The 70,558-nt window shown below is 51.9% G+C and overlaps 2 protein-coding genes across 7 annotated transcripts; both read left to right on the forward strand.

Annotated features, from left to right (window-relative positions):
- The first annotated feature begins 6,736 nt into the window (after positions 1-6,736).
- Positions 6,737-29,868, forward strand: LOC147095738 (zinc finger and BTB domain-containing protein 22-like). Its single transcript, XM_085974792.1, has 2 exons — positions 6,737-6,792; positions 10,832-29,868. Exon 2 carries the CDS (start codon positions 10,845-10,847, stop codon positions 12,222-12,224), a length of 1,380 nt encoding a protein of 459 aa, XP_085830918.1. The 5' UTR covers positions 6,737-6,792; positions 10,832-10,844; the 3' UTR covers positions 12,225-29,868.
- LOC147095739 (zinc finger and BTB domain-containing protein 43-like) lies at positions 6,749-54,804 on the forward strand. 6 transcript variants are annotated; one of them, XM_085974789.1, is made up of 3 exons: positions 6,749-6,792; positions 40,133-40,325; positions 52,064-54,804. In XM_085974789.1, exon 3 carries the CDS (start codon positions 52,097-52,099, stop codon positions 53,612-53,614), a length of 1,518 nt encoding a protein of 505 aa, XP_085830915.1. In that variant the 5' UTR covers positions 6,749-6,792; positions 40,133-40,325; positions 52,064-52,096; the 3' UTR covers positions 53,615-54,804. The 6 variants fall into 6 exon arrangements, with proteins under 6 accessions (XP_085830915.1, XP_085830916.1, XP_085830912.1 ...); XM_085974790.1 differs by lacking the exon at positions 6,749-6,792 and having other exon boundaries at positions 40,074-40,325; XM_085974786.1 differs by lacking the exons at positions 6,749-6,792; positions 40,133-40,325 and adding an exon at positions 45,654-45,864.
- Positions 54,805-70,558: the final 15,754 nt, after the last annotated feature.

The following is a 70,558-nucleotide window of genomic DNA, read 5'->3' on the forward strand; positions in this document are numbered from 1 at the left end:
TGGTGCCCGGTCAGTACGCAGGTGCTTCGGTGCCTGGTCAGTGTAGTGCCCTGTCGGTGTGGTGCCCTGTTGCTCCCCAGGCAGTGTGGTGCCCAGTCTGTGCCCTATCGGTGCCCAGTTGGTGTGGTGCCCGGTTGGTGCCCAGGCGGTGTGGTGCCCGGTCGGTGCGGTGCCCGGTCTGTACCGTACCCAGTCTGTGCCCAGGCAGTGCAGTGCCCGGTCTGTGGCCAGGTGGTGCGGTGCCCAGGTGGTGCGGTGCCCAGGTGATGCAGTGCCCGGTCTACGCAGTGCCCAGTCAGTGCGGTGCCCAGGCAGTGTGGTACCCAGGCAGTGCGGTGCCCGGTCAATGCGGTGCCCAGTCTGTACCCAGGCAGTATGGAGCCAGGTCTGTACCCAGGTGGTGTGGTGCCCAGTTTGTGCAGTGCCCAGGCAGTGTGGTGCCCAGTTCGTGCGGTGCCCAGGCAGTGTGGTGCCCAGGCGGTGTGGTGCCCGGTCGGTGTGGTGCCCAGTCTGTACCCAGGTGGTGCTGTGGCCAGTCGGTGTGGTGCCCAGTCAGTGCGGTGCTTGGTCTGTACCCAGGCGGTGCAGTGCCCGGTCAGTGCAGTGCCCTGTATGTGTGGTGCCCTGTCGGTGCGGTGCCCTGTCGATGTGGTGCCCTGTCAGTGCGGTGCCCTATCAGTGTGGTGCCCTGTCAGTGCAGTGCCCGGCCGGTGCGGTGCCCAGGCAGTGTGGTGCCCAGTCAGTGTGGTGCCCAGTCAGTGTGGTGCCCAGGCAGTTTCTGCCCAGTTGATGTGTTGCCCCGGCAGTGCGTTGTCTAGTCGGTGCCTTGTCAGTACCGTGCCTAGGCGGTGTGATGCCCTGTTGGTGCAGTGCCCTGTTGGTGCGGTGCCCCGGTGGTGTGGTGCCCAGGCTATGTGGTGCCCAAGCAGTGTGGTGTCCGTTCGGTGCGTTGCCTGGTCGGTGCCCAGGCAGTGAAGTGCCCAGGCTGTGTGATGCCCAGGCGGTGTGGTGCCCATTCGATGTTGTGCCCAGTCTGTACCCAGGTGGTGCTGTGGCCGGTCGGTGTGGTGCCCAGTTGGTGTGGTGCCCAGTCTGTACCCAGGCGGTGCGGTGCCTGGACTTTACCCAGGCGGTGCAGTGACTGGTCGGTGCGGTGCCCTGTCAGTTTGGTGCCCTGTTGGTACGGTGCTCTGTCAGTGTGGTGCCCTGTCGGTGCGGTGCCCTGTCGGTGTGGTGCCCGGTCAGTGTGGTGCCTGGTCAGTGTGGTGCCCAGGCAGTTTTGTGCCCAGTTGATGTGGTGCCCCGGCGGTGCATTGCCCGGTCGGTGCCTTGTCGGTATGGTGCCCAGGCAGCATGGTGCCCAGGCGGAATGATGCCCTGTCGATGCAGTGCCCTGTCGGTGCAGTGCCCAGGTGGTGTGGTGTCTGGTTGGTGTGGTGCCCAGGCAGTGCGTTGCCCAGTCGGTGCCCTGTCGGTGCAGTGCCCTGGTGGTGTGGTGCCCTGTCAGTGTGGTGCCCAGGCGGTGTGGTGCCCAAGCGGTGTGGTGCCCAGTGCGGTGCAAGATTGGTGCCCTGTCAGTGCGGTGCTCTGTCGGTGCCCAGGCGGTGCAGTGCCCGGTCGGTGTGGTGCCCGGTCAGTGCCCAAGTGGTACGGTGCCCGGTCAGTGCCCAGGCAGTGCAGTGCCCAGTCGGTGTGGTGCCCAGTCGGTGCCCTGTCAGTGTGGTGCCTGGTCGGTGTGGTGCCCAGGTGGTGTGGTGCCCAGTCGGTGTGGTGCTCAGTGGGTGTGGTGCCCAGGCGGTGTGGTGCCCAGGTGGTGTGGTGCCCAGTCAGTGTGATGCCCTGTTGGTGCGGTGCCAAGGCGGTGCCCAGGTGGTGCGGACCCTGGTCGGTGTGGTGCCCGGTCGGTGCCCTGTCGGTGTGGTGCCCGGTCAGTGTGGTGCGCAGGCGGAGTGGTGCCCGGTTGGTGCCCTGTCGGTATGGTGCCCGGTCGGTCCCAAGGCGGTGTGGTGCCCAGGCGGTGTGATGCCCGGTCAGTGTGGCGCCCTGTCGGTGTGGTGCCCAGTCGGTGTGGTGCCCAGGCGGTGTGGTGCCCTGTTGGTATAGTGCCCGGTCGGTCCCAAGGCGGTGTGGTGCCCAGGCAGTGCGGTCCTGTGTTGGTGCCGTGCCCGGTCGGTGCCCCGTTGGTGCGGTGCCCGGTCAGTGCCCTATCGGTGCAGTGCCCAGGTGGTGTGGTGCCCTGTCAGTGCATTGCCCAGGCAGTGTGGTGCCCTGTCGGTGTGGTGCCCAGGCAGTGTGGTGCCCAGGTGGTGCAGTGCCCAGTTGGTGCCCGGACAGAGTGGTGCCCGGTCAGTGTGGTGCCGTCGGTGTGGCGCCCTGTTGGTCCCCAGGAGGTGCGGTGCCTGGTCGGTTCCCAGGCGGTGTGTTGCCCTGTCCGTGCGGTGCTGTGTCTGGTTGGTGCCCTGTCAGTGCGATGCTCTGTCGGTGCCCAGGCAGTGCAGTGCCCGGTCAGTGCGGTGCCCAGTCGGTGCAGTGCCCGGTCAGTGTGGTGCCCGGTCGGTGCGGTGCCTGGTCAGTGCGGTGCCTGGTCAGTGCCCAGTCGGTGCGGTGCCCGGTCGGTGTGGTGCCCGGTCATTGACCAGGCAGTGCGGTGCCCAATGTGGTGTGGTGCCCAGTCGGTGCAGTGCCCAGTCGGTGCCCAGGCAGTGCAGTGCCCGGTCTTGCCCAGGTGGTGCGCTGCCCGGTCGATGCAGTGCGCAGTTGGTGCCCAGGCGGAGCTGAGCCCGGTCGGTGCCCAGCCGGTGCAGTGCCCAGTGCGGTGACCAGGCGGTGCAGTGCCCGGTGCAGTGTGGTGCCCTCTTGGTGCAGTGCCCAGTCGGTGCAGTGCCCAGGCGGTGCCTGGTCAGTGCAGTGCCCGGTGCGGTGCTAAGGCTGTGCGGTGACCGTTCGGTGCCCAGGCAGTGCGGTGCCCGGTGCGGTGCCCTGTTGGTGCAGTGCGCAGGTGGTGCAGTGCCTGGTCGGTGCCCAGGTGGTGCAGTGCTCTGTCGGTGCCCTGTCAGTGCCCACTGCGGTGCAGTGCCCTGTCGGTACGGTGCCCGGTTGGTGCCCAGGTGGTGTGGTGCCCTGTTGGTGCAGTGCCCGGTCGGTGCAGTGCCCGGTCGGTGTGGTGCCCTGTCAGTGCGGTGCCCAGTCCGTGCGGTTCCTGGTCGGTGCGATGCCCGGTCGGTGCTGGGGCGGTGTGGTGCCCAGTGCGGTGCCCAGTCGGTGTGGTGCCCTGTGAGTGCAGTGCCCGGTCAGTGCAGTGCCCGGTCCGTGCCCAGGTTGTGCGGTACCCGGTGCAGTGTCGTGCCCTGTTGGTGTGGTGCCCAGTTGGTGCGGTGCCCAGTCAGTGCCCAGGCAGTGTGGTGCACTGTTGGTGTGGTGCCTGGTCAGTGTGGTGCCCAGGCGGTGTGGTGCCCAGTCAGTGCATTGCCCTATTTGTGCGGTGTCCAGGCGGTGTGGTGACCCGTTGGTGCCCTATTGGTACGGTGCCCGGTTGGTCCCAAGGCAGTGTGGTGCCCAGGCATTGAGGTGCCCTGTTGATGCAGTGCCCGGTTGGTGCGGTGCCCGGCTGGTGCCCTGTCACTGCGATGCCCTGTCGGTGTGGTGCCCAGGTGGTGTGGTGCCCAGGTGGTGTGGTGCCCTGTCAGTGCGGTGCAGTGCCTGGTTGGTGCCCTGTCAGTGCAGTGCTCTGTCGGTGCCCTGTCAGTGCCCAGGCGGTGCAGTGCCCAGTCAGTGTGGTGCCCGGTCGGTGCCCTGGCAGTGCAGTGCCCGGTCAGTGTACAGGCAGTGCGGTGCCCGGTCGGTGTGGTGCCCTGTTGGTGCGGTGCCCAGTCGGTGCAGTGCCTGGTCAGTGCCCAGGCAGTGCGGTGCCCTGTCAGTGCAGTGTCCTGTCGGTGCCCAGGCCGTGCGGTGCCCGGTCAGTGCCCTGTTAGTGCAGTGCCCTGTCGGTGCCCAGGCAGTACGGTGCTCGGTCAGTGCCCAGGCGGTGCGGTGCCCGGTGTGGTGCGGTGCCCAGGCGGTGCAGTGCTCTGTCGGTGCCCAGGTGGTGCGGTGTGGTGCGCAGTCGGTGTGATGCCCTGTCGGTGCCCAGGCAGTGCGGTGCCCAGTCGGTGCGGTGCCTGGGTGGTGCAATGCCGTCCTGTTGGTGCAGTGCCCAGTCAGTGCCCAGGCAGTGCGGTGCCTGGTCAGTGCCCAGGCAGTGTGGTGCCCTGTTGGTGCGGTGCCCACTCGGTGCTGTGACCGTTCAGTGCGGTGCCCAGTCGGTGCTCAGGCGGTGCTGTGCCCAGTGCATGTGGTGCCCTGTTGGTGCGGTGCTTGGTGCAGTGCCCAGGTGATGCGATGCCTGGTGCGGTGTGGTGCCCTGTTGGTGCGGTGCCAGGTCAGTGCACAGGTGGTGCGGTGCCCGATGCGGTGTACAGGCGGTGTGGTGCCCAGTGCAGTGTGGTGCCATGTTGGTGTGGTGCCCGGTCAGTGTACAGGTGGTGCGGTGTCCGGTACGGTGTGGTGCCCAGGCAATGCGGCACCCTGTCGGTGCAGTGCCCTGTCGGTGCCCAGGCCATGCGGTGCGCGGTCAGTGCCCAGGCGGTGCAGTGCCCGGTGCGGTGCGGTGCCCTGTTGGTGCGGTGCCCAGGCAGTACAGTGCCGGGTCGGTGCCCAGGCAGTGCAGTGCTCTGTCGGTGCCCAGCCAGTGCAGTTCTCGGTCAGTGCCCAGGCGGTGCGGTGCCCGGTGCGGTATCCTTTTGGTGCGGTGCCCAGGCGGTGTGGTGCCCGGAGCGCTGTGGTGCCCTGTTGGTGCAGTGCCCAGTCAGTGTGGTGCCTGGTCAGTGCCCAGTCAATGTGGTGCCTGGTCAGTGCCCAAGCGGAGTGGTGCCTGGTCAATGCCCAGGCAGAGTGGTGCCCTGTCGGTGTGGTGCCCAGGCGGTGTGGTGCCTTGTTGGTCCCCAGGCAGGCTGGTGCCTGGTCGGTGCCCAGGCGGTGTGGTGCCCGGTCAGTGAGGTGCCCGGTCGGTGCTAGGTCTGTGCTCAGGTGGTGCGGTGCCCAGGCAGTTTGGTGCCCAGTCGGTGCAGTGCCCGGTTGGTGTGGTGCCCTGTTGGTGCCCAGGCGTTGCGGTGCCCGGTCGGTGTGGGGCCCGGTCAGTGCCCAGGTGGTGCAGTGCCCGGTGTGGTGCCCAGTCGGTGCGGTGCCCAGTCGGTGTGGTGCCCGGTCGGTGCCCAGGCGGTGGGGCGCCCGGTCGGTGCACAGGCGGTGCAGTGCCTGGGCTTGCCCAGGCGGTGCAGTGCCCGGTTGGTGCCCAGGCAGTGCGATGCCCGGGCGGTGTCCAGGCGGTGCGGTGCCGGTCGGTGCAGTGCCTGGTAAGTGCGGTGCCCGGTCGGTGCCCGGTCGGTGCGGTGTGGTGCCCAGTCGGTGTGGTGCCCGATGCGGTGCCGGTCGGTGCCCAGGCGGTGCGGTTCCCAGTTAGTGTGGTGCCCAGTCAGTGCGATGCCCGGTCGGTGCCCAGGCGGTGTGGTGCCCGGTCGATGCGGTGCCCGGTCAGTGCCCAGTCGGTGCGGTGCCCGGTCAGTGCAGTGCCCGGTCGATCCGGTGCCCAGTCGGTGCCCAGTCGGTGCGGTGCCCGGTCGGTGCTGTGCCCGGTCAGTGAGGTGCCCAGTCGGTGCGGTGCCCGGTCGGTGCGGTGCCCGGTCGGTGGCCAGGCAGTGTGGTGCCCGGTCAGTGCCCAGTCGGTGCGGTGCCCAGTCGGTGCGGTGCCCGGTCAGTGCGGTGCCCGGTCAGTGCCCAGGCAGTGCGGTGCCCGGTCGGTGTGGGGCCCGGTCGGTGCCCAGGTGGTGCGGTGCCCGGTGTGGTGCCCAGTCGGTGCGGTGCCCAGTCGGTGTGGTGCTCGGTCGGTGCCCAGGCGGTGGGGCGCCCGGTCGGTGCCCAGGCGGTGCGGTGCCTGGGCTTGCCCAGGCGGTGCAGTGCCCAGGCAGTGCGATGCCCGGGCGGTGTCCAGGCGGTGCGGTGCCGGTCGGTGCGTTGCCTGGTAAGTGCGGTGCCCGGTCGGTGCCCGGTCGGTGCGGTGTGGTGCCCAGTCGGTGTGGTGCCCGATGCGGTGCCGGTCGGTGCCCAGGCGGTGCGGTTCCCGGTTAGTGTGGTGCCCAGTCGGTGCGATGCCCGGTCGGTGCCCAGGCGGTGTGGTGCCTGGTCGGTGCGGTGCCTGGTTGGTGCCCAGGTGGTGTGGTGCCCGGTCGGTGCTGTGCCCGGTCGGTGCGGTGCCCGGTCGGTGCCCAGTTGGTGTGGTGCCCGGTCGGTGTGGTGCCCGGTCAATGCGGTGCCCAGTCGATGCGGTGCCCGGTCAGTGCCCAGTCGGTGCGGTGCCCGGTCGGTGCGGTGCCCGGTCGATCCGGTGCCCGGTCGGTGCCCAGTCGGTGCGGTGCCCGGTCGGTGAGGTGCCCGGTCGGTGCGGTGCCCGGTCGGTGCGGTGCCCGGTCAGTGCGGTTTCCGGTCGGTGGCCAGGCAGTGTGGTGCCCGGTCAGTGCCCAGTCGGTGCGGTGCCCAGTCGGTGCGGTGCCCGGTCAGTACAGTGCCCAGTTGGTGCCCAGGCAGTGCGGTGCCCGGTCAGTGCGGTGCCGGGCTCTGCCGGCGGGGGCGCTCCCTCCCTCCCCTGAGCCGAGCGGGACCGCGGCCGCTCTCTGGCGCCGCCCCGCTTCACCCGCCGCCCGCCCCGCCCCGCCTCACCGCCGACACACTGAGCCGGAGCCGCCCGCCCGCCAGCTCGCGGTGAGTACCCAGCGCCGGGGCCTCGGGCCGGGCAGAGCCGAGCCGAGAGTCCAGTCCAGTCCAGCCCCGGCCTCTGGCAGCCGCGGTGCCCGGGGCTGGGGCTCTGTGTCTGGGGCAAAGTCAGCAAACATCCAGCCGCTGGCACTCAACGGCCCAGCCAAGCCTCCGCGCCCGCTGTCACTGCAGCAACCGCGGCACAGCCAGCAACCCGGGCCGGGCCAGGCCCAGCTCACCGGGGAGGGGACAGATCCCTGAGAGAGAGAGTGTATAGGTGTCTATATTAGTGTGTGTATGTGTGTTTGTGTTTGTATATATGTGGGTATATGTGTGTGTTTGTATATATGTGGGTATATGTGTGTGTTTGTATATATGTGGGTATATGTGTGTGTTTGTATATATGTGGGTATATGTGAGTGTTTGTATATATGTGTGTATATATTTGTGTGTGTGTGTATATGTGTGCATTTGTATATACATGTGTGCATTTGTATATACATGTGTGCATTTGTATATACATGTGTGTATGTGTGCGTTTGTATACATGTGTGTATGTGTGCGTTTGTATACATGTGTGTGAGTGCGTTTGTATACATGTGTGTAAGTGCGTTTGTATACATGTGTGTGAGTGCGTTTGTATACGTGTGCGTGTTTGTATACGTGTGCGTTTGTATATATGTGTGTGCATTTGTATATATGTGTGTTTGTATACACGTGTGTGTGTTTGTATACACGTGTGTGTGTGTTTGTATACACGTGTGTGTGTGTTTGTATACACGTGTGTATGTGTGTGTTTGTATACACGTGTGTATGTGTGTGTTTGTATACACGTGTGTATGTGTGTGTTTGTATACACGCGTGTATGTGTGTGTTTGTATACACGTGTGTATGTGCGTTTGTATACATGTGTGTATGTGCGTTTGTATACATGTGTGTATGTGCGTTTGTATACACGTGTGTATGCGTGCGTTTGTATACACGTGTGTATGCGTGCGTTTGTATACACGTGTGTATGCGTGCGTTTGTATACACGTGTGTATGCGTGCGTTTGTATACACGTGTGTATGCGTGCGTTTGTATACACGTGTGTATGCGTGCGTTTGTATACACGTGTGTATGCGTGCGTTTGTATACACGTGTGTATGCGTGCGTTTGTATACACGTGTGTATGCGTGCGTTTGTATACACGTGTGTCTGTGCGTTTGTATACACGTGTGTCTGCGTTTGTATACACGTGTGTGCGTTTGTATACACGTGTGTGCGTTTGTATACACGTGTGTATGTGTGCGTGTGTATACACGTGTGTATGTGTGCGTATGTATACGTGTGTATGTGCGTGTGTATGTGTGCGTGTGTATATGCGTGTGTATATGTACGTGTATGTATACATGTATGTGTGTAGGTGTATATATGTGTGTGAGTATGCATGTGTCTATATATATGTATATATATGTGTGTGTATTGTGAGTATATATGTACGTGTATATACACGTACATGTGTCAGTATACATCTGTGCGTTTGTGGACATAGGTGTGTGCGTGTGTATATAGGTGTGTGCATGTGTATATATTTCTCTGTATATATACATATATCTAAGTGTTTGTATCTCTGTGTATCTCCGCATCTGTGTGTGCATATATCTCTATATATGTGTGCGTGTGTATTTGTGTATAAGTATGTGTGTGAATGCATTTGTATGTATGTGTATGTATAGATCTGTGTATGTATATATCTGTATGTATATGTCCATTTGTGTGTATATATTTGAGTGTGTCTGTATAAATCTGTTAACATGTGCATGAATGTTTATATCTGTACGTATGTATGTAGGTGTGTGTGTATTTATCCATGTGTGTGTATATCAGTGTGTGTCTATAAATCTCTGAATATCTGTGTGTGTGTATTTTGTGTGTGTTCTGGTCCTTGCTCTGGATGATGAAACCTGGCACACAGTTTCATGGACATACGTCAAACATTTTGTGACCGGCCTGCACTTAAATAGATCATAACCCAAGTGGCCGGGTCTCCAGGACATGAGGCACCGTGACCACAGCTGCCAAAAAGCAGACTCAAAATTCCGATTTAATTCATATTCTAATGGATACCATGGAGTGAGTTAAAGGCTGGAATCTGATCGAGGGGTTCAGATGGGTTATATATAGAATAATGGATACCTGGGAATGAGTTACAGGCTGGAATCTAATCGAAGGGTTCAGATGGTTTATATATAGAATAATGGATACCTGGGAGTGAGTTACAGGCTGGAATCTAATCGAGGGGTTCAGATGGTTTATATATAGAATAATAATGGATACCCGGGAGTGAGTTACAGGCTGGAATCTGATTGAGGGGTTCAGATGGTTTATATATAGATGGTGGCTTGTCGCAGACGTAGACTATCGGGTTAATTAGCTCTCTCCTATTCTTAGCAGTTCTGGTAATGTCCTGCTCTGCGGGCAAAGCTGACCATGGCAAGTTGGGTGGTGATGGGCAAACCCCCTTATTGGAGATCATTTGCAGAACTGAGTGGCTTCTTAGAGCAGGGCCGTTCTGCCCAGTGTTCTGGGCCAATATTCATCCCTCAACCAACATCACTAAGACAGATTATCTGGTCATTTTATCTCATTGCTGTTTTGTGGGACCTTGCTGTGCACAAAATCGCTGCCACGTTTCCTACATTACAACGCTTCAAAAAGTACTTCATTGGCTGTAAAGCGCTTTGGGACGTCCTGAGGTCGTGAAAGGCACTATAGAAATGCACGTTCTTTTATTTTTCTTACAACAGGATTAAGTCATATCCCAAATTGAAGCATCTGTTACAACATTGTCCTTTTGGATTTTGAGATCAGCCAAAGCTAGAAACTCTACTCATTTTGTACCGGTTGACAAAAGTCTCACCTTCTGGGACCGTCTCAACCCAGCTCCCAATGGAACAACCACCAACGACTGAACTGAGCGGAAATTATCGTCTCAGTATATAATACCTTACTTTTCTGTGTTCTGAATTACTGAACCAGTAACTTAACCACTACACTACTGTACTTGATGCGATAAGTGGCTTAAACCTAAACAGCAGACGAATGTTTGATGCGTTTGTGAGGCATTGCTCTCTGCTATTTAAACGGAGACATCAATCCATTTATTTTAAATGGGTTAACACTCCAAGCTAAATAGCAGCCGAGCATTTCAGACAAGCACATTAAGTATTTATCCACTAACATCACTAGAGTGATTCCAAGGCTATTATGGTCATTGCTAAATAATTAGAATCTGTTTTTTTTTAAATGAGGAACTGTAAATTTCTTGAAGGATTGAATTATGAGGACAGGTTGCATAGACTAGTCTTGCATTCCCTTGAGTATAGAAGATTAAGGGGTGATCTAATGGAGGTGTTTAACATGATTTGGTAGGATAGATAGAGAGAGAAACTATTTTCTCTGGCGGGGGGAGCCCAGAACAAGGGGGCAGAACCTTCAAATTAAAACTAGGCTGTTCGGGGGTGATGTCGGGAAGCACTTCTTCATGCAAAGGGTGGTGGAAATCTGGAATCCCCCCCCCCCCCCCAAGTAGCTGTTGAGGCTGGGGGTCAATTGGAGCTTTCGAGACTGAGGTGGGTAGATTTTTGTTGGGTAAGGAGATCGGCAGATATGGAGCACAGGCAGGAAACTGGAGTTGAGGTACATATCAGCCACGATCTAATAGAATGGCTTGAGGGTCTGAATGGCCTCCTCCTGTTCCTGTGGCGGGAAGGAGGGTAATTTTAACTTAACCCTCAGATCGGAAAACTGACGGGAGGAGGAGGGGTGGGGGTGGGTGCGACGCTAGTTTTACCCACCATCCGATTTTACTCTTCATTGACGTGAATATTGGGCGAGGTGTAAAACCGGCGTTCCACCTGATTCCCTGGGTTAAAATTGCACGTCACCCCCCCCCACCCCCAACCGCCTTGTACTGTATGTTTCTTCTGATACCTTTCATTATCTTTCTGTCCTGTGTTCTTTTCCCCCCTCCCCGCCTCCCCCACCACCCTTTGTCAACCAGGAGCGAAGGAGCCATGGACGCAGGGAGCAACATGGTATACGTGGACTTCCCCAATTTCAGCAGCAGCCTCCTGGAGAACTTGAACCAGCAGCGGATGGAGGGCAAGTTCTGTGACATCTCCATCCACGTGCAGGGCAGAGTGTTCAAGGCCCACCGGGCCGTGCTGGCGGCCTCCTCGCCCTACTTCCACGACCAGGTGCTCTTCCGCAACACCAGCCGGCTGGTCCTGCCCGGCGTGATGGACTCCCGGGCCTTCGAGAGCATCCTGGCCTCCTGCTACGCCGGCCGGCTGGCCGTGCTGCCGGCCGACATCGTCAGCTACCTGACGGTAGGCAGCTTCCTGCAGATGTGGCACGTGGTGGACAAGTGCACCGAGCTGCTGCGGGAGAGCCAGCCGCCCCCCCCAGCCCCCGCCCCCAGCGGCCAGCGGGCCTGCCGCACCACCGACAACCAGTCGCCCAGCAGCAGCAACTACTTCAGCCCCCGGGAGGCCAGCGAGGCCAGGCCGGAGGGCGAGGAGGCGGCGGCGGTCAAACCGGACGTCAACGAGGAGGAAGAGGAGGAGGAGGAGGCGGAAGAGGAGGAGGAGGAGGAGGAGGAGGCCTCCAAGGGCAAGGAAGTGGAGCACAAGGTCACCAGCAACCAGGGGGAGCCCGCCGGCGGGGAGCTGGTTGAAGGGGGCTTCCCGGACAGCCTGTGCCACCGGCCGCTCTACGTCCAGCCCAGCATCGTGCCGCACAAGCGCTGGGTCTACGTCAAGAAGGAAAAGCCGGAGGAGGACCTGGTGCTGACGTGCGAGGAGGACGAGCACCACTTTGTCAAGACGGCCGGCTGCCGCCTCCTCCGGGTCGAGCCGCAGACCCTCAGCATCACCGACGTCTGCACCCTGGCCGGGCCCGAGCTGCTGGGCCCCGAGGACCAGGGCTTTGACGACCAGATCGACTACTGCGGCTCCTCCGAGGACTTCGCCTACGAGCCCGCCGACGGCAGCCCCGGCGGTTACTCCCGCCCAGCCCTGGCCGGCCAGCTGGCGGGCTACCGGCCCCCCGGCGACGCGCGCCACGGGGCGGTGCAGGCCGCGGCGGGGGCCGGGGGAGCCGGTGGCGGCAAGATGTTCGCCTGCCACTGCGGCAAGACCTTCACCCACAAGAGCCAGCGGGACCGGCACATCAACATGCACCTCAACCTCCGGCCCTTTGGCTGCACCATCTGCAACAAGAAGTTCAAGATGAAGCACCACCTGGTCGAGCACATGAAGATCCACACCGGCCTCAAGCCCTTCGAGTGCCACGTCTGCGGCAAGAAGTTCATGTGGCGCGACAGCTTCCTGCGGCACAAAGCCGCCTGCGAAAAACTGCAGCGGGCAACCGCGGGCAACCCTGGCAACATCTGAAAAAAACCGGGGGGGTGTGGCGAGCGAGCAGGCCAGCCCAGGCGGACTTGATCCCCCGTTAACTGTGGGGGGTTTTTCTTTCTGAGGGTGGCACTGTGCACTATCCTGTATAAGCTAACCTCATGTACGTGTTTGTCCGTCGCGCGTCAGAGAGAGAGAGAGTTGGGATTGGCCGAGCCAGCCGCGGGATCCATCGATCGATCAGCAGCCTGTTCGGTGTGGCGGTCCAACCGATACCAGCACCGATGACCGGGCAAGGCATCGGGCGAGCCGGCGACTGAGAGCGGGCCAGCGTTGGGGCTGCCGCACCTGTTTTGTCAGCTCCCGTTCAACCGTCGCTCGTTCACTTGTCAACAGGCAAGTGTCATTTGCCTGCTAATTTTGGGTGCCATTTACTCGCCACCCCCTCCCCCCCCCGCCAAACCAGACCCCCTGTAGATCCAGTGACCATGGCAGCCTGTGACAATTGACATGCACCCTAGCAAATCTTTTGCATTCAGAGTGAGGGACGGCAATGCTGGAAAGCAGAACATTTTGCTTTTTATTTGTTTTTCATTAACCCACCCCCCACTTTTAGCATCAAGCATTCTCCAGGTCAGCTACAGCAATTAGAAAGCAGTGTACAGCTTCCTCAACACTGCGCCCCCCTCCTCCCTGCTTGCAACCACTGCCACACTTTCCCATTGTCATCACCGTCCGTCCCGGGACGCCTCTCAGTCAGGATTAGCTTCCTGCTGTGGGCCCAATGACGTTAGCGGGGTTGGAAAAGCACTGACTCAGGGCGCATGGTGGACTGTTCCTAATTTATGCCCAGCACCTTAGAACCCGAAACTGAGTGCGAAAGTGCTAAAGCGGGGGGCGGGGGGGCGTGGCGGGAGGGAGATTGGGCGGGTTTGATGAGGCAGTCCTGGGCCTCCGAAATCAGCCAGATGCAAATCTCAAAATGGCACGATTCAGTTCCGTGCGGAGAAGCGGACAAGCACGCTGGAGGAAAAGTCGGCTGTCGTGTACTGCTTGAATTGTGTTGAAATAGGCACACGTGAAGTTGAGCAAGACTGAGGATAGTGGTGAAGTAGGGTGCTGATATTTATGGATACATCGGCAGAGTGTAAGTCGGAGAAGGACGGACTTGTTGAAAGTGCATAGTGCGCTGGCCAGATCCTACCTCGAGCGCCCACACTGAGTTCTGGCCACAAGACATGAGGGATGGTACTGTAGCCTTGGAGGCTACGCAGAGAAGAGCGGGCTATGGCTGATTGGTCAGCTAGTGTCAGAGTTCAAGGGTTATGTGGAAAGGCAGGAGAAACTTGGACCCTTCAAGCTTTGGAGAAGCCAGCTGAGAGGGTGACCTTAAGAGATACCCAAGTAGTAAGTGTGTGGATGGGTTAATCCCGGGCAGTGCTTCAGGTCACTCCACCATTGGCGGCCGTGCCTTTAGCTGCCGAGGTTATAAGCTCTGGAGTTCCCTCCCTAAACCTCTCCATCTCTCTCCTTTAAGACGCTCCTTAAAACCTACCTCTTTAACCAAGCTCTTGGACCACCTTATGTGGCTCGGCGTCAGATTACGCTCCTGCGAAGCAGGCCGTGGAACGTACGTTAAAAGGCACTGAATAAATGCAAGTTGTTGTTGTAATAATTGGCCAATGAGGCACAGGTTCATACAGGGGGGAGCCACCTCTGGAAGTTCACAAAGTGTTAGATGTCTGGCATTATCTTCTGGGTAGGATGATAGAAGCAAAAACAAACCTTGAGGTCAACTGAGAGATAGAGAGTTGGATGTTGCAATGAGGGGGACCTGTGTAGGCTTTTCTGGATGGGTAAGGTAAGAGGGGCCAAGTAGCCTTCCTGATCTCTCTCTCTCTCAGGAGAATGCTCAGCCCTATTTCACACGGACTCTTCCGGCCAGCAGACAGACAAGATAAAATGTCGAGTGGGGTGGGGGAATTTTCGGAGGTTGTGCAACCAGCGGGCTGTCTCGCCGGCCAGCCATGTTGGCCGAGAAATAGCGGCCAGCACACCAGCAATTTCCCAAAAGGCCAGACTCATAAGAACATAAGAAATAGGAGCAGGAGTAGGCCAATCGGCCCCTCGAGCCTGCTCTGCCATTTAATAAGATCATGGCTGATCTGATCCTAACCGCCAATCTACTATCACAGAACCATCTCCTGAATCTAACAGAATTAGACACACGAAATAGGAGCAGGATCAGGCTACACGGCCCCTGGGCCCGCTCCGCTACCCACAGGGCCATGTCCGATCTGAACCTAGACTCATGTCCAAATTCCTGCCCGCTCCCCGTAACCCTTAATTCCCTTTCCTTCTAGGAAACTGTCTATTTCTGTTTTAAATTTATGTAATGATGTAGCTTCTACGGCTTTTTGGGGCAGCATATTCCATGGACCTACCACCCTCTGAGTGAAGTAGTTCCTCCTCATCTCAGTTTTGAAAGAGCAGCCCCTTATTCTAAGACTATGCCCCCTAGTTCTAGTTTCACCCATCATCGGGAACATCCTCCCCGCATCCACCCCATCCAACCCCTTCACAATCTTATATGTTTCAATAAGATCACCTCTCATTCTTCTGAACTCCAATGAGTAGAGTCCCAATCTACTCAACCTCTCCTCATATGTCCATCCCCTCATCCCCGGGATTAACCGAGTGAACCTTCTTTGTACTGACTCGAGAGCAAGTATGTCTTCTTAAGTATGGACACCAAAACTGTACGCAGTATTCCAGGTGCGGTCTCACCAATACCCTGTACAACTGAAGCAATACCTCCCTATTTTTATATTCTATCCCCCTAGCAATGAAAGCCAACATTCCATTGGCCTTCCTAATCACTTGCTGCACCTGCATACTAACCTTTTGAGTTTCGTGCACCAGGACCCCCAGATCCCTTTGTACTTCAGTACCCTCCAGTTTCTTGCCATTAAGATAATAGCTTGCTCTACGATTTTTCCTGCCAAAGTGCATAACCTCACACTTTCCAGTATTGTATTCCATCTGCCAAATCTCTGCCCACTTAGCCTGTCTATGTCCCCTTGCAGGTTTTTTATGTCCTCCTCACTCACTACTTTCCCTCCCATCTTAGTATCATCTGCAAACTTTGATATGTTACACTCGGTCCCCTCCTCCAAATCGTTAATATAGATTGTAAAGAGTTGGGGACCCAGCACTGACCACTGCGGAACACCACTAGTTACTGATTGCCATTCTGAGAATGAACCATTTATCCCAACTCTCTGCCTTCTGTTAGATAGCCAATCCTCTATCCATGCCAGAATATTACCCCCAATCCCGTGATTTTTTATCTTAAGCAATAATCTTTTGTGTGGCACCTTGTCAAATGCCTTTTGGAAGTCTAAATACACTATGTCCACTGGTTCCCCTTTATCCACCCTATATGTTACTTCCTCAAAGAACTCCAGCAAATTTGTCAAACATGACTTCCCCTTCATAAAACCATGCTGACTTTGTCCTATTAAATGATGATTATCCAAATGTCCTGTTACTGTCTCCTTAATAATGGACTCCAAAATTTTAACTACCACAGATGTTAGGCTAACCGGTCTATAGTTTCCAGCCTTCTGTCTACTGCCCTTTTTAAATAAGGGTGTTACATTAGCAGTTTTCCAGTCTGCCGGGACCTTTGGTGAGTCCAGGGAGTTTTGGAAAATTATTACCAATGCATCCACAATCCCTACCGTCACTTCCCTCAAGACCCTAGGATGTAAGCCATCAGGTCCAGGTGATTTATCCGCCTTGAGTCCCATTATTTTACCGAGTACCACTTCCTTAGTGATTTTGATCGTGTTTAGCTCCTCCCCCCCCCCCCCCTATAACCCCCTGTTTGTCCAGTGTTAGGATATTCTTAGTGTCTTCTACTGTAAAGACTGATACAAAATATTCATTCAGTGTTTTTGCCATCTCCATATTTCCCACCATTAATTTCCCGGTCTCATCCTCTAAGGGACCAACATTTACATTAGCCACCCTTTTTCTTTTTATATAACTATAAAAACTCTTACTATCTGTTTTTATATTTTTTGCTAATTTACTTTCATAATCTATCTTCCCTTTCTTAATCAATCTTTTTGTTATTTTTTGCTGTCTTTTAAAGTTTTCCCAATCCTCTATCCTCCCACTAGATTTGGCTACCTTATATGCCCTTGTTTTTAGTCGAATACTATCCTTAATTTCTTTACTTAGCCACGGATGGCTGTCTTTTCTTTTACACCCTTCTCAGTGGAATATATATTTTTTGGAAGTTGTAAAATAACTCCTTAAATGTACACCACTGATCATGTATCGTCTTACCCTTTAATCTATTTTCCCAATCCACTCTACTCAATTCTGCTATCATACCTTCATAATCTCCTTTATTCAAGCTTAGCACGCTTGTTTGAGATCCAAACTTCTCACCCTCTAATTGAATATGGAATTCAACCATGTTATGGTCACTCATTCCAAGGGGATCCTTTACTAGGACATTTTTAATTAATCCTGTCTCGTTACCCAGGACCAGATCTAAGGTTGCTTGCCCCCTGGTCGGTTCAGTTACATACTGCTCAAGAAACCCATCCCTAATACACTCAATGAACTCATCCTCAAGGCAATTTGATTTGTCCAATTAATATGATAGTTAAAATCCCCCATAATTATAGATGTTCCCTTATTACAAGCCTCAATTATTTCCTGATTGATACTCCGTCCAACATAGTTGCAACTGTTCGGAGGCCTATAGACTCCCCACCAGTCGCGCCAGGCTCCCCACCCACCTGTTAATACCCGACTCGGACAGCAAAAAACTCCAGTATTAAAATGTGAATACAGTAAGGCCTAGAAATTCGGTAGGCTTAGCGCCGCTTTTGAGGCGCTAGAGGGCCTAGCGCCGGAGTTATGGCCAGTTTGGAAATTGAGTGGGTCCCTAAATCGGCGTTAGGCCGTTAGCGCTGCGCCGGCACCGATGACGTCATCGGTGTGCGCAGCGTCCCGGTTGCCATGGTAACCCGCCCGAACTCCGAAATTGACTTGCGGCCGCCTCGCCCGTGGCAGCCGCAAGCAACGTTCTGGCAGAGGTGCCTTACTGGACTTTGCGCCGGCGCATTAAAGGCCCCGCGGCAGCCGGCCGCTTTCCCGCCGGCCGCCTGGCCGCAGCTCCCTCCCCGGACTTCTCCCCCCCCCGCCCCCGGGACAGATGCAAGCCCGGCACTTGTCCGAGGTGCCGGGCTCATTTTTACAATGATTTTCGCGGGCCGCGGCCGGGTGCAGGCAGCTCCTCCTTAAGGGAAGGAGGAGGCCTGCACTTCCCGAACCTGCCGCACTGCAGCGGGCGCCGCAGCGCCGGAATAGCGCCGCAATTCAGCGCGTAGCGCCAGTTTTCAGGCGCAAACAGCTTTCAGCAGCGCCGGCAGCCGTTTGGGCGCAGAACTAGTGAATTTTTGGCCCGCCCAGCGCGACTTAGCTCTGGCACTAACTTCCGGCGCTAAAGCCGTCGCTGCGCCAAAACCCAATTTCTAGGCCTAAGGATTTATTGCCACTTCTCCAACAAATCTCTTGCCACATGATTGAAGTGCCGCTCTCCCTGGTTGATCAGCTTGGAACTGAGCCCTACAGACCACGGTGAGGCCCTCAGTCTGAGCTCCAGTCCTAGCTGGACTCGGAAGGGGAGGCAGGAATTGGAGAGGATTCCCACTCCCAGTTGCTATCGAGTGTCTCCGGCTAAAATGGCGTCCACCCTGGTGAGGACATGAGAGCATAAGAAATAGGAGCAGGGATAGACCATTCGGCCCTTCGAGCCTGCTCCGCCATTCAGTAAGATCATGGCTGATCTCCTACCTCAACTCCACTTTCCTGAACTATCCCCATATCCCTTGGTTCCAGAATTGGACCTGGCCATTTGCCCCACTTTCCTGGGGGTTCCTGCCAAAGTTGCAGCGGGAGATCGAGACAAAGGCCAAGCAAATTATGACAGTTTCGGGAAGAGGTTAAAAGGAAAAAAGATTTAGTGGTGGGGGTAGAACACAATGGGTTGACTAGGTACAAGAGAGAGAGGTTTGCAGGACAGGGGAATGCAATAGGCTGTTGAGGTACCTAGATACAAGGGAGGTTTGTGGGACTATTTCCGCTGGTTGGGGAGTCTCGGACTAGTGGACAGAGTCTAAAAATTAGGGCCAGGCCTTTCAGGAGTGAAGTTAGGAAACACTTCTACACACAAAGGGTGGTAGAAGTTTGGAACTCTTCCGCAAACGGCAGTTGATGTTAGATCAATTATTAATTTTCAATCTGAGATTGATAGAATTTGTTAACCAAGCTATTAAGGGAGATGGGCCAAAAGCAGGTATATGGAGTTAGGCCACAAATCAGCCATGATCTCATTAAATGGCGGAACAGGCTCGAAGGGCTAAATGGCCTCCTGTTCGTATGGGGTAATGCAATAAGCTGTTGAGTTAACTAGATATAAGAGAGGTTTGTGGGACAGGGGAGATGGTGGTCTATCAGAACGGGATGGGCTTGTTTGGGCCTCGTGGTCTTTTCTTGTACCTAAAAATTCAACTACCCCCTAAAACAAATATTAGCAGGAGCTTGTATAAGCGCAGTAGGTAGGTTAGTGTCTGACCCCTGTGTCTCCTACACCCGACCCCTGCCACCATCAATAGCCACAAGGCTGCTTTCACCACCCTTCAGAGCTGTTGGCCCAACCCAGTAGAGATCACTAAACGGACATCGAGCTTTTAGTAAAAACAAAATCCGCATACAGTCCCCACCACTCACACCGCCCACACTTACCACTCCCAGCCGCCTATATCGGGCAAATAGCGCTAATTATTTGCCATCAGCACAGGCAGCAGTTAAAACGTATGATGCTCACCGGTTCTTTTTGTGCCGTTCAATGCTCCGCTGATTTTCAGGCACAGGCAGGACTTCAGGCAGCTTCAGCCAGCTGTTCGCACGGTTTGATGATGGTGGGAGGCAGTCAGAAAGTGGACAGTCGGCTGCGCTCCGCTGACCGAAGCTCTCTGCTTTCCAACTGCCTCCTGTAATTGTTAACAGTTAACGGTGCGATCCGCTGACTGAGTAATGCCCCAAGTCTCCCATCGGCCGTTCACACTGTTATCAACCCCCGGGAGGCAGTCGGAAAGTGGCGACTTCAATCGGAGGGTATTACCGCCCACCGCGTATACCGGGCAAATTGCCTTGGTGCGAGGGCACCCGCTGTATGCGCTGGGGGGGAGCTGTGCGGCCTCAAATAGTGAGTGCGTTCACCGTCTACTTCAGGATTTAATTCTGTCGCTGATGTTGCTACGAGCACCAACACTCCCCTCTTGGAACACAGTGCGGGGTGGGTGCATTTAATAATCCAATACTCGTACCACGTGTCTAGTTCGCTCGTGTACCCTAAACCCCTCAACAGTTCCCACCGCCGTAGATTCCAGAATCGCTTTAATACTTGATCCTCAGCTACAGCAACTTGTATTTATATCGCGCCTTTAACATCGCCAAAGGGCTCAAGGTGCTTCACAGGAGCGTTATCGGACAAAATTTGACACCGAGCCACATTAGGAGATAGTAGGACAGGCGGCCAAAAGCTTGGTCAAAAGAGGTAGGTTTTAAGGAGCGTCTTAAAAGGAGAGAGAGAGGCGGAGCGGTTTAAGGAGGGAATTCCCAGAGCTTTAGGGCCTCGGCAGCTGAAGGCACGGCCGCCAGTGGTGGAGCGATGAAAATGGAGGGATGCGCAAGAGGCCAGAATTGAAGGAGCACAGAGATCTCAGTGGGTTGTAGGGCTGGAGGAGATTACAGAGATAAGGAGGGGTCGAGGTCATGGAGGGATGAGAATTTTAAAATCGAGGCAGCCAACGTAGGTCAGCGAGCACAGCGGGGTGGTGCGTTGGGTGAACGGGACTTGCTGCGAGTCAGGATACGGGCAGCAGAGCTTTGGATGAACTCAAGTTTACAGAGGTGAGAGGCCAGCCAGGTGATCATTGGAATAGTCACGTCTAGAAGCAACAAAGGCGTGAGTGAGGGTTTCAGCAGTGTTAAAAGTCTCCGTAACCCTCATTCCCCCTTCTCAACAGCTAGCGACTCAGCTCCTCTTTAAATTGCCAGTTGATCCCAAATTAAGTCCTTCCTCCGGGATTTTATTCCACGTGTCGAGCGGGCGAGGTGGGGAGGAAGGTTCCCTTATGTTCTAATCTCTCACCTTGCTCCAGGATTGTGAATTTTGTACCCGTGTCCACTAGTCTATGCTCCTCATCCAAAATAAGTAGCTTTTTTTTTAACTTCCACCTCATCTTCCGTTCTTTTTGAAGACCTGTATCAGGGCAATGGCGAAAGAATGGGACTAATTGGATTGCTCGTTCAAAGAGCCAGCACAGGTAGAATGGGCCGAGTGGCGGCCTCCATCTGTGCCGTGAGAGTCTACGGGCGTATATTTAAGCTCACCTGCCCGTCGGGAAACTGACTGCATCGGCAGGGGGGAAACGCCGGTTTTACACCCCGCCCCATATTGACTTCAAATGGAGAATCAAGCTGGCATTCCAGCGTTGCCCCCGATCCTGTCAAGTTTCCAGACGGGCAGGGTCAGGTTAAAATTGCCCCAAAAGTGTCTGCCTTTCCTTTCGACAGTGAAAATAAGTTTAGTCCGATGACTCTCCTGGTTGTTTTTCTCTGACCCCCCACCCCTTGTCTAATGTACCTGTGACAGTACGTAGTTTTAATGTGGTAGAAATACTAATTCGTTGATGAAAAATGCTATTTTGGAATTTACATTGCAAACGTACCTTGGTTAATAGGTGCTATAACTTTATATGGTGCAGCCTAGATAAACTGAGCCAGCACAGTTAGGCCAGTCTCAAGTGCTTCCGACACCAGTGTTCTGCACTTTTGGTTTTTAATTGAAGGGGGGGGGGGGGTGTTAATCCCAAAGTCTTGCCGCAAGTCTTGTTTCCGAGAAGGCTGCACTGCGGAGTGATGGGATGAGAGGGTCTTCTCCCGCAATCCCAACACCCCCTCTCTAAAAAATGGGACGAATTGGCAAGATCTTTCCAAGAGCCGGCACAGGTGCCTTGGGCCGAGTGTCCTCCTCCTGTGCTGTACAGTTCTACGAATGAGCTCCTGACTTCAATCGTGCCACAACGCCACTTCCCCACAAGGGGAGAATAAAATAAGAACATAAGAAATCGGAGCAGGAATAGGCCACTTGGCCCCTCGAGCCTGCTCCTCCATTCAATAAGATCATGGCTGATCTGATCTTGGGCTCAGCTCCACTTCTCTGCCCGCTCACCATAACCCTCGACTCCCTTCTCGTTCAAAAATCTGTCTATCTCCACCTTAAATGTATTTAATGACCCAGCCTCCACAGCTCTCTGGGGCAGAGAATTCCACAGATTTACGACCCTCTGAGAGAAGAAATTCCTCCTCATCTCAGTTCTAAAAGTGCGACCCTTTATTCTGAAACTATCCCCCCCGAGTTCTAGATAAATAAAACAATAAAAGCAACAGCTCTGTCCTAATTGGGGGGGGGGGGGGAGGGAAACTGTCGATAACAGGGCAAGTTTTCCCTCCCCAAATCTTGCTGGAGCGGGAGCACCTCAGGATCCCGAGCCAGTGGAGACTCCCAGGGAGCATCACATCTGCCAACGGGCGAGAGGGAGGTGGGTCGCAAATGCCCTCCCCCCACTGCGCAGTATTGCTGGGCACTGGGAATCCTGTTGCATTTGCCTTTCCCCGTCCGCTCGTGATGTTCAAGTGGTGTTCTGTTGAGTATCCGGTTGTGGTGCAGTTAATCTTGCGGCACGCAAGAGCCGCTAACGATCTGAGGTCGTTTGCTCTCGGTAGGTTTGCCGATTCGTCGTTCTATTTTGTCAGGCATGTTTTGTCAAAAGGATGTATAAGCTCACAGGTTTGCCAATCCACAGCGAAGGAATGTAAAATATAACTGGAGCCTGTTAAGAAATTCAGTCTCTCTATTTAAAATGACTGTTTTCTAGCCTCGGAGTCAGGAAGTCCTGGGTTCCAAGTCCCCAGTCCAGAGACTTGAACACATAATCTAGGCTGACGCTCCCAGTGCCTGTACTGTGGGAGCGCTGCACTGTCGGAGGTGCCGTCTTTCGAATGAGGCGTTAAACCTGAGGCCTTGTCTACCCTCTCGGGTGGACGTAAAGGATCCCGCGGCCACTATTCTGAAGAAGAGCAAGGGAGTTCTCACCGGTGTCCTTGGCCAATACTTATCCCTCAACCAACATCACTAACAACATGATCTGGTCGTTATCTCATTGCTGTGTGTGGGAGCTTGCTGTGTGCAATTTGGCTGCTGCGTTTCCCACATTAAAACAGTGACTACACTTCAAAAGTACTTCATTGGTTGTAAAGCGCGTTGGGACGTCCTGAGGTTGTGAAAGGTGCTCTATATAAATGCAAGTTTTTTAATTTAGTTGCACAGTTTCAAATTCGCCAGTTTGGAAATTATTCCAAAAGGAACGATTTGAAGGTCATATGCAGGGTATCCCCGCACTCCAATTATCCCAAATCCATGATTTGCCTGCCCATGTTTTGGTACGGTCTTGGGCGAACCGCTGCTTCCTTGCCCAGACTACCAAGCCCCAATTTCCTTCTGTTTCACGGCAATCAATTTCTCAGCCTCCCCCCCCCCCCCCCCCAAAAAAATAAGATTACGGGGCTACATCTTCCTGTTGCTGCACCTGGGCATAGTGGATCACCCCCGGGTGCAGTGAATACGAGGAGGGGGAAGGGGGAGTGCTTCTCATTAATGGATAGAAAAGCGGCTAAGTTCCTTGGACTCCTCCCCGCCCCATTTTCCTGTATTCGCTGTGCCCAGTCGATCCAATAGTGCCAAGGAAATCTGCCCCTAAATTCCAGCAGTAACCAGGGCACCTTTCATTCCTGTGCCTTGGTTGTTGCTTGGAGACCAACCTGTGGGAAATGTCGCTTATCCAGCAGTTTCCATTATCCAGCAAGGGCGCCCTGTACGAAGTAAGGACATTTATATTTAGAGCCTTCTGTGTTTGCATAGTTACATAGAATGGACAGCACAGAAACAGGCCATTCGGCCCAACTGGTCTTTGTGATCCACACGAGCCTCCTCCTGCCTACCTCCCACCCCTCTTCATCTCACCCTATCGGCATACCTTATATTTCTTTCTCCCTCATGTGTTTATCTAGCTTCCCCTTAAATGCATCTATACTATTCACCTCAACCACTCCCTGTGGTAGCGAATTCCACGTTCTAACCACACTCTGGGTAAAGAAGTTTCTCTTGAATTCCCTATTGGATTTATTAGTGACTGTCCTATATTTATGACCCCTAGTTTTGGTCGCTCCCCTCCCCCACAAGTGGAAACATCTTCTCTACGTCTACCCTATCAAATCCTTTCATAATTTTAAGGACCTCTATCAGGTTACCCCTCAGCCTTCTCTTTTCTGGAAGATGAAGAGGAGTGGGAGGAGGCTTGTGTGGAGCACAAGCACTGGCACGGATCTGAATGGCCTGTTTCTGTGCTGGTAATACTTTGTAATACCTCTTTCATGTCATTGACCTGCCTCACTACTCCCTGCCAGGAGAACCAGCTTGAGGTGGGGTGGGGGGGGTGCGGTGGTGGGTGCTGTCACTCTACTCCCATCGGACGCGAGTATCTCGCCGGATGCCAACCCAGTATTCATGGCCGAGCCTCTGGTCTCCTCTTTGGGGCAGGGCTCGAACCCACAACCTTCCGACTCCGAGGCGGGAAGGCTACCACTGAGCTAGAAGATGTAAGAAACCCCCCACGGCTCTTTACGAAGAGGACCAGGGGTGGAGTTCTGGTCCCCTCGCCAACATGCAACCCTCCGCCAAAAAAAACCCCCAGATTAGCTGGCAGTTGTTGGGACCTTGCTGTGCGCAAAAATCCCACTTGCCTGCATAACGGGTCCACTGCACTTCAGAGTAATTCATTGCCCGCTGAGCACTCAGAGATACTTCGGAGAGACGCGATGAAGTGCTAAATATGACACAGGCCTGAACCTATTGTTACGCTGAAACCCAGTTTCTTCCTCAAAGGCATCCCTTCAGTGTTTCTGAGGGGCGGGGCGGGGGGGAGGGGTTACAGCCCCCCAATAGAGAGAAAGGGGAAATCAAATTTGCAAGCGCTGGAAATCTGACATAAAAACAAAAAATGCCGCAGGTCCGTCAGACAGGTTAATTTTTTTGGGTAGACCCTAGGGGATGGTTTTCCTGTTTGTGGGCTTGGGCACATTGGTGCAGCGCCACTCAAATTAATGGACGGAAAATTGCACGGGCTCCCCCAATGGTCATCCTCCCAGCCCAATTGTCCTCCGTGCGCGATACCCAGGCATCCCGTACGCCCCAGCGCAAGGAGAGGACACTCCGGGCCCCCTTTGACAGAACTCCCAGCCATCCGTTCCTCTCCCACCCGCCCCCAATAAACGTCAACCCGTTGTTTCTCTCGTTCCGACGCCGCTGGGCAAGGCCCATCCAGTTCTGCCCTTTTTTTTTTAGTCAAGCGCCGATAACCTTTTGGTCTGCGTGTCGTAATGGAGGCCCTGGAAATTCCCCCCCCCCCCCCCCGGGGGGATTCTCCCCGATCTCCAAACCTGGACTTCGGCGGGTGGTTGGAGGAAACGCCGCAGACGGTGGTTGTCACCGTTTCACCAGCGGTTCAACCGCATCTCCTGCCAAAGTTGCGGTAGGAGATCGGGGGAGAGGCTGGTGGAATTTTCAGGCTGGCGCAATTGAGGATAAGGCCCAGTGATCGTGCAGTGTACAGGTACAGAGTTGTCCCGGTGTTTCATCGTACGATATCTCCAGGAGCGTTACATCCGCGTTACCGGTAGTGTGCTATATAACATGCGCGGGGGCATTCGACCTCCGTGTGTTATGTAAAATGTATGTTAATACCAGTGCAGTACATACTGGCAGTTAAAATTGGACAGTGATGGGGACGCAATCGCATTGGTCGTCCATTATACGCCCCAGCCGATACTCATTTCCCTTTATTTCAGTAGAACTGAATATCGGGTGTGTGTTATAACAGGTGGAGAAAGTGATCCTGCCTGTTTTGTCTTCCCCACCCACGTCCAATTTCCCCCCCCCCTCCCCAGTGTGTTATATAATGTCACTCACGGCAATGCTTATGGAAAGTCAGATGATCCGCTGGTTTACAAGGACAGAAGGGTTACGGCATGTAAAGTATTATTTTTGCTGCTCGAACACATCTGTGTGGTCTGGTCGATCCCCTTTTAAGATCAGAACATCTTGACTGCTATAAATAGGTTGTAGGCGAGGAGATTTAGTAGGTTGGCGGGTGCCTGTAAATTTTCTGGCCATGGGAAGATCGAGGCCGTGGAATTCCGTGGGAGCTCTCCAACAGTAGCTTCGGCGGGACCGCCAGGAAAAAGGTAGCTATGGCCCTTTACACTAGTTCGCTGGAGTTCCGCTGGTCTCCTGCCAGAGTTAAGGCGTAGAGACAGAGAGATTCCTCGCGGAATTTCAAGGCCTGTGTTTTTTTTTGTACTTGGCACACTTGGAAGTGTGACTTTTTACACATACGCACTAGCAGATCTCCCACGCCACTACTCGCTGTTAGTCGGATGATCCGCAATTTTCTAACAATGGGGAGGTCATCGGCATGGTGTGATGGAGAAAGTGCACAGGATGTAAGTGTGACACTCACAGGAAGTGCATGCTATACATAGGACTCTTAATATATTATGGATATACAGGACTCTTTACCCGTGTAACATATGGTAAATATTCTATAGAATGCATTAAAATCCAAAATGCTCGCAACCTGCCCTTGAAATAGTAACTTTCAAAAAGGAATTGGATATACACTTAAAAAGGAAAAATTTGTAGGGCTATGGGGAAAGAGTGGGACTAATGAGATAGCTCTTTCTAAGGGCCGGCACGATGGGTCGAATGGCTTCTTTATGCGCAGGGAGGGTAGTGCCCATCTTATTTTTCCATTGGCTAGGGCGAGGAGTGCGTAAGTGCTGTAAACGGGTGGCAGTTAGTCACACTGGATTCCTGAGCAACGCTAGCACATTATCAGCTGGGTAGAGTGGAGTACGCTCCTGCAGACTCCCTCTTTGAAAGGGATTGCTCATACTATGGACCGTGAAGGGGATTCTAACCAGGTACCTGGTGGGTGAAAACCCAACTATTGCCTTGTGTCATACTGATTCGAGATGAAATTGGCAAATTTGGCCGAGGCTCCCTGACTTTGCAAGCGCCGACCAGCCCAGCCCGTGCAAAAACATGTGGGGCTACCCATCACTGCCGACCTATCCCATGGGAGATGTCAAGAGATTGGTGGCCAGCCCCTGACCTTTGCTAACAGACCGAGAGGTCATTGATACTGCACAGGTCAGTGAACTTCATAGGTCAAGTTTTATAGTGTATATTAATGAGTTTCATAGGAGTCGCACAACGTTGGGTTGCCAACTCTGGACGCATTCCTGGAGATGTCATCACATGAGCTCCAGCCGCCCCCCCCCCCCCCCCCCCCAGCGCCATTGGTCGCCCGGTATGTCCATACTTGCAGCACACCGCCTTCCCATAGCCAATCGGAAAGCGTATAGACTCTTCATTAACCACATTGGATGATTTTTTTGACTGTCAAACAACATTTTTTCCCATCTCAGATATTTTTATAACTAATAACCAACGTGTTCAAAGACATTTTTTTAAATTATAAAACATTTCTTTTAAAAGCCCCTGTCATTTGCCTCCTGGGTGTTGTTGGCAACAGTATCCTGGAGATTAGCCTTTAATTCCTGGAGACTCCAGGGCAGCCCTAGAGGGTTGGCAACCCAATCGTTTGAATGATGGAACACCCCATGTTGAATGCGCAGCTAGGAGTGGGTCAGCTGGGGGGGTGGGGGGCTGGGCAGGGCGGCTCTTATTGGCATGCCGATACCTCAGTCTGTGTATTCCTTGCAATATGTAACCCGGCACTCGGGGAGTGCAAATTCCTGAAATTGTTGAGCACTTTCGATGGGGGGGGAGCCTGCTTTCCAACAGACCACAGGGGGCCAAGGTTGGAGTTTTGCCGTTTTTACTGGGTGTTAGTTTAATTTTAGGATATACTCCAGGATAATTGTGGAAATATATATTTATTATGTATACGTATGTGTATATATTATATATATATGTGTGTGTGTATGTAAATATGTGCGTGTGTGTATATATTGTGTATAAATATATACATAGAATTAATTAGAATACAGAAACAGGCCATTCGGCTATACTAGTGTTTGTACTCCACACGAGTTTCCTCCTGTTCCACCAACCTCATCTCAGCCTTTCAGCATATCTTTCTATTCCCTTTTCTCTCGTGTACTCGTCTAGTTTCCTTTTGAAAGTATCTAAGCTCTTTACCTCAACCACTTCCTGTGGTAGCGAGTTCCACATCCACTCTCTGGGTAAAGAAGTTTCTCCTGTACAAGTTTAACATAACTTCACTACTTTTGAATTCTATACCCCCGGAGATAAATCCCAGGGTTTTGTTAGTATTTTTTAATTGCTTTGCTGACCTGCGATGCTTCTTTTAATGATTCGATCACCTGTATCCCTCGATCCCTTGGCTCTTCTACCCCATTCAGTTTCTCATTTTCTAAGGTGTAGGTGATGTTTCTGTTTTTCCTTCCAAAGTGCATCATCCCACATTGATCAATGTCAAAGTTAATTTGCCACTTAACTGCCCAGTCTGCAAGTTTTCTATATGTGCATGTGTATAAATGCATATATGTGTGTATATGCATTTATATATACACACACACATGTATATGTACATATGCGTGTGTGTGTGTCTCTACCCCAGAGAGCTCTGGATGCTCAGTCGTTGAGTATATTCAACACAGAGGTTGATGGATTTTTAGTTATTAAGGGAATCAAGGGATATGGGAATAGTGCGAGAAGGTGGAGTTGAGGTAGATGATCAGCCAGGATCTTATTGAATTGCGGAGCAGGCTCGAGGGACCGAATGGCCTACTCCTATTTCTTGTGTGTGTGTGTGTATATTATAATATATATGTGTGTATGGATATATGTGTGTATATATATATGTATATAATACACAAACTAGTTTAAAATGTAACTTAAATAGTGTATTTGTCAAGTCATACACTGAAAGGCCCTTAAGCAATTGTATCAAACAAGTTATTTGGACTATTTTAGCTCTGTCAATGGGTGTAGGAGCCATACAGACCAGGAAAGTCCCAGATCTGATCTCTGCGCAGTGCTGATGTTAGCTGGAGCAGTGATAGGGTGCCATAATTAACCACAGATTGCCCTGGGCCGAGGAGCACAACAAATCAGCTGGTGTTTCCACTCCTGATCACAATTCGGTGATCCCTACTGAAAAGTGCTTGTGTGGGGGCATTGGGGACAATTTTAACCCAACCCGCCCGTCGGGAAACTGACGGGATCGGGTGCAGTGCTGGTCTTACACCTCCGTCCCCCTGCCCTGATTTTACTCTCCGTTGAGGTCACTGGGGACGGGGGGTGTAAAACCGGGATTCCCGCCCGGTGAGATAGGTTAAAATGTACCCCATCAGGTGAGAACCCGATCGAGCCCAGCGGTGCTGCCGCCCAAGGTCGCATATCCTGACAACGCTCCCTGTCTAGTTTCACATGTAAAGAATGGCCTCTCGGGCGAAGTGCTGGAGGGTCGGTCAGTCGGCGAGCAATCAAAGTCTACAAGAGAAAATTGCAGGGCAGCTTAGCAAGCGAGAGAGGGAATCCCTGAGCGGTCCCAGGGGAACGGTTATCCAAAGGAGACACGGAACGCTTTCAACAAAATGGACAGGCACAAAAATAGACAATTCAGAGGATCAGATTTTTCTTGTGGAGGGATTGGAAGGGCTGCTTGCTTTTTGATGAACGAGACAAACACTTGGTACCTCAATGTGGTAGAACCAAGGCTTCGTTGGTGGCCACTACCTACTGGTGGCTCTGCTGGGCGTGACAGTCCACTCACTCTGTGTGACAGGATAGTCACTCTCCGTAGTAGTGAATGTACGCTATCTCTGTGCAACACTATTACCACAGTGCAAGGAGTGACTGTCCACTATCTCTGTGTGACACTATTGTCACAGTGCTAATAGTGACTCTCCACCATCTCCGTGTGGTGCTAGTAGTTGCTATATTGCCTCCTTGTAGTTGCCCCGTGACTCTGTGCTGGTATTGGCTGATTTTCCCTCGGTGTAGCGTTAGCAGTATACACTGTTTTAACTTCCAACCGTGTATGTTTTGTATGTGTATGCGCGTGAGTGTGTGTGCATTGCACCTTCTAGTCTGCCATGATGACCTACAGTATTGTCGTATTGTAACATAAAAAGTATTGTCAGATGTGAGTGGGGAGAGCCATGTTTTCCGGTCTTTAACACGAAATATGTAACTTAATGATCATTAAGTAGTGCCTATTTGGAACACCCAAAAAAATAAAGTTGTAAGACAACTAGAAATGGACCTTTTTAGTTAGCAGTGTAATTGCCTGCGTATAAATTAATTATTAGCTTTGTTGTAATATCTTAGTATTAAAACTGGATTTGTATAAAGTTTTTTAAATAAATTTAATTATGGTTATTATTTCCTGTGATGAAAATATTAAAAAAATTGTTCCGAGCAGCATGTTTTGAAGTGTGTAACGTTTTTCTTTTTGGTAAAAGAATTGTAAATGTTTCCAGTGCTTGATAGAAGATCAAGTGTTGCAAGATTGCACAGGCGCGCACAAAATGTTCAGTCTTGCAAAAGCTCTGTAGCTTCTTGCTTCATAATTTTGTAGTGGGTACTCTGTGGTGTTCCTCACGAGACCTCGGGTCTTCTCGACCCTTGAACCAGCCTTGGGCCTGCTCGACCCTTGAACCAGCCTCGGGCTTGCTTGACCCTTGAACCAGCCTCGGGCCTGCTCGACCCTTGAACCAGCCTCGGGCCTGCTCGACCCTTGAGCCAGCCTCGGGCCTGCTCGACCCTTGAGCCAGCCTCGGGCCTGCTCGACCCTTGAGCCAGCCTCGGGCCTGCTCGACCCTTGAGCCAGCCTCTGGCCTGCTCGACCCTTGAGCCAGCCTCGGGCCTGCTCGGCCCCTTCACGAACCTCGGGCCTGCTGGATCTCTGAACCAGCCTCAGGCCTGCTCAACCCTTGAACCAGCCTCGGGCCTGCTCAACCCTGGAACCAGCCTCGGGCCTGCTCGACCCTTGAACCCTCGGCCCTTTCACCAACCTCGGGCCTGCTTGACCCCTGCACCAACCTCGGGCCTGCTTGACCCCTGCACCAACCTCAGACTTGCTCAGCCCCAACTCCAGCCTCGGGCCTGCTGGATCCCTCCACCAGCCTCAGGCCTGCTTGACCCTTGAGCCAGCCTTGGGCCTGATTGACCCTTGAACCAGCCTAAGGCCTGCTCGGCCCCTTCACCAACCTCGGGCCTGCTGGATCCCTGAACCAGCCTCAGGCCTGCTCAACCCTTGAACCAGCCTCGGGCCTGCTCGACCCTTGAACCAGCCTCAGGCCTCCTCGGCCCCTTCACCAATCTCGGGCCTGCTTGATCCCTGCACCAACTTCGGACCTGTTCAGCCCCAACTCCAGCCTCGAGCCTGCTGGATCCCTGCACCAGCCTCAGGCCTGTTCGACCCTTGAGCCAGCCTCGGGCCTGATTGACCCTTGAACCAGCCTCAGGCCTGCTTGGCCCCTTCACCAACCTCTGGCCTGCTGGATCCCTGAACCAGCCTCAGGCTTGCTCAACCCTTGAACCAACCTCGGGCCTGCCTGACCCCTGCACCATTAGGACTGAAGATCCCCAGATTAAGACATGCTCAACCTCCCCAATCCCACCAATTCAACCTTGTGCCCATCAGGCCTTCCCCTCATCCCACAGCCGAGCTTTCATCTTCAGATCTGGCCCATCCTACAGTTTCAAGTCTGCTCCTCTCACTCAAGCTTCTGACCTTGCACTTGCTCAAGTAGTTTCAGGCCTGCTCAAGTGTGGCCACTCAGCCCTCAGCACCGCCAATGTAGACCTGCTTGGCCAGGCAGAGCTAGAGGACAGGGCTTGGAATTGTTCGGGCAGGGATGGAGCAAGAGTGAGGCCTGGGTTGAGAGGCAGTGAACTGGATGACAAAAGACTGAAGCAGAGAGCGAGAGCAGGCTGGGTTCCATGGCCTTACAGGGGCCGAGCAGGAAGATTGAGCCTGTTGGCCTGAGACCCGTGTTGCAGACACCTGCTTCCCAAGGCTGGTAAAGCCGAAGCAGGAGTGGGGCCTGGAGAAACTGAGGCAAAAAAAGCAGCTGCCTTTATTTGGTTGCCATGGGTGAATCAGATTGGCAGAATACAACAAGGACTGAGCAAGCCAATTGGATGATGATAGGAGGACCCGAACTCTACAGTTTTAATAAAATAGCTAGAATTTTACTCTAAGTGAAATACCATGTAATATGTAATAAATGTTTGGAGCGATATAAAGACATATATGTTGTATATCTATAAAAGTGGTCGAGCATTTTCTGTCTATCACACTTCAAATGACCCCTTAAAACACGCAGATACACCATCACAGCGGAGCAAATTATTCTGTATTACATGCTATATGCTTTGCTACGTTAAAGGCGCAATATAAATGCAAGTTGTTGTTACATTCTTGTCCTTATAAAGTATCTGACTTCATAGAATGGTACAGCACAGTCGGAGGCCATTCAGCCCATCGTGCCTCTGCCGGCTCTTTGAAAGAGCTATTCAATTACTGTAGTCCCACTTCCCCTGCTCTTTCCCCATAGCCTCATCTCTCCCCTCTGGTCCTTTTGCCAGTTACCTTAAATCTGTGTCCTCTGGTTACTGACCCTCCTGCCACTGGAAACAGTTCCTCCCTATCTACGTGACCAAAGCCCCTCATAATTTTGAACACCTCTATTAAGCGCCTTGGGAGATTTTACTATATTTAAGGTGTTATTTAAATGTTGTAAATCTCCCCTTAATTGTCTCTGTTCGAGGGAGAACAATCCCAGCTTCTCTAGTCTCTCCACATAACTGAAGTCCCTCAACCCTGGTACCATTCTAGTGAATCTCCTCTGCACCTGCTCCAAGGCCTTCCTAAAGTGTGGTGCCCAGAATTGCACACAATACTCCAGCTGAGGCCTAACCAGTGATTTGTGAAGGTTTATCATAGCTTTCTTGCTTTTGTACTCAATGCCTCTGTTTATAAAGCCAAGGATCCTGTTTGCTTTTTTAACAGCCTTACTGTAAGCAATCCCATGGGAGCACAATGAACCTTCATACATACAAGTACAGGAAACTTTTTTTATCCGGCACCGACGGGACCGGCATGATGCCGGTTGATCAAAAAGTCCGGATTACAGAGAGGTATATTTACTAAGGTACGAGAGCCCCGTACACGGCCACAGATCCAGGCGTCCCTGTTGCATGGCCACAGATCCAGGAACCCCGGTTAGATGGCCACAGATCCAGGAACCCCGGTTAGATGGCCACAGATCCAGGAACCCCGGTTACATGGCCACAGATCCAGGAACCCCGGTTACATGGCCACAGATCCAGGAACCCCGGTTAGATGGCCACAGATCCAGGAACCCCGGTTACATGGCCACAGATCCAGGAACCCCGGTTACATGGCCACAGATCCAGGAACCCCGGTTACATGGCCACAGATCCAGGAACCCCGGTTACATGGCCACAGATCCAGGAACCCCGGTTACATGGCCACAGATCCAGGAACCCCGGTTACATGGCCACAGATCCAGGAACCCCGGTTAGATGGCCACAGATCCAGGAACCCCGGTTACATGGCCACAGATCCAGGAACCCCGGTTACATGGCCACAGATCCAGGAACCCCGGTTACATGGCCACAGATCCAGGAACCCCGGTTGGATGGCCACTAATATGAAGTAAAACTTACCTGAACCTACTCCTGAATTTTGCCGGTTAAGAGAGATTTCCGGTTATTTAGGTGCCGGTAAAAAAAGAGTTTCCTGTACTTGCAACCAGTACATCTGTTGCACTTCAAAGCATCACGCAGAAGGTTTGCATCACGCTGGTTACTGTTTGGCTCATAGTATCATATTTATAAAATGCAAATAAATCACAACTGGACAGATAGAAAACTTAGCAAGGGACAAGCAGCATCTTGCAAAAATAAAGGGGAAGCCAGGCTGGTTTTTCTGACCTTTTGATAAATGGGCCTCTCTTCCCCAAGGGGAGGAGGTAGGGATTTACAAGCAGCTGCCAACCTAAAGACAAACTTCCCTCTGCGATAACAATTAGCCTCTGATTGACCTCAGGGATGTGTCCATTGGCAACAGTTAGACTGTGGCTCTGATTTCCAAGGGGTGGGGGATCTCCTGGTCTCCTGCCCTAACTCGGGGCTAAACTCTCAGCCAATTTTGTGGGCACACGACTTTTGAAGGGTAGTCGCTGTCGTATGAGGAGAGATTGGGTCGACTAGGCCTGTATTCACTAGAGTTTAGAAGAATGAGAGGGGATCTCGTGGAAACGTATAAAATTCTGACTGGGCTAGATAGACTGGATACAGGGAGGATGTTTCCCCTGGCTGGGGGGGTCGAGAACGAGGGGTCACAGCCTCAGGACTGAGATGAGGAGAAATTTCTTCACTCAGAGGGTGGTGAACCTGTGGAATTCTCTACCACAGAAGGCTGTGGAGGCCAAGTCACTGAATATATTTAAGAAGGAGATAGATAGATTTTTAGACACAAAAGGCATCAAGGGGTATGGGGAGAGAGCGGGACTATGGTATTGAGATAGAGGGTCTGCCATGATCATATTGAATGGAGGAGCAGGCTCGAAGGGCCGAATAGCCTACTCCTGCTCCTGCTCCTATTTTTCTGTGTAATGTAGGAAATGCGGCAGCAAGCTCCCACAAACAGCAATGTGATAATCTGTTTTTAAGTTACGGTTGAAGGATAAATATTGGCCAGGATATGGGGAGAACTCCCCTGCTCTTCCTTACCAGCCATTTAAGCTAAGACTAGATGCTCTGTCCTAAGCTGAGAAATCCCTCCCACTGCCCAACAGCATTCAAGGGGAAGCTAGATCAGTACATGAGGGAGAAAGGAATAGAAGGATATGCTGATAGAGTGAGATGAAGAGGTGTGGGAGGAGGCTCGTGTGGCGCACAGACCAGTTGGGCCGATGGCCTGTTTGTGTGCTGTAGATTCTATGTAATTCCATGTAACAGGAACCAGTAAGTTTGGGATCATTCTACGAACAAACTTGCATTTATATAGCGCCTTTCACAACCTGGGGACACCCCAAAGTGCTTTACAGCTAATGAAGCACTTTTTGAAGTGTCGTCACTGTTGTAATGTAGGGAAATGCAGCAGCCAATTTGTGCACAGCAAGCTCCCACAAACAGCAATGAGATAATGACCAGATCATCTGTTGCGGGATAAATATTGGCTAGGACTCAGGGGATAATAGCTGTGGCTCCGTTGGTAGCGCACTCGCCTTGGAGTCAGAAGGTTGTGGGTTCAAGTCCCACTCCAGGGACTTGAGCACCTAATCCAGGCCGACTCTCCAGTGCAGTGCTGAGGGAGTGCGGCACTGTCAGAGGTGCCGTCTTTCGGATGAGACGTTAAACCGAGACCCCGTCTGCTCTCTCAGGTGGACGTAAAAGATCCCGTGGCACTAATTTGAAGAAGAGCAGGGGAGTTATTCCCGGTGTCCTGCCCAATATTTATCCCTTAACAAAAAAACAGATTATCTGGTCATTATCACATTACTGTTTGTGGAAGCTTGCTGTGCGCAAATTGGCTGCCGCATTTCCCACATTACAACAGTGACTACACTTCAAAAGTACTTTATTGGCTGTAAAGTGCTTTGAGATGTCCGGTGGTCATGAAAGGCGCTATATAAATGAAAGTCTTTCTTTCTGCTCTTCTTTGGAATAGTGGCCGCGTGATCTTTGAAGTCCACCTGAGAGGGCAGACGGGGGCCTCGGTTTAACGTCTCATCCGAAAGACGGCTCCTCCCGACAGTGCAGCGCTCCCTCAGCACTGCACTGGAAGAATCAGCCTGGATCATGTGCTCAAGTCTCTGGAGCAGGACTTAAACCCACGACCTGTATCTGACTCAGAGACAAGAGTGCTACCCACTGAGCCACGACTGACGCCATTCTACTTGACGGCCTGATTATTAATAGCTGTCGACTAATTTCCTCCACAGTATTAGATTACCATTTCTGGGAGGCCTATCAAGGTTTGTATCAGCAATGGAAGGCTTTTGTCTTTTAGACGTTGCAAACAATGTGCTAACCCTGTTTCATGATTTCTTAACACTGTTTTATGGTACTTGTGGGACTTGTCTAAGTTGGATTGAAGCCCAGTTCAGTTAAGAGTTCGTGTTGCTGCTGTTTCGGGCTTTATGCTCTGTATAATTCCGGGCTCACCTATCAGTGTCACATTCCATGAAGCCTATTTGGAAATGGTGCCCCCAGTTGAGACCTCTGCTGCTTTCCAAAATGGAGCCTTAGGTCTGTATTTATTCATGGGGTTTGAAGTTTACTTGTAAAACTGCCTTACTCTTAGCGTTTGTTTCAGCGTTGCGAGGCCTCATGATTGATCAACCTTATTTCTTCTGGCTTCCTGATTGCAGGATTCTCAAAACCCGCTCTAATTTCCTTCCTAAAGTAGCTTCTCCTTTTCATTTAGATCACAAAAGTGTTATTCCTTTTTTTAATGCTCCATCCCGCAAATTGAATTTCACCACCCAATCCATTTCCTGGATGCTCACAGACTCTCAATTACATAGAATTTACAGCACAGAAACAGGCCATTCGGCCCAACTGGTCCGTGCCGGTGTTTATGCTCCACCCGAGCCTCCCCCCACCTCTACTTCATCTCACCCTATCAGCATATCCTTCTATTCCTTTCTCCCTCATGTACTTATCTAGCTTCCCCTTAAATGCATCTGTGCTCTTCGCCTCAACTACTCCATGCGGTAGTGAGTTCCACATTCTAACCACTCTCTGGGTAGAGAAGTTTCTCCTGAATTCCTTATTGGATTTATTTGAGACTATCTTATATTTATGGCCCCTATTTTTGGACTTGCCTGCAAGTGGAAACATCTTCTCTGCATTTACCCCATTATGGATGACACCAAATTGGGTGGGATAGTCAATACTGAGGAGGACTGCAACAAGTTACAGGTGGACATTAATAAACTTGCATATAATTGGCAAATGAAGTTCAACACAGATAACTGTGAGGTATTACATTTTGGTAGGAAGAATAGGGAGGTCACTTATTTCTTGGAGGGTGCGAGTCTAGGTGTGGTAGAGGAACAAAGGGATCTCGGAGTACAAATACACAAATCACTAAAAGTTGCGACACAGGTTAGCAAGACCATAAAAAAAGCAAACCAAACACTAGGGTTTATTTCTAGAGAGATAGAATTGAAAAGTAGGGAAGTTATGCTAAACTTGTATCGAACCTTGGTTAGACCACACTTAGAGTACTGTGTACAGTTCTGGTCGCCATATTATAAAAAGGATATAGAGGCACTGGAGAGGGTGCAGGAAGATTTACAATGATGATACCAGAAATGCGAGGGTATACATATCAGGAAAGGATGAACAGGCTGGGTCTCTTTTCTCCTGAAAAAAGAAAGCTGAGGGGTGACCTAATAGAGGTCATTAAAATTATAAAAAATGTTGATAGAGTGGATACAGAGAGAGTGTTTCCACTTGTGGGGAAGAGCATAACTAGAGGCCAACAATATAAGATAGTCACCAAGAAATCCATTAGGGAATTCAGGAGAAACTTCTTTACCCAAAGAGTGGTGAGAATGTGGAACTCGCTACCACAGGGAGTGGTTGAAGTGAATAGTATAGATGTATTTAAGGGGAAGCTAGACAAGCATATGAGGGAGAAGGGAATAGAGGGTTACACTGATAGATTTAGATGAGGAAAGACGGGAGGAGGCTCGAGTGGAGCATAAACGCCGGCACGGACTGGATGGGCCGAATGACCTGTTTCTGTGCTGTATATCCAATGTAATCCTATCGAACATATTCATAATTTTAAAGACCTCTATCTGGTCACCTCGCAAAACATACAAAATCTTTCTGTAAACCATGAGGTATTTATTTATTCATTTAATTTCACATGTCAATTGGTGGCACCTCATCTCTGAATCAGAAGAATGGCAGATGGTATATCTCGGCACTGAGGGAGCGCTGCACGGTCGGAGGTGCCGTCTTTCGGATGAGACGTTAAACCGAGGCCCCGTCTGCTCTCTCAGGTGGATGTAAAAGATCCCATGGCCACTATTCGGTGAAGAGCAGGGGAGTTCCTGGGGCCAGTATTTATCTCTCTGGTCATTTGTTGATTTGGTATTTCTCAGACCTTGCTGTGTGCAAAATGGCTGCTGTGTTTGTCTTCATAACAACAATGACTACACTTCAAAAATAATCACTTTGGTAAAAAGAAAGACACGGCCTCAGGACGTCCCAAAGCGCTTTACAGCTACTGAGGTATTTTTGAAGTGTAGTTGCTGTTGTAATGTGGGAAACGCAGCAGCCAATTTGCGCACAGCAATCTCCCACAAACAGGAATGAGATACTGACCAGATAATCTGTACCTTTAGTGATGTTGGTTGAGGGATCAATATTGGCCTGGATACCGGGGATAACTCCCCTGCTCTTCTTCGAAATAGTGGCCGTGGGATCTTTCACGTCTACCTGAGAGGGCAGACGGAACTCATTCGAAAGACGGCTCCTGCGACAGTGCAGCGCTCCCTCATTACTGCACTGGGAGTGTCAGCCTGGATTATGTGCTCAAGTCTCATGGAGTGGGACTGCGAACCCATGACCTTCTGACTCAGAGGCAAACGTGCTACCCACACTGAGCTATGGAACATCCTGAGGACATGATAAAGTGCTATATGCTGATGGATAGGCCATTAAGCAAACATGCACAGCTAAATGGATAGCGTAATGCATTCTCCACTGTTGACAGGCTAGCTGATAAGGAACCCAGTCTATGGTCGCGGCCTAGGCTTTTCTTAATCAGTTGTCAATTAAACTAAATTGTGAAACCATCACATGGGAAAATCCCCTGATGTTATTTATTTCCTTTGATGGCTTCCTGAGAGGCGAGCTTTGGTCGATCTGTTATCTCAGTCTGCTCCTCTCAGCTGGTCGCCCGTTGCTGGGTCCGTAGTCCTGAGTTTAACTACTTCGGCACACTCCCACGATGTGTGGAGGCCGCAGAATGAAGTGTAAAGACGGATTGCTATCTCGGTACTGTCCTCTTGACTTTTTGAGTGACGCGTTGACTCCACACATCTGCTCCTTTCCAGCCATCCCATCATGGCTGGAAAGGTGGTTTTTTTCCCCCTGTTTACAATTACAGTGTATCATCCAGCCAAATATGAGAGCTCAGGCAATCTCTTGAGTAAATAATGTAGGCCGACACTCCCAGTGCAGTACTGAGGGAGTGCTGCACTGTCGGAGGTGCCGTTTCTCGCATGAGATGTTAAACCAAGGCCCTCTTGGGTGGACGTAAAAGATCCCATGGCACTATTTCAAAGAGGAGCAGGGGGAGTTCTCCCTGGTGTCCTGGGCAATATTTATCCCTCAACCAACATCATTAAGAAACAAATTATCTGGTCATTATCACATTGCTGTTTGTGGGGCCTTGCTGTGCGCAAATTGGCTGCCACATGTCCAACAACAACAACTTGCATTTATATAGCGCCTTTAATGTAGTAAAACGCTCCAAGACGCTTCACAGGAGCGATTATCAAACAAAATTTGACACCGAGCCACATAAGAGAGGCGGAGAGGTTTAGGGATGGAATTCCAGAGCTTCGGGCCTTGGCAGCTGAAGACACGGCCGCCAATGGTTGAGCGATTTAAATCGGGGATGCGCAAGTGGTCAGAATTGGAGGAGCGCCGATATTCGGGGAGGTTGTGGGGCTGAAGGAGATTACAGAGATAGGAAGGGGCGAGGCCATGGAGGGATTTGAAAACAAGGATGAGAATTTTAAAATCAAGGTGTTGCTTAATCGGGAGCCAATGTAGGTCAGCGAGCACAGGGGGTGATGGGTGAACGGGACTTGGTGCGAGTTAGGACACAGGCAGCAGAGTTTTGGATGACCTCAAGTTTACGGAGGGTGCAAGATGGGAGGCCAGTGAGGAGTGCATTGGAATAATCAATTCTAGAGGTAACAAAGGCATGGATGAGGGTTTCAGCAGCAGATGAGCTGAGGCAGGGGCGGAGTCGGGCGATGTTACGGAAGTGGAAATAGGGGGTCTCAGTGATGGCGTGGATATGTGGCCGGAAGCTCATGTCGGGGTCAAATATGACTCCAAGGTTGTGAACAGTCTGGTTCAGCTTCAGTCCTACATTCTAACAGTCACTAAAAGTACTTAATTGGCTGTAAAGCACATTGGGATGTCCTGACAACAACAACAACAACTTTTACTTATATAGCACCTTTAACATAGTCAAGGGTTGGTTTTTCTGAGGAGAGGGGTGATGACAGCAGATTTGAAGGAGATGGTGACAGAACCTGAGGAGAGAGAACCGTTAACAATATCAGCTAACATGGGAGCCAGAAAAGGAAGTTGGGTGGTCAGCAGTTTAGTGGGAATAGGGTCGAGGGAGCAGGAGGTGGTTCTCATAGTCAAGATGAGTTCGGAGAGGGGATAAGGGGAGATCGGAGAGAAACTGGAGAAAGAAACCTGAGGTTGTGAAAGGTGCGATAGAAGCGCAAGTCTGTCTTTTTTTTTTAGCACTTTGTCGATCTGTAACGATGTGCGGAGGAGGGGAACTGTTGAAAGTGTTTCTCTGCTGGAACACTGCACGCCCTGCCCCTGTCCCCCAAGACACTACAGAATCACCTTTCTTTATTTTATTTTCCACTAGGATGAACTGGTGCTTGGGGAGGAATTGAGGGCCGAGTGCGTAAGGAGCCATGTAAGGCTCCCCATTGTAACATGGTCGTAACTATGAACCTTAAGTGGAGGGTTGCCCTCCGAGGAACACGAGTTGGTGCCAGTTCTATGCCCGCTGCTTTGTGGACAATGGACCATCGAAGACAAAAGGAAGACTCTACAAGGTGGGTGATCCACTGAAGAAGGTACAAAAAAGATTCACAAGGATGATACCAGAACTGAGAGGTTATAACTATCAGGAAAGGCTGGGAGCTCTTTTTTGAGAAACGAGAAGGCTGAGGGGTGACCTAATTGAGGTCTTTAAAAATATGAATGGGTTCGATAGGATAGACATAGAGAAGATGTTTCCACTAGTGGGGAGACCAATACTAGAGGCCATCAATATAAAATAGTCTCTAATAAATCCAATAGGGAATTCAGGAGAAACTTCTGTACCCAGAGAGTGGTGAGAATGTGGAACTCGCTACCACAGGGAGTGGTTGAGGCAAATAGCATAGATGCATTTAAGGGGAAGCTCAATAAGTACATTAGGGAGAAAGGAGTAGAAGGTTATGCTGATAGACTAGATGAGGTAAGAATCTGTTGGACCTAACAGCCTGTTTCTGTGCTGTAAATTTTATGTAACATGAACTTTTTCCTTCAGTGGTGTCATGAATGGGGAATGTTGTTCGTGATCGACTTTACCCCTTCATGATGTCACAGGAGGTGAGCTGATGAAGTCACAAACATGGTGAGATCTCTACAATCCATGCGCTCCCAGGCTGCCTCTAAACAACAGTGCTAAAACGTACAAGATGGCTACAAGGGGTAACAGAAAGACCAAGGTAAGTGTTTATGTTTGAGGGGCCCATTCAAAAAAAGGAACAATCCCCTTTAAATTTGAACTGGAGCTCTCCTGATAGTTGAGTGGTACATAAGAAGGAATATAGGAACGGGAGGAGGCCATTCAGCCCCTCGATCCATTCTTCTTAGGCAGTCCCTCGGAACCGAGGATGACTTGCTTCCACATTAAAAATTAGTTCTCAGGTGACTGATGAGTCCAATGCGGAACCTACAGTCTCTGTCACAGGTGGGGCAGACGGTGGTTGAAGGGGCGGGTGGGGTGGGTGGGGTGCTTGGGCTGACGTGCGCTCCTTCCGCTGTTTTTGCTTGGCTTCTGCTTGCTCCCGGCGAAGAGACTCGAGGTGTTCGGCGCCTTCCCAGATGCTTCTCCTCCACTTTGTGCAGTCTTGGGCCAGGGATTCCCAGGTGTCGGTGGGGATGTTGCGCTTTTTCAAGGAGGCTTTGAGGGTGTCCTTGAAGCATTTCCTCTGCCCACCTGGGGCTCTCTTGCCGTGTTGGAGCTCCGAGTAGAGCGCTTGTTTTGGGAGTCTCGTATCGGGCATGTTAGATCATGGCTGATCTGTATCTCAAGTCACCTGAGCTGCTTTGGTTCCATATCCCTTAATACCCTCGCCTAACAAAAATCTATCAATTGCACTTTTGAAATTTTCAATTGACACCTCCACCCCCCAGCCTCAACAGCTTTTTGAGGTGAAGAGAGGTGCAGATTTCAGTTACCCTTTGTGTGAAGAAGTGCTTCCTGACATCGGCCCTGAAAGGCCTAGCTCATGCCGACTCGTTCTGCAACCTCATCGACCGCGGTCTGCCTGGACCTGCAGATGGCCACCTTGGCCAGGCCCAGGAGCAGTCCGACAAGGAGGTCCTCCCACCAGCCCACTCCCCTCCGTACCGGGTGGCCAAAGATCAGGAGCATGGGACTGAAGTGCTGCCAGAAATAGAGGAGCAGCCCCCTGAAATAATGCAACCTGGCCAGTAGTTCAAAATTTATTGGCTCACTGTTCTTATTGCACTGGTGGATGGCAACTGCCATCATCAATTTAGAGGTAAGCATGTGCCCCCTTCTTAAAGGGGCGCAACCAATAAAGTCTGTAACTTAACCAAAATTTAAAGGAAGCTTAACAAATTAAATTAGAAACCTATTTCCTGGGGTGATAAAAAGAAAGATTTGCATTTATATCGCGCCTTTCACAACCACCGGACGTCTCAAAGCAGTTTACAGCCAATGGAGTACTTTTTGAAGTGTAGTCACTGTTGTAATGTAGGAAATGCAGCAGCCAATCTGCACACAGTAAGCTCCCACCAACAGCAATGTGATCATGACCAGATAATCTGTTTTAGTGATGTTGATTGAGGGATAAATATTGGCCAGGACATCGGGGATAACTCCCCTGCTCTTCTTCGAAATAGTGCCATGGGATCCACCTGAGAGAGCAGACAGGGTCTTAGTTTAACGTCTCATCCGAAAGACGGCACATCCGACAAGTCTCTGGAGTGGGACTTGAACTAAGGACCTTCTGACTCAGAGGCGAGTGCGCTACCCACTGAGCCACAGCTGACACTGATGATGCACTCCAGTCCCTCCGGTGCCCACCGGTCGCGGAAGGCCTTGAGCGTGCCAGCGGACACCACGTGCTCCATCTCCGGGCGCGAACGTAGCCGCGGAAGAGAGGCAGTCGGGACGAATGGCCCCCTCGCTGCCTGGACCAGTTGATGGCCACCTTGGCCGGGCCCAGGAGCAGTCTGACGAGGAGGCCTTCTGACTTAACATTTATTACGTAGGATATACAGCACAGAAACAGGCCATTCGGCCCAACCAGTATTGGCTCTGTTGATTTCTGCTGTGCATTGGTTGGTTCAACATGTTGAGTGCGGAGTGAAGAAAGAACCTCAACCCCTTTGCAATTACCGTTAAATCAACCACGGGGTACCTGATCAGTTTGGCTCTTTTGATTTAATCATCAATCTAACCCTTCCCTGATCGTGGCACATTCTGAGGACAAGTCAGTGAGCTCCCATGGGCAATGAGAGTGGGTAGCACTCTTGCCTCTGAGTCAGAACATAAGAACATAAGAAATAGGAGCAGGAGTCGGCCATTTGGCCCCTCGAGCCTGCTCCGCCATTCAATAAGATCATGGCTGATCTTCTACCTCATCTCCACTTTCCTGCACTATCCCCATATCCTTGAATCCCTTAATATTCAAAAATCTATCGATCTCTGTCTTGAATATACTCAACAACTGAGCCTCCACAGCCCTCTGGGGTAGAGAATTCCAAAGATTCACCACCCTCTGAGTGAAGAAATTTCTCCTCAGAATTTTGTATGCTTCAATGAGATCACCTCTCATTCTTCTAAACTCTAAAGAATTTAGGCCTAGTCTACTCAATCTGTCCTCATAGGACAATCCCCCCATCCCAGGAATCAGTCTGGTGAACCTTCGTTGCACTCCCTCTGTGGCAAGTATATTCTTCCTTAGGTAAGGAGACCAAAACTGTACACAATACTCCAGGTGTGGTCTCACCAGGGCCCTATATAATTGCAGTAAGATGTCTTTACTCTTATACTCAAATACTCTTGTAATAAAGGCCAACATACTATTTGCTTTCCTAATTGCTTGCTGTACCTGCATGTTAACTTTCCAGTGATTTGTGTACAAGGACACCCAGGTCCCTCTGAACACCAACATTTCCAAATCTGTCACCATATAAAAAATACTCTGCTTTTCTGTTTGTCCTACCAAAGTGGATAACTTCACATTTCTCCACATTATATTCCATTTGCCCACTCACTTAGCTTCTCTATATCCCCTTGAAGCCTCCTTGCAACCTCCTCACAACTTACATTCCCACCCATCTTTGTATCATCAGCAAACTTGGATATATTACATTTATCCCCTCATCCAAATCATTGATGTAGATTGTGAATAGCTGAAGCCTTATAGCCTGCCAACCCGAAAATGACCCATTTATTCATACTCTCTGTTTTCTGTCGGTTAACCAATCTTGAATCCATGCTAGTATATTACCCCCAATCCCATGAGCTCTAATTTTGTTTAATAACCTCTTGTGTGGCACCTTATTGAATGCCTTCTGAAAATGCAAATACACCACATCCACTGGATCCCCCTTATCTATTCTGCGAAAGTTGTGAGATCAAGTTCTACTCCAGAGACTTGAGCACAAAAATCTAGGCTTACACTCCAGTGCAGTACTGAGGGAGCGCTGCACTGTCGGAGATGCCGCCTTGCGGATGAGACGTTAAACCGAGGCCACCATCTGCCCTCTCAGGTCGATGTAAAAGATGCCATGGCACAATCCGAAGACAAGCAGGTGTCCTGGCCAATATTTATCCCCCAATCAACATCACAAGCACTGGTCATTATCATATTGCTGTTTGTGGGAGCTTACTGTGTGCAAATTGGCTGCCGCATTTCCCACATTACAACAGTGACTACACTTCAAAAAGTACTTCATTGGCTGTAAAGCATTTTGGGACGTCTGGTGGTCATGAAAGGCGCGATATAAATGCGAGTCTTTCTTCTTCAATGCAGCTGGACTCGCCTGACAGAGCCGAGAGGAAGTAGGTGCCCGTCCCTTTAAGAGTGGAGCCGAGTCCCGGACATTCCCGAGCGGTGCCGGAAAAACAACCGCGTGCCCGGTGGGTGGAGCTCGGAGCCGGAAAGAGCCGAGTGCCGGGGGGGTGGAGCTCGGAGCCGGAAAGGGCCGAGTGCGGGTGGAGGAGCCCGGAGCCGGAAAGAGCTGAGTGCCCGGGGGAGCAGAGCTCGGAGCCGGAAAGAGCCGAGTGCCAGGGGGGAGGAGCTCAGAGCCGGAAAGAGCCGAGTGCCCGGGGGAGCAGAGCTCGGAGCCGGAAAGAGCCGAGTGCCAGGGGGGAGGAGCTCGGAGCCGGAAAGAGCCGAGTGCCAGGGGGGAGGAGCTCGGAGCCGGAAAGAGCCGAGTGCCCGGGGGGAGGAGCTCTGAGCCGAGTGCCGGGGAGTGGCGCTCGGAGCCGGAAAGAGCCGAGTGCCGGGGGGTGGAGCTCGGGGCCGGAAAGAGCCGAGTGCCCGGGGGAGCCGAGCTCGGAGCCGGAAAGAGCCGAGTGCCCGGGGGGAGGAGCTCTAAGCCGGAAAGAGCCGAGTGCCGGGGAGTGGAGCTCGGAGCCGGAAAGAGCCGAGTGCCGGGGGGTGGAGTTCGGGGCCGGAAAGAGCCGAGTGCCGGGGTGTGGAGCTCGGTGCCGGAAAGGGCCGAGTGCCGGGGGGTGGAGCTCGGGGCCCGGAGCCGGAAAGAGCCGAGTGCCCGGGGGGAGGAGCTCGGAGCCGGAAAGAGCCGAGTGCCCGGGGGGAGGAGCTCGGAGCCGGGAGCCGGAAAGAGCCGAGTGCCGGGGGGGAGGAGTTCGGAGCCGGAAAGAGCCGAGTGCCGGGGGGGGGGGAGGAGCACGGAGCCGGAAAGAGCCGAGTGCCGGGGGGGGGGGAGGAGCACGGAGCCGGAAAGAGCCGAGTGCCGGGGGGGAGGAGCTCGGAGCCGGAAAGAGCCGAGTGTCGGGGGGGAGGAGCTCGGAGCCGGAAAGAGCCGAGTGCCGGGGGGGGGGAGGAGCTCGGAGCCGGAAAGAGCCGAGTGCCGGGGGGGGGAGCAGCACGGAGCCGGAAAGAGCCGAGTGCCGGGGGGGGAGGAGCACGGAGCCGGAAAGAGCCGAGTGCCCGGGGGGAGTAAACTCGATGTCTGCCCCGATGAAGAAGCCGTTGCGAGGCCCGAGCAGCCCTTAAACCGGACAGCGCCGCCCTCGCCGCCGCCACTCGGTACTCAGCGACCGCCATTCTGTAAATCTCCACCGCTTCTTCCTTTCGACTCTCCGGGCGCTGCGGGCAGGTAGGCCTCGGCCTCTCCCCTGACAGCCTCGGGCTCGTGTAGCTGCGTAGCCGGGGCAAGGAGCGCCTCCTCCGGGCGGTCAGTTCAGAGAGTGTGTGGAGGGGGGACTGTAATAATGTTTAAATGATTCCCACTGGTTGTAAGTCGAGGTTAAACCAGACAGTTAGCCCACCACCCCACCCCTTCCCTTCTATAATGTAAAGTGCTTAAATTTAAAATATTAAAGTAATTATATTTAAAATGTATATATTGCGTATATATATAATAATATAATATATGTATCCTCTGGGACTTTCATTGAGCTCAAGATCCTGTAACTCTGCAAACAGTCTGGTGGGCACATTAGCAGGATAGACGTTTTTTTTCACTTAAAGCACACAAAAAAACCTAGGCTGACCCTCAAGTGCGGTACCGAGAGAGTGCCGCACTGTCAGCGGTGCCGTCTTTCAGATGAGACGTTAAAGCGAGGGCCCCGCCTGCTCTCTAATAGGAAAGACTTGTGCGGTCCCGAGGGAGTGCCGCACTGTCAGCGATGCCGTGTTTCGGATGAGATGTTAAACCGAGGGCCCTGTCTGTTCTCTAAAAGGAAAGACTTGCATTTCTGCGGAGCCTTTCGCGACCGCCGGGCGCCCCAAAGCGCTTTATGGCCCATGAAGTACTTTTTGGAGTGCGGTCACCGGTGTCGTCGTCTTAGGCAGCCAATTTGCGCACAGCAAGCTCCCGCAAACAGCTCTGCGATACTGGGCAGATAACTTGTTTTAGCAATGTTGATTGAGGGATAAATATTGACACTGGGGAGAACTCCCCTGCTCTTCTTCGAAATAGTGGCCGTGGAATCTTTTATGTCCACCTGAGAGGGCAGCCGGGGCCTCGGTTTAACGTCTCATCCACAAGACGGCACCTCCGACAGTGCAGTACTTGCTCAATATGGCATTGGAAGTGTCAGCCTGGATGTTTGTGCTCAAGTCTCTGGAGTGGGATTTGAACCACACAATCTTCTGACTCATCTGAGGTGAGGGTGCTACCAACTGAGCCACGGCTGCCTCTAAGGTGGACATAAAAGATCGGAATGGGACTTATTGGATAACCCTTTCAAAGAGGGGTCCAACCATCTTCAGCTGCTTCAACTGTCATCCCTCCATCAGAAGGTCAGAAGTGGGGATGTTCACTGATGACTGCACAGTGTTCCGTCCCATTCGCAACTCCCCAGGTAATGAAGCAGTCCGTGTCTGCATGCAGCAAGACCTGGACAACATTCAGGCTTGGGCTGATGCGTGGCACAAATGTTGCTTGCCACTTAAGTGCCAGGCAATGACCTGGCAACAAGAGAGTGTCTAACCACCACCCCATGACATTCAATGGCATTACCATCGCCTAATCCCCCTCCCCCACCCCATCCCCATTGACCAGAAACCCAACGGACCAGCCGCATAAATGCCTTGGCTATTAGAACAGGTCAGGGGCTGCATATTCAGTGACGAGTGGCACACCTCCTGACTCCCCAAAGCGCTTCCACCATCTACAAACGAAACATAGAAGGTAGGAGCAGGAGTAGGCCATTCGGCCCCTCGAGCCTGCTCCGCCATTTAATGAGATCATGGCTGATCACCCAAATTCAGTACCCTGTCCCTGCTTTCTCCCCATATCCCTTGATCCCTTTAGCCTTAAGAAATATATCTAACTCCTTCTTGAATATATTTAATGAATTGGCCTCAACTGCTTTTTGTGGTAGAGAATTCCACAGGTTCACCACTCTCTGGGTGAAGAAATTCCTCCTCATCTCTGTCCTAAATGGCTTACCCCTTATCTTTAGTCAGTGACCCCTGGTTCTGGACTCCCCTGCCATCGGGAACATCCTTCCTGCCTCTAGTCTGTCTAGTCCTGTTAGAATTTTATCAGTTTCAATGAGATCCCCCCTCATTCTTGTAAACTCCAGCGAATATAAGCCCAATCGACCCAATCTCTCCTCATACGTCATTCCTGCCATCCCAGGTATCAGTCTGGTGAATCTTCACTGCACTCCCTCCATGGCAAGAACATCCTTCCTCAGATAAGGCGACCAAAACTGCACACAATACTCAAGGTGAGGTCTCACCAAGGACCTGTACAACTGCAGCAAAACATCCTTGTTCCTGTACTCAAATCCTCTTGCTATGAAGGCCAACATACCATTTGCCGCCTTAATCGCCTGCTGCACCTGCATGCTTACCTTCAACGACTGGTGCACTTCCCCCTTCTCCCAGTCTATTGCTGTTCAGATAATCTGCCTTCCTGTTTTTGCCATCAAAGTGGATAACCTCGCATTTATCCACATTTTACTGCATCTGCCATGTATCTGCCCAATCACCCAACCTGTCCAAATCATACTGGAGTTTCTCAGCATCCTCCTCCCAGCACACACGCCCACCCAGCTTTGTGTCATCTGCAAACTTGGAGATATTACATCTAGTTCCCGCGTCTAGATCATTAAATTATATTGTGAATAGCTGGGGTCCTAGCACTGATCCCTGCGGTACCCCACTAGTCACTGCCTGCCACTCTGAAAAAGACCTGTTTATTCCAACTCTTTGCTTCCTGTCTGCCAACCAGTTCTCTATCCAAGTCAGTACCTTACCCCCAATCCCATGTGCTTTAACTTTGCACGCTAATCTCTTATGCGGGACCTTATCGAAAGCCTTCTGAAAGTCCAAATGCACCACATCCACTGGTTCTCCCTTATCTATTCTACCAGTTACATATTCAAAAAATTCCAGTAGATTAGTCAAGCACGATTTACCTTTCGTAAATCCATGTTTTGTAAATACAAGGCACAAGTCAGGACTCCCTCAGTATTACACTGAAGTGTCCGCCCAGACTTTGTGCTCGAGACTCTGCAGTGGGGCTTGAACCCACAACCTTCTGACTCCGAGGCGAGAGTGCTACTCACTGAACCACAGCTGGCAACTGAGCCCCGGCTCTCTCACAACTGTCAGTCCACTTGCCTGGAAGGGTGCAGCCGCAACAACACTTGTGAATTGGACACCATCCAACACAAAGCAGTCTGCTTGATTGACACCTCATTCACTAGCCTAAACAACCAACCCTTCCACCAGAGGCGTACCGTAGCTGCAGTGTGTGTTATCTGCAGGGTAGTTGCCAAAGCTTCTTCGGCAGCACCTCCCAACCCGCCACATCCACCACCTAGAAGGACAAGGGTAGCAGTTTTATGGGGGACACCATCACCTCCCAGTTCCCCTCTGAGTCTCTCACACCATCCAATCTTGAACATATATCACTGTTCCTTCAGCATCGCTGAGTCAAAATCCTGGGACTTCCTACCTAACAGCACTGTGGCAGTACCTTCCCCACGCGGGCTGCACCTGTTCAAGAAGGCCCCCCCACCACCACCTCGATGGCAATTAGGGATAAATGCTGGTTTTGCCAGTGATGCTCACGTCCCGAGAATGGATTTAACAAAAGCTGTCAAAGAGCAAATGAGATCCTAGATCCTAGTGTCAGCCGTGGCTCTGGGCAGCACTCTCGTCTCTGAGTCAAAAGGTCGTGGGTTCAAGTCCCACTCCAGAGACTTGAGCACAAAAATCTAGTCTGCGGGAGCGCTGCACTGTCGGAGGTGCCGTCTTTTGGATGCTCTCTCAAGTGGACGTAAAAGTTCCCATGACACTATTTCGAGGAAGAGCAGGGGAGTTATCCCTGGTGTCCTGGGCCAATATTTATCCCTCTATCAACATCACCAAAACAGATTATCTGGTCATTATTACATTGCTGTTTGTGGGAGCTTGCTGTGTGCAAATTGGCTGCCGCGTTTCCTACATTACAACAGTGACTGCACTTCAAAAAGTACTTCATTGGCTGTGAAGCGCTTTGGGAAGTCCGGTGGTCGTGAAAGGCGCTATATAAATGCAAGTCTTTGTTTCTTTGCATAGAGTCATACAGTATTAAAATGCAGGTAATGCTAAATGTACATAAATGATTGCTTAGGCTGCAGTTAGATTATTGTATCCAGGTTTCAATGCCTGACCTCAGGAAAGATGTCCAGGCTATGGAGAGAGCACAGCAGCGATTTAGTAATATAATACTATGGATGAGAGGCTTTAGTTCTGAGGAGAGATTCAAGAAACAGTGTCTCTTTTCACTAGGGCAGCGAAGGTTAAGAGGACATCTGATGGGTTTTATGGGCTCCCATGTCCCATATGATGAGATGGGGTGCTACCCACAATTATCCCATTGCATGCCAGCCCAGAGCAAGAGCTCCATTCTTTGATAGGTAAATAATTCACAGCAAACAATCTGGTGGACACATAGCAAGACAGTGCTTTCTTTTCGTTTGATGTGCACAATAATCCAGGCTGACACTCCAGTGCAGTAGCGAGGGAGCACTGCCCTGTAGGAGGTGCCGTCTTTCAGATGAGATGTTAAACTGAGGATCCGTCTGCCCCCTCAGGTGGACGTAAAAGATCCGTGGCACTATTCCAAAGAAGAGCAGGCGCGTTCCTCCCCCGTGTCCTGGCCAATATCTATCCTTCAACCAACACCACTAAAAAGAGGTTATCTGGTCTTATCACATTCCTGTTTGTGGGAGCTTGCTGTGCGCAAATTGGCTGCTGCGTTACAACAGTGACTGCACTTCAACAAGTACTTAAGTGGCTGTAAAGCGCTTTGGGACATCCTAGGGTCATGAAAGGCACTATAAAATTGCAAGTCTTTAAGTCGTGTGTTATGCACATCCTGTTGACTGGGGAGAATAGGTTGACATTTCCCAAATGCGGTTTACAGTAAAGTTCTATATACAGCTGTACAGCGCTCTGGCCAGACCCCATCTGGAGCAGTGCGTTCAGTTCTGGGCCCCGCACCTCAGGAAGGATATCTTGGCCTTGGAGGGGGTGCAGCGCAGATTCACCAGAACAATACCGGCACTAAGAGAATATAAGAACATAAGAAATAGGAGCAGGAGTAGGCCAATCGGCCCCTCGAGCCTGCTCCACCATTCAATAAGATCACGGCTGATCTGATCCTAACCTCAAATCTTCTATCACTCTCCACCCCACCCGAACCCATGTGATCTCCCAGGAGAGGCGAAAAACCAGATTAAAAATCTGGCAAATTCCTCTCCGACCCATCTAGGCGATCGAAATTCTTCCAGGAGATCACTCTGTCCCTATATTTTCTACAGTACTTACCTTCTGTAAAGGCGATCTCCACCCCAGCCAGGAACAGGAATAAAACCATCTCCTGAAATCTAACACAGAATTAGAACACAGTAGGAGCAAAACCAGGCTACACGGCCCCTGGGCCCACTCCACTACCCACAGGGCCATGACTGTTCCGAACCTAGACTCATGTCCAAATTCCTGCCCGTTCCCCGTAACCCTTAATTCCCTTTACTTCTAGGAAACTATCTACTTCTGTTTTAAATTTATTTAATGATGTAGCTTCCACAGCTTTCTGGGGCAGCAAATTCCACAAACCTACTACCCTCTGAGTGAAGAAGTTTCTCCTCATCTCAGTTTTGAAAGAGCAGCCCCTTATTCTAAGATTATGCCCCCTAGTTCTAGTTTCACCCATCATTGGTAAATTATGAGTACAGGTTTCATAGACTAGGCTTGAGTGTAGAAGATTAAAGGGTTATCTAATCGAGGTGTTTAAGATTATTCAAGGATTTGCTAGGGTAGATAGAGACTCTTTTCTCCAGCGGGGGAGTCCAGAACAAGGGGGCATAACCTTAAAATTAGAGCTAGGCCATTCAAGGGTGATGTCAGGAAGCGCTTCTTCGCACAAAGGACAGTGGGAATCGCTCCCCATGAAATCTGTTGAGGCTGGGGGTCAGTTGGAAATTTCAAAAGTGAGATTGAATTTTGTTAGGTAAGGGGTGCAAGGGATACGGAACTGAAGTTAAGATGCGAGCCATGATCTAATTGAATGGGGCAGAGCAGGTTTGAGGGGCTGAATGGCTTCCTCCTGTTCCTAAGTGCCTAGGAGAGGGAAGAGGGACTGAATTCCATCTCAGTCAGCATTGCCCAACTGGGCAGGGATGGGACATCGGGCTCTACCAACTGAGGTACTGGGGGAGGTACGGCCCTACGCGGTATGTTTGGACAGCTTGACCATTTGGAAGTTCCCAAATGAGGTCTACAGTAAAGTGTTGGGTGCTTCGCTGCAAACGTCAACTTAGCTTGTGTTCGATTCTGCCTTCCCCCCCCAGGTACAGCTCGGGCTCTGGAAAAGGCGTCCCCCTATGGAACCAGGGATGTTTCAGGTGGAGTTCCCGAACTTCGGCAACAACCTGCTGAGGAAGCTGAACCAGCAGCGGATGGAGGGCAAACTGTGCGACATCACCATCCACCTCCAGGGCCAGATGTTCAGGGCCCACCGGGCCGTGCTGGCGGCCTCCTCGCCCTACTTCCACGACCAGGTGCTCCTCAAGAATGCCAGCCGCATCGTGCTGCCCGGCGTGATGAGCCCCAAGGCCTTCGAGAATGTGCTGGCCTCCTCCTACACTGGCAAGCTCACGATTTTGTCGCCGGAGATCGTCAGCTACTTGACAGTGGCCAGCTTCCTGCAGATGTGGCACGTGGTGGACAAGTGCACCGAGCTCTTGCAGGAGTGCCAGTCTCCCGCAGCCCCGGCCCCCAGCCAGCAGTCGGCCAGCCAGAACCAATCGCCCAGCAGCAGCAACTACCTCAGCCCCTGGCACGGGCCAGAGCCGGGAGCCAGCGTGCCGGCCAAATTCGAGCGACCCGAGGAGGACGACATCAAGATGGAGGGCCACCAGGAGGAGGAAGAGGAGGAGGAGGAGGACGACGAAAACGAGGTGGAAGAGGAAGGCCAGAAAGGCCCGGCCTCCCCGGGCCGGGAGACGGAGCAAGACAACGTCATCAGCAACTCGGCCGAACGGGAGAAGTTTGGGGCCGAGGGGGTCGGCCGGGAGTGCGAGGCGGGGCTCAGCAACAGCCCCGACTGCCCCTACCCAGTGCCGGCTTACAGCCAGCCCAGCATCGTGCCGCACAAGCGCTGGGTATTTGTGAAGACCGGCAAGACGGAGGACGGGAGGTCGCCGGGCAGTGAGGAGGAGCGGCATTTCCTGCTGGCGCCAGGCAAGAGGGAGCCGGAGGGGCCGGAGCCCAACGAGCACGACGGGTCCCGCTTCCCGGAGCACTCGATGGCCGAGGAATACGACGAGTTCAACGAGGACCCCAGCTACGACGAGCCTGTCGACTACTACGGCTCCTCGGACGACTTCCACTTCGACCGGATGGGGGGAGGGAGCCCAAACGGGCCGGTCCTGCAGGGCGGCGGGCTGCCGGGGGAGATCCAGGAGAACGGGGCCTACGGGGTGCTGGGGGAGCCGGGACCCAGCTCGGGCCAGCCGGCCGCCGGCAGCTCGGACTTTCCCGGCGGGGTCTACAAGCTCTACCCGTGCCAGTGCGGCAAGAGCTTCGCCCACAAGAGCCAGCGGGACCGGCACATGAGCATGCACCTCAACGTCCGGCCCTTCGGCTGTCCCATCTGCAACAAGAAGTTCAAGATGAAGCACCACCTCATGGGCCACATGAAGATCCACACGGGCCACAAGCCCTACGAGTGCCACTACTGCGGCAAGAAGTTCATGTGGCGCGACAGCTTCACCCGCCACCGCAACGCCTGCGCCAAGCTCTACCACGCCGCCGCCGCCGTCCCCCTCCCCCTCCCCGACCTGGATGTGCCCTCCGACCTCAGCGGGCCCACCGACCTCAGCGGGCCTGCCGACCTCTGACCTGCCGCCCAAGGCTTCAGCAGCTGACGGCGAGGCGCCGCTCTCGACCAAAGAAGACAAGGGGCGGGTGGGGGTGGGCAAGCAAAGGAGCCTCCAGGTGGTTGAGGGGGCGATGAGCGTAATCTCGAGTATGTGGCTGCCGGAGGTCTGTGGTGAGCTGGCCTTTCAAAATGAACGCAGAATTGCTAACGTGAGGTGGTGGGACCATCACAGTTCAGCTTTAAACCCACACATCTTCGAATCCGATCCTGCTGACAATTTTTACATAAAACAAGTATTTAAGAATATAAAAATATATATATATTTAGATATATATATATATTATATATATATATGTGTGTGTAAATCCTGGTGCTGCACATTGAAGTATTTTTTACAGCCGCCTCTGCTTTTAATATTTATGAAACTGAACTGGGGAAAGGCTGGAGACACTCGGTGGGTCGCTCAGCGTCTGGTAGAAAGACGCCTCGGATCTGTGTCGGTCGTGGCTCAGCGGGCAGCCACTCTCGCTTCCGAGTCAGAAGGTCGCGGGTTGGAGTCCCACTCCAGAGACCTAAGCACTAAATCCAGGCCGACGCTCCCAGTGGCAGTGCTGAGGGAGCGCTGCACCGTTGGAGGTGCCGTCTTTCGGATGAGACGTTAAACCGAGGCCTGCCCGTCCCGTCCCGTCTGCCCTCTTCGGGTGGAGGTAAAAGATCCCACGGCCACTATTTCGAAGAAGAGCAGGGAGTGGTGGGGGGAGTTCTCCCCGGTGTGTCCTGGGGCCAATATTTATCACTCGAGCACCGTCACTAAAAAAAAACATGATCTGGTCATTATCGCATTGCTGTGGCAGCTTGCTGTGCGCAGATTGCCGCGTTTCCTACATTGCAACAGTGACTGCACTTCAGAAGTACTTCATTGGCTGTGAAGCGGTTTGGGACGTCCTGAGGTTGTGAAAGGTGCTGTATAAATGCAAGTCTCTTTCCAACTGAAGAATGGGGCCAAAAAAATGACACCTGGACAGGCACTGCCCAGGCCTGCTGAGTGTTTCCGCACACTTTCTGTGTTTTTACTTTTTTTTTCCCAGAGTTCCAGCATGTGCAGTATTTTTGCCTTTTTTTTTGTTGTCTTTCATTATTTATATGTTTTTTTTAATGTGCTGAATTTTAACTCTGTTCTCCCCGCGAATAAAGACATTTTGAGCAACTGACTGGGCTCGGAATCACCTGCGCTGGCTCTGCCCGTGGCCTTGAGTTACCTTTGACCTCACGCACGTGCCAGTCCCGTTAAGAGAAGGTGCTGGGGAGATGCGCGTTCCCTGTGGATCGTTCGGTATAATACACCACCTGCTACGGATCAGGAAGCTCCTTGGATGGGCTGGCTTAGCCGATCTCGGCTAGGGTGGTAACAGGAACATACATTAAAATCGTACAGCACAGAAGGGAGGCCATTCGGCCCATCGTGCCTGTGCCAGCTCTTATCAAAGAGCTGTCCAATTTGTCCCACTCCCCTGCTCTTTCCCCGTAGAAACATACATAGAACCATAGAAAAATAGGAGCAGGAGTAGGCCATTCGGCCCTTCGAGCCTGCTCCGCCATTCAATATGATCATGGCTGATCCGCTATCTCAATACCATATTCCCCCTCTCTCCCCATACCCCTTGATGCCTTTTGTGTCTAGAAATCTATCTATCTCCTTAAATATATTCAGTGACTTGCCCTCCACAGCCTTCTGTGGTAGAGAATTCCACAGGTTCACCACCCTCTGAGTGAAGAAATTTCTCCTCATATCAGTCCTAAATGTCCTACCCCGTATCCCGAGACTATGATCCCTCGTTCTAGACCCCCCAGCCAGGGGCAGCATCCTCCCTGCATCCATCCAGTCTGTCTAGCCCTGTCAGAATTTTATACGTTTCAATGTGAATAGCTGGGCCCAAGCGCTGATCCCTGCGGTACCCCCACTAGTCACCGCCTGCCACCCCGAAAAAGACCCATTTATTCCTACTCTCTATTTCCTGTCTGTTAACCAATTTTCAATCCATGCCAGTATATTACCCCCAATCTCGTGCTTTAAATTTGCACACTAACCTCTTATGTGGGACTTTATCAAAGGCCTTATGAAAATCCAAATACACCACATCCACTGGCTCTCCCTTATCTATTCTACCAGTTACATCCTCAAAAAAACTCTATTTTTCCCCTTCGAGTATTTATCCAATTCCCTTTTGAAAGTTACTATTGAATTTGCTTCCACCGCCTTTTCAGGCAGCGCATTTCAGATCACAACTCGCTGCGTAAAACTAATTCTCATCTCTTCCCACTGGTTCTTTTGCCAATTATCATAAATCTGTGCCCTCTAGTTACTGACCCTCTTGCCAGTGCAAACAGTTTCTCCTTATTTACTCTTATCATAGCTTTGAGGAACTCTGTTAAATCTTCCCTTAGCCTTCTCTGCTCCAAGGAGAACAATCCGGGAAAATTAGAATCCGTCAGGAGCTCCTCCTCCCGATTACTATCCAGTGATGGCTGCTGGCAAATTAGGGGATTGAGTTCAATAAAAAATCCGGCGATTTGTAGACTGGCACCAGGTTAAAAATGACCGTAAGAAGTTTAGGATTGTCTTAAAAACCCCACCTGTTTTGCTAATGTCCTTCAGCGAGGGCATCCAGCCTCCCTAGCCCCGGTCTGGCCTACATGTGACTCCAGTCCCGCACTATATCATTGGCTATTAATGCCTTCAGGGCAATGACAGATCGGCAATAAATGCCGGTCTTGGCCAGCGTCACCTAATACCCGGGAACAAATTAAAGCAAAGAAAATGCTGGGGGATATGTGCGTCGCTGGCAAGGCTGGCATTTATTGCCCGTCCCTAGTTGCCCTCGAGAAGGTGGAGGTGGGCCGCCGCCTTGAACTGCTGTGATCCGTGTGGTGAAGGTACTCCCACAGTGCTGTTAGGGAGTAATCCCACAGTGCTGTTAGGGGTAATCCCACAGTGCTGTTAGGGGTAATCCCACAGTGCTGTTAGGGGGTAATCCCACAGTGCTGTTAGGGGTAATCCCACAGTGCTGTTAGGGGGTAATCCCACAGTGCTGTTAGGGAGTAATCCCACAGTGCTGTTAGGGGGTAATCCCACAGTGCTGTTAGGGGGTAATCCCACAGTGCTGTTAGGGGTAATCCCACAGTGCTGTTAGGGAGTAATCCCACAGTGCTGTTAGGGGGTAATCCCACAGTGCTGTTAGGGGTAATCCCACAGTGCTGTTAGGGGTAATCCCACAGTGCTGTTAGGGGTAATCCCACAGTGCTGTTAGGGGGTAATCCCACAGTGCTGTTAGGGGGTAATCCCACAGTGCTGTTAGGGGGTAATCCCACAGTGCTGTTAGGGGTAATCTCACAGTGCTGTTAGGGGGTAATCCCACAGTGCTGTTAGGGGGTAATCCCACAGTGCTGTTAGGGGTAATCCCACAGTGCTGTTAGGGGGTAATCCCACAGTGCTGTTAGGGGTAATCCCACAGTGCTGTTAGGGGGTAATCCCACAGTGCTGTTAGGGGTAATCCCACAGTGCTGTTAGGGGGTAATCCCACAGTGCTGTTAGGGGTATTCCCACAGTGCTGTTAGGGGGTAATCCCACAGTGCTGTTAGGGGGTAATCCCACAGTGCTGTTAGGGGGTAATCCCACAGTGCTGTTAGGGGTAATCCCACAGTGCTGTTAGGGGGTAATCCCACAGTGCTGTTAGGGGGTAATCCCACAGTGCTGTTAGGGGGTAATCCCACAGTGCTGTTAGGGGTAATCTCACAGTGCTGTTAGGGGGTAATCCCACAGTGCTGTTAGGGGGTAATCCCACAGTGCTGTTAGGGGTAATCCCACAGTGCTGTTAGGGGGTAATCCCATAGTGCTGTTAGGGGTAATCTCACAGTGCTGTTAGGGGGTAATCCCACAGTGCTGTTAGGGGGTAATCCCACAGTGCTGTTAGGGGGTAATCCCACAGTGCTGTTAGGGGGTAATCCCACAGTGCTGTTAGGGGGTAATCCCACAGTGCTGTTAGGGGGTAATCCCACAGTGCTGTTAGGGGTAATCTCACAGTGCTGTTGGGGGGTAATCCCACAGTGCTGTTGGGGGGTAATCTCACAGTGCTGTTGGGGGGTAATCCCACAGTGCTGTTAGGGGGTAATCCCACAGTGCTGTTAGGGGGTAATCCCACAGTGCTGTTAGGGGGTAATCCCACAGTGCTGTTAGGGGGTAATCCCACAGTGCTGTTAGGGGGTAATCCTACAGTGCTGTTAGGGGGTAATCCCACAGTGCTGTTAGGGGGTAATCCCACGGTGCTGTTGGGGGTGGGGGATCCCACGGTGCTGTGGGGGGTTGGAATCCCACAGTGCTGTGGGGGGGATGGTTGGAATCCCACGGTGCTGTGGGGGGATGGGTGGAATCCCACGGTGCTGTTGGGGTGGGGGGTGGGTGAGGATCCCTCAGTGCTGTTAGGGAATTCGGGATTTTGACCCAGCGACGTTGAAGGAACGGTGATATATGTCCCAAGTCAGGATGTTGTGTGGCTTGGAAGGGAACTCGGAAATGGTGGTGTTTCCATGCCTCTGTTGCCCACGTCCTTACAAAGGGTGGAGGTTGTGGTTTTGGGAGCTGCTATGGAATGAGGGGAAGAATCATGAACAAATAGGGGGAAGGAGCCAGTTTGCTAGTTTGGAAGCCCTGTTGTGCATTTGTGACTGCGGTGCAGTTTCACTGGGTTCCAGCCAACGAGGGGACCCTGTAGGCACCTAACAGAACCTGAATTGTGATTCTTCGCCTAGGATGCAAAAACCTCAATTGGGGTTCCCACTCCGATTGTGTTCCAGTGAGTCGTGCTGGAAAGCACGTGTTTTATGTCAGATGACTGGGTTGTAATGGCTGCCCCCTTTCCCCCAGTGCCCGCTGCCACTCACTATAGACTCAAACGTGAAGAATTCCCACTTAGGACAGATACTGGAAAGGGAACAGTACCTATGAGAGCTGTGTCTGAGCAAGCACACTCCTACGCCTGCCTCAGGATCCGGACTTCCTCCCCTCCCACCCGCAGTTGCCAAGTAACAGGAGAATGACAGAACTGTAACCTCCTCCAGGCCTACAACCCTCCGAGATCTCGGCGCTCCTCCAATTCTGGCCTCTTGTACATTCTCCATTACCATTTCCCCAACATTGGCGGCCGTGCCTTCAGCTGTCTAGGCTCAAAGCTCTAGAATTCCCTCCCTAAATCTCTCCAGCTCTCTTCCTTTAAGTTGCTCCTCAAAACCAACCTCTTTGAACAAGCCTTTGGTCGCCTGTCTTAACATAGGAACAGGTGTAGCCCATTTAGCCCTCGAGCCTGTTCCGCTATCTCATGTGGCTTGGTGTCAAATTTTCTCTGATAACACTCCTGTGAAGCGCCTTGCGATGGTTAGTGGACTGACCCAAAGAAAGTTCCAGACACACTTTTTTGCACTGGGCTTGATTTCCGTAGCCCAGTGGGTAGCCACTCTTACCTGAGTCAGAAGGTTGTGTGTTCAAGCCCCAGTCCAGAGACTTGAGCATTGAATCTAAGCTGACACTCCCAGTGCAGTACCGAGGGAGTGCCGCACTGTCAGAGGTGCTGCCTTTGGGCTGAGACGTTATACCGAGGCCCCGTCTGCCCCCTCAGGTGGATGATAAAGATCGCACGGCCACTATTTCGAAGAAGAGCCGGGGAGTTCTCTGGTTTCCTGACCAACATTTATCCCTCAACCAACATCACCAAAAAAAATATTTATCTGGTCCTATATCTCATTGCTGTTTGTGGGAGCTTGCAGTGCACAAATTGCCGAGTTTCCCTACATTACATCTGTGACTAGACTTCAAAACTGCTTCATTGGCTGTGAAGTGCGTTGGGGCGTCCTGAGGTTGTGAAAGGTGCTGTATGAATGCAGGCTCTCCTTTCCCCCACTGCCATTGATCGCTGCACTCTGGATTACCAACGTGATCGGGTCCTGCCCCAAGCCCTGCTCCTGCCCATCCCAAATACCGCACTCTACGTAGAATCTTACAGCACAGAAGGAGGCCACTTGGCCCATCGTGGCAACACCGGCTCGTTGAAAGAACTATCCAATTAATCCCACCCCCCTGCTCTTCCCCCATAGCCCTGCAAATTTTTCCTTTTCAGGTATTTATCCAATTCCCCTCGATCTTATCCTCTCGCTATGCCCTCTATAACCATCACCAATAAGGCAAGCTCCTACCATTTTCTTATCACTCTAACCATATTCCCCTTCCTATACCCACTTCTTTTCCTAATCTCTCCTGGAAAAAATCTCCCTCAAGTCCCTTACCACTGCACTTTCTAATTCCCAACTAGGCCTTTGGCCTACAATTCTCCATGACATCTCTGCAGCTACTGACCTACTAAATCACGCCCTCTCCACCACCTTTGATGCCCTTGTCCCCACTAAAATCATTGCACTCTCTCACCCTAGTCGTTCCCCCTGGTATACCCCTCATCTCCGTTCCCTTGTCCAAGGGACGCAGACGTGAACGTCTTTGGCAGACAACCGGTCTAATCATCCGTCACCAGATTTGGCTAGATCATATAAAGCACGGTTGGGTCCTGCTCACCATCACTAAAACCGCCCACTATTGAAAGATCATCCAGGATGGCAAAAATAACACCAGGCTTCTCCACTCCACCACTAAGCGTCTTCTCAAACCACCCTCCCCTGCCTCCTCCTCCCTCACCTCCCACAATAAATGTGAGGAGCTCATGGACTTCTTTATTAAAAAGATCGGCAGCATCCGTTCAACTGCTTCTGCTTTCAATTCCCTCCCTCCCACTGGACCTTACTTCCTCTCTCTTTTCCCCCTGTCCTAACCCTAAATTTGCATATTTCTCTCCTATTTTCTCTCGCCCTTTCAGAGCTAATCTTGTCAATGAGACCAACCTCCTGCTCTCTTGACCCTATTCCCACTACATTACCAACTTTCCTTCCTGGCTCCCATGTTAGCGGATACTGTTAATGGTTCTCCTCAAGTATTGTCCCCTTTTCCTTCAAACCTGCCATCACCCCTCAAAAAAACAACCCTTGACCCTTCCATCCTTGCAAACTATCACCCCATCTCCAACCTCCCTCTCCTCTCCAAAGTTCTTGAACGTGTTGTTGCTCCTAAACCCGTGCCCATCTTTCCCAGACTCCTTGTTTGAATCCGTCCAATCAGGCTTCCGCCCCTGCCACAGTACCGAAACTGCTCTTACCAAGGTCACAAATGACATCTTAATTAACTGCAACAAAGGTAATCTAGCCCTTCTCGTCCTTCTGGACCTGTCTGCAGCCTTTGACATGGTTGACCACAAAATTATGCTCCAAAGCTGAGCACTGTCATCCAGTAGATGGGACTGCACTTGCCTGGTTTCAGTCCTATCATTCCAGTCGTAACCATAGAATCACTTGCAATGGCTTCTCCCGATCCTGCACTGTCACCTCTGGTGACCCCCCTTGGCCCCCTCCTATTTCTCATCTATGTGTTGCCTCTCGGTGACATCATCCGGCAACACAACATGAGTACACTGATGATACCCAGCTCTACCTCCTTTACCTCTCTCGAACCCTCCACCGTCTCTATACTCTCAGGCTGCTTGTCCGACATCCAGCACTGTATGAGTAGAAATCTCCAATTAAATATTGGGAAGATCAAAGCCATTGTCTTCGGTTCACGCCACAAACTCCGTTCTCGTTCCACTGTCTAAGGCTGACCAAGTCTGTTTGCAACCTTGGTGTCATATTTGATCACAAATTGATCTTCCTACCTCATATCAATTCTACCACTAAGACCGCCCATTTCCACCTTTGCAATGTTGTCCGTCTCCGCCCTTACCTCAACTTATCTGTTGCCGAAATCCTCATCCATGCCTTTATCACCTCTAGACTTGACTATTCCAATGCACTCCTAGCAGACCTCCCTAGTTCTGCCCTCCATAAACTTGTCATCCAAAGTCTGCCGCCTGTGTGCTAACTCGCACCGAGTCCCACTCACCTATCTCCCCTATGCTTGCTGACCAACATTGGCTCCCAATTAAGCAATTTTAAAATTCTCATCCATCGCCCCTCCTTATCTCTGTAACCTCCTCCAGCCCTATAATCCCCCTCGACCTCTGTGCTCTGCCTATTCTGGCCTTTTGAACGTCCTCGACTTGAATTTGGCAGCCGTGCCTTCAGCTGCCTAGGTCCTAAGCTCTGTAATTCCCTCCCTAAATCTCTCCGCTTCTCCACTTCTCTTTCCTCCCTTAAGACGCTCCTTAAAATCTCTTCGACTAAGCTTTTGGTCATTTGCCCTAACATCGTATATGGCTCAGTGTCAAATTTTTTTGGTTTTTTGATAACACTCCTGTGAAGTGCCTTGGGACGTTTTATTATGTTAAAGGCACTATATAAGTTGTTGTAGTTGAAAGTTGAATCTGCTTCCACCACCCTTTCAGGCAGTGCATTCCAGATCACAACAACTTGCTGTGTAAAAATAAATGATTCTCATCTGGCGCTGTGTGCTCTGGTTACTGACCCTCCTGCCAGTGGAAAGAGTTTCTCCTTATATCAAAAACCCCTCTTGGAGGTGGGGGGAAGAAAATCAACTCTTTCTGTTGGCACAATAGTTAATCGGGAAGAAATTACATCAACATCTGTTTGACCTCACAGCTCTGAAGTTGTACTTTCTGTTTTGAGATATTAAAAACTAACCAGGAATAAATAAATTGGGTGGAATTTAAAAATTGTCATATTGAGGGCTCCTTGTGTCAGTTTGGCTCAATTGGTAATACTCTCGCTTCTGGGTCAAAATATCCACCCCAGGACTTGAGCATGTAATCCAGGCTGATGTTCTGGTGAGATACCACAGTCGCCATCCTTCAGATGAGATTCAAAACTGAGCCCATTTCTTACCCCGACTGCACCACCATCCCTCCCGCCACCTACCTGTTCAGGTGGATATTAAATATCCCATGACATTTCAAGAAGAGCAGGAGGTTGTGGCCAACATTCTTCCCTCAGGCAACATCACCAGAATAAGAGCAGGGAGCAAGAATAGAACATAAGGAGCAGGGAGGTTATGATGGAGCTGTACAAAGCGTTAGTTAGGCCACAGCTGGAATACTGTGCGCAGTTCTGGTCGCCACACTATAGGAAGGATGTGATTGCATTGGAGAGGGTGCAGAGGAGATTCACCAGGATGTTACCTGGGCTGGAGTGTTTCAGCTATGAAGAGAGACTGGACAGGCCGGGGTTGTTTTCCTTAGAGCAGAGAAGGCTGAGGGGGGACCTGATTGAGGTGTACAAAATTATGAGGGGCATAGATAGGGTAGATAGGAACTTTCCCCTTAGTAGAGGGGTCAATAACCAAGGGGCATAGTTTCAAGGTAAGGGGCAGGAGGTTTAGAGGGGATTTGAGGAAAAACTTTTTCACCCAGAGGGTGGTTGGAATCTGGAACTCACTACCTGAAAGGGTGGTAGAGGCAGGAACCCTCACAACATTCAAGAAGCATTTAGATGAGCACTTGAAATGCCATAGCATACAAGACTACGGACCAAGTGCTGGAAAATGGGATTAGAATAGACAGGGCTTGATGGCCGGCGCTAACACGATGGGCCGAAGGGCCTCTTTCTGTGCTGTATAACTCTATGACCAGAAACATCTGAAGATGGTACAATTGTATAGACAGCACGTAACTGAGCCATGCCAACCAGAAAGTCTGAGGATCGATTCCCCAAGCTGTGGTGAGTTAGCCGGGATGGTAGAGGGCCACTACACTTGGCTAGCCTGGGCAGAGGAGAGTGAAGATTGGCCAACGTCCCTGTGTGTTGACTGTTGACCCACCCACTCCTTCCAGAAAGTGCTTGTACATTGATATAACAGAGAGGAAAGGATTAGGCTGGGCTGGGATGCGTCGAATGATTAAAACGCCTGCCAACACTGTCTAGATTCATAGGAACAGGAGGAGACCATTCAGACCCTCGAACCTGTTCCGCCATCCAATTAGATCATGGTTGATCTGTATCTTAACTCTGTGGGAAACGCAGCAGCCAATTTGTGCACAGCAAGCTCTCACAAACAGCAATGTGATAATGACCAGCTAATTTTTTTTAGCGATGTTGATTGATGGGTAAATATTGGCCAGGATTCCGGGGATAACGTCCCTGCTCTTCTTCGAAATAGTGCCATGGGATCTTTTACGTCCACCTGAGAGAGCAGGCGGGGCCCTTGCTTTAACGTCACATCCGAAAGATGGGACCTCCGACAGTGCAGCACTCCCTCAGTACAGCACTGGGAGTGTCAGCCTAGATTTTTGTGCTCAAGTCTCTGGAGTGGGACTATGAACCCACCAGGTTCTGACTCAAAGGTGAGAGAGTGCTACCCACTGAGCCACAGCTGACATGACAAGAACCGACAGAGGGGATCATTTTAACCTAACCCACCAGCTGGGAATCCCATGGGATCGGGTGGAATGTGGGGCGGTGAAACCAGCGTTGCACCCGATCTCTTGTCAGTTTCCCGACCAGCAGGTGAGGTTAAAATTGCCCTCATCAAGATTCTGAAATGCAACTCCAGTACCACAACAAACAGGGACAGTGGAGTGCGATGGACATTGGCAGGTCATGATGTCACACGGGGCACAAGTTCTACACAATCTCTCTGACTGCCTCCGACAAGCAGTTCTAAAGCGCACAACGAAAGAGGGCAGAAATGCGATAGAGGAACATTCAGCTTCATCCTCTGAAGCAATGTGGCTATTGTCCTTCAAATAAAACCCCCTGTACGATACACAGATGTTTGGTAAGGACCAGAATGGGCTCGGTTGTGATATCCCACCCAGGGCCTAATGCAACACGGTAACATTCGGAACAGGAGGAGGCCATTCTGTTCCTCGGGCCTGCTCCACCATTCAATTAGATCTCGGCTGATCTGCACCTCAACTCTATTTACCCGCCTTTGCTCCATATCCCTTAATACTCTTAACTAACAAAAATCTATTGATCTCAGTCTTGAAAGCTCCAATTGTTCCCCAGCATCTAGAAACTTGGGGGAGAGTGTTCCAAATTTCTACCACCCTTTGTGTGCAAAAGTGCTTCCTGATTTTGCTGCTGAATGATCACGCTCTAATTTTCAGATTTTACTCCCTTGTTCTGGACTCCCCCTCCCCCCCACCAGAGGAAATAGTTTCTATCGATCTACCGTATGGAATCCTTTTATCACGTTAAACACCTCGATTCGATCACCCATTAATCTTCTATACTCGTGGGACTACAAGCCCACTCTCCGCAACCTGTCCTCACAATTGACCCCGGTATTATCCTGTGATTCTGCACTGCACGATATCCTTCCAGAGGTGCGGTGCCCAGAACTGAACGCAGTGCTCCAGATGGGGTCTGACCGAGGCTCCTAACAACTGAAGCACAACTTCCTCCCCTTTGTAGTCCAGCACCGCCCCCGGCCTTAAGATAAAGTGAAAGAGTTCTGACGGCCTCCCCATCCATCACTGTGTGCTGGGCGCAGACGAGTTGACTCATAGCTTGCATGCTGTGGTAAATGTAGGCCGTCACTTAATGAGCTGGCGGCAAGCAGCACCTCATCACTCACTCTCAGACAAGGAGGGGGGAGATTGTCACGACTGCAATCTTAGTACATCAGAGGCAAGCAAGAGCTAAGAATAACTGACTGAGAACCCATACAGTGGGCTATTGGATTCTCGTCTCTGTTTCGGTTTCTCTCTATTTCTGCATGTCTTTCTGCTTTTCTCACCCTAGAAATATTTAATTTCTCTCTCGCTCCCTCTTGTTTTTTCTGTCTCCCCGCAAAATGAGTTTCTATCTTTCAAGTTTCTCTCTCTTGCTGTTTCTCTATTTCTGTCTTTGTCTTTTCCCAACTATTTTTGTTTCAGTTTCTCTCTCTTGCCATTTCTTGTCTACCTGTGTGTCTCCCTCTTTCTGTTTCTTCAGTTGTGTCTCTCTGTACCTCTTTAAAATTCTCATCCTTGTTTTTAAATCCCTCTGAGACCTCTGCGCTCCTCCAATTCTGGCCTTTTGTGCATCCCAGATTTTCATCGCTCCACCTTTGGGGGCCGTGCTTTCAGCTGCCTAGGCCCTAAGCTCTGGCATTCCCTCCCTAAATATCTCCGCCTTTCTACCAATGCTGCCCCTAATTTTTTTGATGATTCAACGTTGCAAGAAATTTTGCATTGGAAAAGACAGTCCGGGCTGTGGGGGAACCGGCAGAGAGCTGCGCAGCCGCACAGCTTAGAGGAAACGTTGCTCTCTACCTCTCTCTCCACCTTTAAGACACTCGTTAAAACCTATACATTTGAGCACAGGTCACACTGCTCCGATTCCCGTCTCTAACACTCCTCCCTTTCCTGTCTGTCACACTCCTCCCTTTCCCAGCTGTTACACTCCTCCCATTCCCATCTATCACACTCCTCCCTTTCCCGTCTCTCACACTCCACCACTTCAAATCTGTCAGTCTCCCTTTCCTGTCGATCACACTCCTCCCTTTCCAGTCTGTCACACTCCTTTCCTTCTAGCACACCCCTCCCTTTCCTCTCTTTCATACTCCTCCCTTTCCCCTCTGATACACGCCTCCCTTTCCTGTCTCACCCTCCTCCCTTTCCCATCTGTCACACTCCTCCCTTTCCTGTCTGTCACACTCCTCCCTTTCCTCTCTGTCACCCTCCTCCCTTTCTCCTCTGTCACATTCCTCCCGTTCCCGTTTCTGACACTCCTCACTTTCCCGTCTCACACACTCCTCCCTTTGCTGTCTGTCGCACTCCTCCCTTTCCCGTCTCACACACTCCTCCCTTTGCTGTCTGTCACAGTCCTCCCATTGCTGTCTGTCACACTCCTCCCTTTGCTGTCTGTCACACTCCTCCCTTTCCCATCCCTCACACTCCTCCATTTCCCTTCTGTCACCGTCCTCACTTTTTCGTCTCTCACACTCCCCCCCTTTCCTGTCTCTCTCACTCCTCCCTTTCCTGTCTCTCACACTCCTCCCTTTCCAGTCTGTCACAATTCAGCCTTTATCGTCTGTCACACTCCTTCCTTTCCTGTCACTCACCTTCCTCCCTTTTTCGTTTGGCACACTCCTCTATTTCCCTTCTGTCTCACTCCTCTCTTTCCCACATGTCAAACTGCTCCCTTTCCCATCTCTCACACACCTCCTTTCCAGCCTGTCACACTCCTCCCGTTCCTGTCTATCACATCCCTTCCTTTCCCATCTGTCACACTCCTCCGTTTCCCGTCTCTCTCAATCCTCCATTTCCTCTCTTTTGCCCTCCTCCCTTTCCACTCTGTCACACTCCTCCCTTTCCCGTCTATCACACCCCTCTCACCCTCCTCCCTTTCCCATCTGTCACCCTCCTCCCTTTCCCCTCTGTCACCTTCCTCCCTTTCCTGTCTGTCACCCTCCTCTCTTTCCCGTCTGTCGCCCTCCTCCCTTTCCCGTCTGTCACCCTCCTCCCTTTCCCTCTTTCACACTCCTCCCTTTCCTGTCTGTCACACTCCTCCCTTTCCTGTCTCTCACACTCCTCACTTTCCCATCTCTCACAAACCAGCCTTTATCGTCTGTCACACTCCTCCCTTTCCCGTCTGTCACCCTCCTCCCTTTCCCGTCACACTCCTCCCTTTCCCGTCTATCACACCCCTCCCTTTTCTCTCTTTCACACTCCTCCCTTTCCTGTCTCTCACACTCCTCCCTTTCCCGTCTGTTACCCTCCTCCCTTTCCCCTCTGTCACCCTCCTCCCTTTCCCCTCTGTCACCCTCCTCCCTTTCCCCTCTGTCACCCTCCTCCCTTTCCCCTCTGTCACCCTCCTCCCTTTCCCCTCTGTCACACTCCTCCCATTCCCCTCTGTCACATTCCTCCCTTTCCAGTCTGTCACACTCCTCCCTTTCCCGTCTATCACACCCCTCCCTTTCCTCTCTGTTACCCTCCTCCCTTTCCCCTCTGTCACACTCCTCCCTTTCCCATCTCTCACACTCGTCCTTTCCTGTCTCTCACACTCCTCCCTTTCCTGTCTCTCTCACTCCTCCCTTTCCTGTCTCGCACACTCCTCCCTTTCCCATCTCTCACACTCGTCCCTTTCCTGTCTCTCACACTCCTCCCTTTCCCATCTGTCACACTCCTCCCTTTCCCCTCTCTCACACTCCTCACTTTCCCGTCTGTCACCCTCCTCCCTTTCCCGTCTCTCACTCTCCTCCATTTCCCGTCAGTCTCAATCGACCCTTTTCGTCTCTCACACTCGGCCCTTTCCCATCTGTCACACTCCTCCCTTTCTCGTCTGTCATACTCCTCCCTTTCCTGTCTCTCACATTCCTCTCTTTCCTGTCTCTCACACTCCTCCCTTTCCTGTCTCTCACACTCCTCCCTTTCCTGTCTGTCACACTCCTCCCTTTCCTGTCACACTCCTCCCTTTCCTGTCTCTCTCACTCCTCCCTTTCCTGTCTCTCACACTCCTCCCTTTCCCATCTGTCACCCTCCACCGTTTACCCTCTGTCACACTCATCCCTTTCCCGTCTCTCACACTCCTCCCTTTCCCATCTGTCACACTCCTCCCTTTCCCATCTGTCACACTCCTCCCTTTCACATCTGTCACCCTCCTCACTTTCCCCTCTGTCACACTCCTCCATTTGCTCCCTGTCACCCTCCTTCCTTTCCTCCCTGTCACCCTCCTCCCTTTCCCCTCTGTCACACTCCTCCCTTTCCTGTCTGTCACCCTCCTCCCTTTCCCACGTGTCACCCTCCTCCCTTTTCCATCTCTCACACTCCTCCCTTTCCAGTCTGTCACACTCCTCCCTTTCCCGTCTGTCACACTCCTCCCTTTCCCGTCTATCACACCCCTCCCTTTCCCCTCTGTCACCCTCCTCCCTTTCCCCTCTGTCACCCTCCTCCCTTTCCACTCTGTCACCCTCCTCCCTTTCCCCTCTGTCACCCTCCTCCCTTTCCCCTCTGTCACCCTCCTCCCTTTCCCCTCTGTCACACTACTCCCTTTCCCGTCTCTCACACTCGTCCCTTTCCCATCTCTCACCCTAATCCCTTTCCCATCTCTCACACTCGTCCCTTTCCCATCTCTCACACTCGTCCCTTTCCTGTCTCTCACACTCCTCCCTTTCCTGTCTGTCACACTCCTCCCTTTCCCATCTGTCACACTCCTCCCTTTCCAGCCTGTTACAATCCTCCCTTTCCCGTCTGTCACCCTCCTCCCTTTCCCCTCTGTCACACTCCTCCCTTTCCTGTCTGTCACCCTCCTCCCTTTCCCCTCTGTCACACTCCTCCCTTTCCTGTCTGTCACACTCCTCCCTTTCCCGTCTCTCACACTCCTCCCTTTCCAGCCTGTTACAATCCTCCCTTTCATCTCTTTTGCACTCCTCCATTTCCTGTCTGTCACCCTCCGCCCTTTCGCATCTGTCACTCTCCTCCATTTCCCCACTGTCACACTCCTCCCTTTCTCGTCTGTCATACTCCTCCCTTTACTGTCTCTCACTTTCCTCTCTTTCACACTCCTCCTTTTCCTGTCTTTCACAATCCTCCCTTTCCAGTCTGTCATTCTCCTCCCTTTCCTCTCTGTTACCCTCCTCCCTTTCCCCTCTGTCACACTCCTCCCTTTCCCATCTCTCTCACTCCCCCCTTTCCCATCTCTCACACTCGTCCGTTTCCCGTCTCTCACACTCCTCCCTTTCCTGTCTCTCACTCTCCTCCATTTCCCATCTGTCACAATCGATCCTTTTCGTCTCTCACACTCGGCCCTTTCCCATCTGTCACACTCCTCCCTTTCTCGTCTGTCACACTCCTCCCTTTCCTGTCTCTCTCATTCCTCTCTTTCCTGTCTCTCTCATTCCTCTCTTTCCTGTCTCTCTCACTCCTCCCTTTCCTGTCTCTCACACTCCTCCCTTTCCTGTCTCTCTCACTCCTCCCTTTCCTGTCTCTCTCACTCCTCCCTTTCCTGTCTCTCACACTCCTCCCTTTCCTGTCTCTCTCACTCCTCCCTTTCCTGTCTCTCACACTCCTCCCTTTCACATCTGTCACCCTCCTCACTTTCCCCTCTGTCACACTCCTCCATTTCCTGTCTGTCACCCTCCTCCCTTTCCCCTCTGTCACACTCCTCCCTTTCCTGTCTGTCACCCTCCTCCCTTTCCCACATGTCACCCTCCTCCCTTTCCCACATGTCACCCTCCTCCCTTTCCCACATGTCACCCTCCTCCCTTTCCCCTCTGTCACACTCCTCCCTTTCCCCTCTGTCACACTCCTCCCTTTCCCGTCTCTCACACTCCACCCTTTCCTGTCTGTCACACTCCTCCCTTTCCTGTCTGTCACACTCCTCCCTTTCCTATCTGTCACACTCCTCCCTTTCCTGTCTGTCACACTCCTCCCTTTCCTGTCTGTCACACTCCTCCCTTTCCTGTCTGTCACCCTCCTCCCTTTCCTGTCTGTCACCCTCCTCCCTTTCCCCTCTGTCACACTCCTCCCTTTCCTGTCTGTCACACTCCTCCCTTTCCCGTCTCTCACACTCCTCCCTTTCCAGCCTGTTACTATCCTCCCTTTCCTCCCTTTTGCACTCCTCCATTTCCTGTCTGTCACCCTCTGCCCTTTCACATCTGTCACTCTCCTCCATTTCCACTCTGTCATACTCCTCCCTTTCCTGTCTCTCACACTCCTCCCTTTCCTCCCTTTCGCACTCCTCCTTTTCCTGTCTGTTACCATCCTCCCTTTCCAGTCTGTCACTCTCCTCCTTTTCCCCTCTGTCACACCCCTCCCTTTCCTCTCTGTTACCCTCCTCCCTTTCCTCTCTGTTACCCTCCTCCCTTTCCCCTCTGTCACACTCCTCCCTTTCCCATCTCTCACACTCCTCCCTTTCCTGTCTGTCACACTCCTCCCTTTCCCATCTGTCACACTCCTCCCTTTCCAGTCTGTAACACTCCTCCCTTTCCCGTCTG

This window comes from Somniosus microcephalus, unplaced genomic scaffold (genome assembly GCF_052327205.1).
Source record: "Somniosus microcephalus isolate GS21.2 unplaced genomic scaffold, FLI_Smic_1.0 unresolved_chr1, whole genome shotgun sequence".
NCBI classification, from domain to species: Eukaryota; Metazoa; Chordata; class Chondrichthyes; order Squaliformes; family Somniosidae; genus Somniosus; species Somniosus microcephalus.

What these genes read in the sequence shown, in the direction of transcription:
- LOC147095738 (XM_085974792.1), top strand. Translation starts at nt 10,845, where the DNA reads ATGGACGCAGGGAGCAACATGGTATACGTGGACTTCCCCAATTTCAGC.
- LOC147095739 (XM_085974789.1), top strand. Translation starts at nt 52,097, where the DNA reads ATGGAACCAGGGATGTTTCAGGTGGAGTTCCCGAACTTCGGCAACAAC.